Consider the following 68,267-nt stretch of genomic DNA (forward strand, 5'->3'; position numbering starts at 1 on the left):
AAATTGGATGAGAAAAACGTATTAAAAACGTTTGCTGTTTGAAATATCAACAATTAGCAGACAGAATTAAGAAGCAGGAGATTGGGTTTATGAGAATCGCATAGGTGGTTCAGAACTGAGAGACAATCTTGCAAAATTGGATTATTCGAACCATTTACAATACAAACTCTATCAAGCTCAATAGAGTATTCCTCTAGAAGAGATACAGTGTGAGTCTGATAGTCCAAGGCACGTGATGGAATGTTGAGAGAGGATTGCCATTTTTATTGGTAGCTGATAACGGTTTTGAATTATAGTTGGCGGAAATTTTAACAAAATCAGACTGGCAACAATCAGAACCTGTCGTGGTCTCTGTATCCACACCTGGTATGTTGAAATCACCACGTAAACAAAAGTGAGCTCATGATCTGAACTGCAAGTCGGCTTTGCATTTTGATCAGTGAAGAAGGCCATTGATTCACTGTCATTCGAAACAGCAAAAGCACTGACATTCGGTGAGAAAAAAATCTGTGACATCTGACTAAAAAATAGGAGGCACTTGATAGCATGTTGTCGAGAGTTTTGCCATATTTGTTCGTAGCTGACCAACAAAATAAGGCGTCGATACATGGTTGACGCAAAACTGAAAAAAGACCAGGTCAATGTAACCTCCCTGCTATCCAGAGGGCCTGTGAACGTAAATTCATTAATATTAGAGTTGTGGTTAAAAGCTCGGTTATTATACCAAAGTAAAGTTCTCATAATTTGCACATCTGTAGACTTAATTGTGAATATGCTCTTTTTGCAGTAATTAGTTAATCCTAGTGTGGCGGCTGAGCTTACTAACCCAATAACCAAATTTAATAGCGCTTCAAGGCCATTTCAAGCATTAAAGCTAGATTGGCATGACAATGGAATTTTAATGCTACATTCTACCGAAGCCATATGGATTTGTTCATACTGTTCAACATTTATTTTTAGCAACTATTATTAATACAATCGTCATACATGAAGTTAAACTGAAATTCAAAGTCGAGCTACCTCAACCACCAGCAAAAAAACTTCAACTTAAAAGTACTGCATCAGATTTTTTTGATTGGATTGAGAATCGACCTGTTATTGATACAGAATATTCCACAAAACTTGTACATGGTTAATAAACTTCCCATGGCATCAAATTTACACTGAAAAAATGACGTTATGGAAAAGTGTTCAGATTCTGTCGACATTATTATCAACAAACAATCAACAGTTCGATTTGTCATGAAAACTCACGTGAATATAAGCAGAGCTTGAAAAACTAACAAAAATCAGTTGAAACTTGCAATTTTGGTTAGATTAAACTGACATACAGTGCGTACTGAAACATGCTTTCTTGAGCAGTAATTTACTTGTTACTGTGTCGTGTTTCTGTAAATCATATTAGTGATTGTACAGTTTTAACTTTACTTTGACTTGTGAAAAGAGAATTAACTTTGATATTCTCAAAACTTTATTTCTGAGGAACGAAGTTCCTAAGTAAGAGAAACTTTGTGCAAAGCATAAAGTCAGTTTCTCTTACTGGCTTTAACGAAGCCCAGGTTAGTTCACAAATTGCGTTATTGAGCAATTGAGTGCGCTGAGAAGCACAAAGTGTGAATTTGATTAATTTCATTAAATTTGATTATCGGGAAAAACTCTCCGAAAATATTGAGAAATCGAAGACGGAAATTATTTGCCCTAAACAGTAGCTAGGACAGTTACCTAGAGCTGAACATAGGGGATTTTGCAAATTCGAAATATAAGTTGAGTTTTTAACCAAAACTCGTGCGAAAACCGATTGGTTCAACTTGAATTTTTTGTTATTCCGAGAGAAACAAGTTTGTTGTACAGCAAAGCTGAGCAATAAGTTATCAAGAGTAATTGAGCAACAAGTAATGCAACGGTTATCTACAGTATAGTGCATAATACAGTTCACAAAAGTTAACTGCAAAAACACAATACCCGGACAGATTTGAAACCGCTGAAACAAACTGGGAGGTGTAAAGTTTTCCTTGACTTTGATAAGAGAGCAGCCGTTACACCTAGGATATTGAAAAAAAGGATTCAAATTGATGGCACATGTCTTTTTACAGTTAGCATCATTATACAGCCAGTCAATGCGTTTAGTTAGCAGACATTGGACAAAAACTATTTAAGATGTCTTCAACTTGATGAACCAATTGTAATTAAGCAAAAAAATTAGTACAGTCGCTTTTTGTTTATGTTTAGTCATGATCAAACTGTTTGAATACTGTACAATGATTGTAGCAGGAACCTTAGCACACATTTCCAAGAGCAGTCAAGAAGGAAAGAGATTAGCTCTCAAAAGAGAATTTCCAAAACAAAGTGTTTCAGTTTTACGGAACAGATCCCGACGAATGACAGATATAGACGGAGTTTTTAATAATCCATAAATCCATTCGGTTGCAGTAGTTTAAATGTAATAAAGAGTTGCTAAAGGAGTTTTTGTTAGTTTTATTGAATCGGACGAATTCAAATACGCTATAATAAATTAAACGAAAATTAAATTTTTCGGGAGACAACATCATTTACTTCCAGAAAACGCACCATTGAGAAGAAGGATAACAATTGTGAGGTCCACCTATTGCAGGTGAAAACCTATGGGTAAAAAAGTATTTCTCCGCAGTATTTTTACATACAAGAATCTGATGCCAACTCTCCATCAAAAGCGTCGTGCTTGAAAAATTGACGAACTTTATCATCATTGAGATTTCATCTTGCCACAGTTGATTTTGATAAACTAAATTTGATAAAACATAACAAAGAAACCAATTGTACTCGATATTTTTATCTGTTTTAAAAGAATAGAATTTTAAAGACAATAAAATCCGGGTTTAGATGAAAATGCAGTGTTCCAACAAGTTTAGTTCTTTTCAGTATCTTATCAAATATGCTACCAAGGTCTGTGTACGAATCAACAAATTAAATAGCATGATCACATAGTAACATAGCTGGCTTCACCGATATATAAAATTATTGTGACAAAAAACAAGGTTTACTAACTTTTTGGGTAACGTGCAAATGTGCAAGAAAAAATTAGAGACAAGAATGAGTCCGTAAAAATAAATTTTGACAGTGTATGCTTGAGAACATTATTTGGAATTTGGTCGAGTGCTTTCTGGTAACCCAGATACCCGATAGAAAGTCAAATGCGCGTAATCTTTCTGAAAATAGTGTCGAAATAGTTTATCAGTTGGGTGATATGGCTTTCTGTATATGGATTTCAAGCCTAAAAATTTTGGATGAAGAAGGTGTCTCACATTCTGATGAATATATTCAAATAGTAACTTCTCAAACATAAGGATTACCTTTGGAAAGAAACTAACTGGAAGATCTCTCCCAATGCATTTCTTTTTGCCTACGTATGATGAGGATGATTAAAAGCGGTATTTTTGGAGAAAAAAGTGGCTGAAACTGAATAGTGAGTACAATAAATTTGAAAATGATACAGAATCGGTACTTCATAAGAGTAGTAAAATTGGTGAGCAGTTGTCAAGATAAACCGCTGTATGGCGTACACCTGGCTGTTTTGAAACTAGATTTGAGGCCATGACTTTTTAGTGCAATGGAGGCCGTGAAATCTTTAATGAATAGAACATGCAGAGGCTAAAAAAAGAGAAGACTCTTGATGCTTCTCTTTGAAATTGGATGCGAAAGACGTTTTTCAAGCGTTTGCTGTTTGAAATATCAACAAATGGCAGACAGAGTTGAGAAGTATGAGAGTGTTGATGAGAATCGTATAGGTGGTTTAGAAGTGAGTGACAAGCTTGCAAAGTAGGCGTATTCGTACTGTTAACAATAAAGACTCTATCAAGTTCAATAGAGTTTTCCTCTAGAAGAGATACAGTGTGATTATGATAGTCCGAGGCACGTAATAGGTTGTTGCAAGAGTATTGCCATAATTGTTGGTAAGCTGGAAAAAACGGTTTTAAATTATATATGCACAACGTTCGGCAAACCCAGACCAACGACAATTAGAACCTGTCATGGTCTCTCTTTCCACACCAGGCACATTGAATTGAACTATAATATGAAAAGTTAGCTCCTGGCCTGAACTGCAGGTAAGGTTTGCAACTTGATCAGTAAAGAAGGCAATTGATGCAGCTACACTGTCATTCAGAACAACGAAAGTTCTGCTTATCGGTGGGGAAAAGAGTGGATAAGCCCGTCGGACTTAATTATAGCCGCGGCTGTTGAAAATTCACTTCCTCAGGGTGATGACCATGAATAGATATCAGATCGTAAAATAATTGAAGTAAAAAAAGCAACATCACCACTGATGTTGTAAGATCAGTCCACTCCAGAGGAAACATTAAAACAGTTGAATAAAAACTCTTGATTAAAAACAGTAAATATGAAAAACTTAAACATCTCCGCTTGATTATAGAAGAAGATAAACCGTTAAATATTTTAATAGAAAATTACTTCTCACGAAAAAGGGAAAGGGTCTCAAACTCATTTAGACGTGATAAATAAGATGAGGGTCACTAATCTAGAAGTTTTTAGAAGAGATACAACGTGAGTCTGCTGGTACGAGGCACTTGAAAAACTGATGTCGGCAGTGTTGCTTTTATTGTGCGTAGCTGACAAAAGCGGCATCGAATTAAGGTCGGCGCAAACTTGAAGAAACTCAGATTAGCGACCTAGAAACTTTCAAGATCTCTCAATCCACACCAGGCATGTTGAAGTAACCTAGTGTATAAAAAGTTGGCTCAAGATCTGAACAGCAGTTAAGAAAGGCAACTTGATTAGCGAAAAGCGCAATTGATTCAGCTACACTATCATTTGCAACAGCTTCAAGAACTTCTAATCGGCTGGAAAAAACAAATAGTTTTTTTCGTTATGCATAACTATAGACATGGCAGTGAATAAACACATCCCTAAGGTCAAGAAAATGGATAGATGACGCCTGGTGTATTAACTGAAGAAAATCCAATTCCTTTCGGATCTCTTTTTTGTTGGTCCCTCAGTACGTTTTACACCCCCTATATGGAGATCACGCGTCATTACAAAATAAATCATTATGTAAGAAACTGAGATGCATTTCTTGTTTCATGGGTTGCAAATAAAATGCAGACACTAAGCGCGGGGGCACACATGGAGAAGTTCCATTTTTTTGGAAACCAGACTCAACGATGTTAAATCTAAGAGCGAAAACTTTATCTCGAGAGCTCAATCTCTCCAAAGAGAATCTGAATTGACAAAATGACCAGTATCTTTGAGATTGTACGCAAAACACATAAGTACTCTGCGATGAAGCTCGTTCTTCACACTGATATCAATGGGTGAGGTTAGCTTACCAACTCGTCGAACATCGAGAATTCTATTCATGGGGTCAGATATTTTGTTGAAATAATGCTACACTGTATTTTTATCAGCCTCGTTGGATTTTAAGTGGTTTTCAGAATTGATCCCAAAAATGTTTTGAACGCCAACACTAGACCAATCATGTTCAACTTTGTTTGCAGTTCCTAAACCATCTCGGATTTCATCGACAGTTGTAGGAGTATGATCAAATTTTCTTTGTTTTGCCAAAGCTGATTTCTACATTCGCTCAAAGTAGATATAATATAATTTTGCTTCAATTCTGCAACTGAAGCTGTTCATTCATCACCACGAACAATCGTGGGATCATAATTGGGTTTTACACATTCGATCTCACTAACATTGGCAATTGAATTGAGTTGGGAACATTTACGGCACTTACTCAGAATAGGGGCGATTAACTTTAAAAACTAGCCTATAAGTCCGGTTAATACTACTGTAACCAGAAAATGATATATAAAAAAAATTTCTGGCAGTTGTAATTGGTTATTGGGATCTTGGTTGATTTCCGTCGTCTTTGTATTGAATATAGATTGCAATGATCCAGAATTTATTCTCTTAAAACTCTTAGAACTCAAAGGATATCCAGCTCTTATCCAATTCATCGAAAACAGATAACTTAAATGCAACTTATTAAACGGAAAACTAATTCGCTATTTAATAAGTTTACCATAACAATTAAATTGGCTGTCAAACTTTTTGATTTTCGATCATTAATTATATTTTTAAAGGTTATATTTTGATAGATCTTGAAATCAGCAAAACTGCTTTTTAGTAGAGTTCTCTTCGACGATTTGTCTTATATCTGCTTGAAACTTCATAGAGCTAAAATTTCGGATAAACAATTCGGCTGGCTGGATAAGATCCTTAACACGAAAAACAGTGGAGTCTTCAAATTTTTTGTAAAAACTAACAAATTTTTTCTCCCGAGCTAATTTGCCTATTTATGCGGTTTAAGTTTCTGCTGTAAGAGATTGATGGAATACTCCACTGAAAAAAAGATGGGAGTGTAAGACTGACTTGAAAACGTCAAATGTATTTTGTAAAGGAATTTCGTTTTTACAAGAAACAAAGATCGAATTGCATTAGCCACTTTTCTTAAAACTGAGTTCAAGTGAATTTCAAAGGTTAGGTTTGAATCTGTTTTGGAACAAAAATAATGACAAGCATAAAATTGTTTGACAGCTTTACACTATAAAATGAACGCGGGGTCAAATTCAGTATAATTTGTAAAATATAATATCTCTGTTTCATTGGTATTTAAAGTGAGTTGATTCCCTGTTATGTATTATGTATTTTTCTGTTTGTTATATTATTTTTCTCGATTTTCAGTGAAATTCTTTCATTACTTTGAAATTTTCATATAATACTAGTGCCATCCGCAAATTGAACAATATCATTTTCATCCTCCAGTTTTACGTTTAATGTTCAATTTTGGAGACAAGATTTTAGAAAGTAGCATTTTTGATTGAGAGAGATTAAAACTCTGAGCTTTCTTGAGAAAGATCTCTTGTCAATTTGAATTGAAAGTTTTTGCATGATCCAACTACACGGCAGCTGTGTTGTTGTTTTCTTTGATATATTTTTTTATTTTTTCAATAAAGTGAAGCACAGCATCGGTAGACGACATCATAGATTGAAAACGGAATTGTATTCTCTTCAAGAGCGCATATTTTTCAAGATATTCTACCAAACGATTAATTAAAATTCTTTTCACAAAATTTCCCAAAAGTTGATGATTTGGAAACTGGACAATAATTAGCAAAAACAAAAACCTCTGATGTGTGCATACATTAGAAGTGTTCAAAAATTTTTCTCTTGAATACAATGTTAAGTATAATCTGGAGATGTGTTCCAATAGCATAGTTTGCGGAACTCAATGCCTAAGCAGAGACGTATCCCAGCACTGGTGCTTTGTTTTTGTCTAGATTGTCAATAACTTTAAACTTTCCCTCAAAGTAACAGGTCTAAAGCTAAACTCAGAAAATTTCTGCTCTTTTTTTCGACATTCAATTGAACAAACTGCGTTTAGTAGATGATGCCCATTTCGCTGAAAATTCTGTTAAAAGCGTTACAAATTGCCCTCTTGTTTTTTGTTTTCTGATCATTTTCATCAATTTCAATAATGTTTAGACTGTTATCTATTGAGGTTACAAAATTTTTTAAAAAAGAGCAATCTGAAAAAAGATTTTGCGCTTCTTTTAACTTTCAATTCACAAGTTTGCTGTAATTTTTTGGAATGAATCAAATGAATCAGCAGTTTGTGTCACTTTGTGTTTATTTAAGTGACGATGTTTCTCCGCATCTAACTCTTTAAAATCTTTTTTCAACCAAGGTTTATCAGAAGTAGTCCTTTTTTATTGGTAATTAATTTCCTGTCTATTAGTGCATTTTTCTCAACTGTTGTCAACAAATTTCTGTTAGACCCTGCAAACTATTCAATGCAGCTTCTCTGTTGATAATTTTTTCTCCAATCTCTAAGAACCAGATCTCTATTGAAACTTTTATCGTCACTTTTTTTGTATCTCATTTAAAAAATTTGTTTTTTTAAATCTTCTATATAAATGTTTGCTCTGAAAAAAATATATTATGATCAAAATCGAAAGAAGGTAAGATTTTCCATTTAGTGATTTGCTGATTAATCAAAAAATAGTGATCTATATGTTTTTTCATTAGTTTGAACATGCGTGTAGGGATATCAATGTTCAATACCTGTAATCCTAATCCCGCAGCAAAATGCTAAACCTTTTTCCGCTAGTTTGTTCAACTTATCAACGTTATCATTACCAAATGTAAGAATATTATCAGTAAATGAGAATACATTAAAAATCTCATCAAGCACTTATTTTGTCAAAAATAAAGTCACAAAGGCTTTTTTGTTGACAAAAAGAGATGTTAATCAGAGAATTTTCCGTTAAGGGATTGCCTAATTCCACCCACATATTTTGTAGAAACCTGGAGTCAGCAAACACAAACTTTCTTTTGCGTTTGAAATTTATTTCCATAGGAATTCATATTTCAACAGTCCCACTCTTAGCTGCTGTTGTTTGATGAGACCAATTTTGAGGCCTATATTTGTGCTTAGCGGTGTGTCTAAGATTTAAACTTTATTCTTTGATCATCCATTTTCAGTTACTATGACAATAGTTTCCTAGTCCAAATGATCGATCAAATTTTTTATATCTCGATACCTCTGTTTCATGCTGCGAGCATTGAAAAATAGAAATTTCTTGCCATTTTGGGCGTCAAACAGAGCATCCTACAAATTAGTCAAAATTTGAAGCCTCAAAGGGAACAGGATTTTTTTCTATGTCAACAAATAGCAGCAAAAACATTTTTTCAGGAACAGCCGCAATGAATAAGAGAAATCAACATTCTCGTGAAATAAACCGGCACCTTTCCTAAATTATCATTTTTCTTGTTTACTTGAGTTAAGTACCGTTGCTTAAGTTATGCTTGGTCTTTCAAATCTCCCAAAAAACAGAAAATAAAAAAACGATAAAAATTTCATGTATCAATGTTGTAAAATGCTACTCAACTCAAGCAAATTTTACGTTATGGTTTCCGTGGTTGAATCGTATGTTGCTATGCTGGGAGATTATGTGTTTTATTATAGTGACGTTTGTTTTAATTATACCGCCATTAGTTGCATGAAATTCCTCAGAACAAAAATCAACGATTGATATCTCCTTTTTGCAAAACCTCAATCCCTCGCCAAGGATAGAAACCATCCACGCTTATCATTTCAAGATGGTCCTTGAATTTAGATATTTACTCGTTGTTTGTTTTCCTTCCATAGCAATCATTTTTTATCTGTTCGTTTTTCATTAAAACAAGACGATATGTTTCGAAATTTAGCAAACTTTGTCGACTGTTTTTTCGATTTGAGTCCGTGCTACTGCCAAAAAACACATTTATCAACTGAATTACGACCGACGTGTACAATCAATGTTTCAGTTTTGGCTCCAGGGTAATAGCATTCAACAACATTAGAAAAATCATCTATTGTTGCAGATAAATATGACTGGATTGCAGTCTGCTACGAAATGTTGTGATGATTTACAATTCGAATAGGGCTATCAGAAATAACTAATTACATGGCAAGTCCGGGAACCCTATCTGGTTGGTAAGTCTTCAGTGGAGGATCAACACAAATGTTGCTTTTTGATGTCTCCTGTGTGTCAAGTAAATGTTCAGTCACTTTCGAAGTTTGAGTGTTTAAAAATTTGATATCTGTTTCCAAGTGATCAATAGTTTGTTTTTGGTGTCTTACAGTAAGTTTTTGGATTTCTTGTTAAACAAGACCTTTTTCATGTTTTGTTATAGTAGTAGTAGTAGTCGTAGTTCAGGCTTCTGCAATGCACGGGTTGAAGCACCCTTGTTGATCGTTATAAATGAGATATTTTCGAAATGGGGTTACAGTTTTTGCACAGGCAGCAAATTCTCCAAGTGCACATGTCAATTTCATTAAAACTTCTAAAAAAGAATTTCCAATAAATGTCGCTGATCCGATATTTTATTTTTTTGTTGTCTGTAAGGTCTGTCTGTTTGTTGACAATATTATAGAGATAGGCTGTTCTCGACCAGAAATTTTCGTCGCTTTCGTCGTTATTAAATTTTCTTTTTCTTGATTAATTCATAGGGCTCCAAAAGCTTTCCAATTAGTTCTTCGTTTCTTGCATTTCTCGAGAGCGATTATTTTAAAACATGGTGGCAACACGTGTTTGCTCTAATTTAGACTTTTTTGAAAAAAACTAAGGCAGTTTTCGTTTGAGGCCTAAAATTGAAAACAAAAATGTGAATTGAGGTAAGAGTGGAAAAATCCCGCTAGTGAAGAAGCAATCGGAATAACCAAAATGATATTTATGTCTTCATTGGTTTCGATTTCTTTGAAAAAAAAAAGATGATCAAGATGGATTCGAAACCAAAATTTTTTTTAATCGTCGCAAAATACGATATCCAATAGCTGCAAGAATTCAATGATGCAAAAGAATACCCAATAAAGTAACAGCTTTAGAGAAAAAAAGGCCGAATAAATTGAAGCAAAATATGGTTTTTCCCACACAGCTGACTTCTCGCTACTGTTTCTTTTTGTCACGCTGATGGTAAAGGATTCCAGGATCATTTCCGTTTGTGCACACCCAGCTTACGTGGCGCATTTTTTTTGCACCCCAGACGCTCTTTCCATAATTTGTTACAACGATTTACTGTGAAATGGCACGTGCTCTGTAATTAGTACTGGAGGGACGAAAATAGTACTGGAGGGGCACAAATAGAAAATATCCGGACTCCCAAGTATATAAGATGTCCGTCATTGACTATCTTGCACATCTAACGCATTCGGGTTTGCTTCCGTTTATCTGCAACTTAGTTGGTATTGTGCAGCCAAAAGTTGCTATAGATAGTTCCATAAATTTGAGTCGCTATTGAACGTTTCAGTGGCCAAATTTCAATTTTAAGTTATGCTGCGAAAACAGATCTTGGTTGTTCATTTGCATATTAGTTTTTGAAAGTTCTCTTGCGTTGCAACTTTATGGGACTAACTTTCAACCTCATACCCATAACGTTGTGCCTCGGAAGATCTCGATAAGACAGATTTCTATTATAAAATTTTGGTACTGATTTTACTACAATCTATATGAAAGCAAGCATAACTAAAATTTTCTATGAAGAGAGTGAGCCCCTACTATGTAGCATCAAAGCATCATCCTATGTAAATTTACGACAGAAATACATGATCACAGCATCGTCAAACAGAAACAAGGCACTATAACTCTTTTACAGCCGCGTCATATAAGTTAATTTGTTATGAAACTAGTCTCCCCTCCCGCACTATAGCACTGCAAGAACTATCAACGTCAGCCGGTTGGAACCACGGCACCCTATAAGGCAAATGATAGCGCTGCGCAGATGAGCAAATCTCTTTCTCGTTCGTATGTACGTTATTGCGTGCGAGCATGATTCGTTTTTTTCCGGCAATTTTGCTAGCTAGCTGTTTTATAGTGCGCGTTGCGGACGGTTCTGCGCTCCCCATGCAGGAAAACACGAGCGGAACGATGTAACTATTTTCGACGTCAAGTCTTTGTTGCTCTTACTTGAGGCACTTCAACTACTCATGATGTTCGTACGCTATTACGGAGTCTTTCGGGAATGACTTGGCAAGTGCGCTAAGCGATCAGTACGTCGAAGAAACAACGGCTGGCATGTGGCAGCTCTGCTGTGACTGCAACACCCGCAGAAGCAATTAGGCCTCGATCTGACTGTTGGAGGTTTTTGGTAAAACATGCCATCAGTTGAAAATCCCCAAAAGAACAAAATATCTGAGGAGGGGGGTAACGAATTGTTCGCAACATTCGGGTTCGACCATTATCTGCAAAGGCACAATACCAATTCTTATTGTTTTCTATTTTTTTAGTTGCTAGATGGCTTCTGAGAAGAAGAATTGTTACAGCATAATTCTTCCGACATATAATGAGAAAGAAAACCTGCCGTTAATCATTTGGCTGATTGTAGACGCTTTTTCACAAATGTGAGTAACAACTGGTATGGGTTGTAGGATTTTTGGAGATCATCCTTAGTATTAAAGACCCCATTCACAAAAAGAGCCCCCATTGTTGTACTTGGGGTTGGGTTGTACGATATGTGCTACTAAGATGGGAGTGAGACTAATGAGAAAGATCCACGATTTATATAATTCTGATCCTTTCTGTTTGTGCCCCCAGTTACAGAGAACGTGCCATTTACATTGTAAATCATGTAAATATATGGCACTCGAAGGGGGAATGGGGTATTGGTTGTGAAATAGAAAGATCCTATTATTCATTTGTTTCAGAAATGAAGAATTTGAAGTAATCATTGTTGATGATGGAAGTCCTGATGGAACACAAGATGCAGCAAAACAATTGCAGAAAATTTATGGTGAAGAGCGGATTTTGCTGAAGCCAAGAGCGAAAAAGTTAGGCTTAGGTAAGTTGGAAGAAATATTTTCAGAACTTAGTGAGCTGACCTAGAGAACCACTTTTTATTTGAACATTTTTCCAGTTTTCTTTTAGGTAGTGCATATATTCATGGAATTCAATTTGCTTCTGGAGACTTTATCATAATCATGGATGCTGATCTTTCTCATCACGTTAGTTGAGTAATTAGCCCCATATGTTAGCGGATCTTTAATTGTTGGAATTTATGTGCGCAAGTTTGTTTTTCAGCCAAAGTACATTCCGCAATTTATCAGGTGAGCGAATAGTTCGACAATTCTTAAATTTATTGAGAACTTGAATGGTGTTTTTTTTTAAAAAGAAAACAGACTTCAAGTAATTGCGACGTTGTAACTGGCACTCGATACAGAGGTCACGGAGGTGTTGCTGGTTGGGATTTCAGCCGCAAGCTGATCAGGTGTGTAAATCAATGAATGAGCTAACTCTCTCATCTTTCAAGATCAGGGTTGTTACAACGTCTCATCCTGTTTGCAGTGTGACTGCCAACTACATAACTCAAACGTTGTTGAATCCGGGAGTGTCAGATCTCACAGGAAGCTTCAGGTATTATATAATAACAGTAATTGAATTCAACTGAAACCAAATGCTTGCAAACAAAAAACTAGAAATTTTCAGGGTTCTCTTGATAAAAACAGTTTTTTTTATAGCCGCAAATGTAACGAGGATATTGAGATGGTCGCATTTTTTACATTTCAAAGAATTTCAATTCAGCGTTGTCTTTTTTACCACCCGAAGAGGCGTTATGGTTTTTAATTGCTCTCGAACGAAGTTTGAAGCAATTTTTGTTAACGTGTTGGTCTTTTTTATGCAACATTTTTGCTTGGCCGTTTTGATTTTTCGAGTTAATTTTGCGCCTTTTACTTTCCGTTTTGCGTGATTCTCTCTCATTCAAAAGTGTTAGCAGCTGAACTCAAGTGGTGGCAGTTCACTACTAAAAGCGAAAGAAAAGGCGCTGAAATCGTTTTAATTTTCAAATTAAATTTTATGATTGGTTTAAAATAACCCCCAATGACGTCATTTGGAGCCCCCTTAGTGAATTTAGATACCCTACGACTGAAGAAGGCTGCAATACCCCCCCCCACGACTGAAGAAGGCTGCAATAGATTTGAACTCTCACTATTCGTCCGAGAGCAATTCTTCCGACGGTATTCTGTCATGATTGTTTTTCACGACTCGATAAGTTATGGTTTTTAATTTTTAATTGCTCTAACATAGTTTGTAGCAATTTTAGTCCTGCTGGTCTTTTTATGTGATTTTTTTGTCTGCTTTTTCTGATCATTTTACTTTTCGTCCTCAAAAACGAGATAAACTAGGGATAAAAATTGTTGCAGTGAACACTGTGGTCTTCTGCGTAAATTCTCTACTTCTTTTTGCATCATTTTCGATCTCTTGAGGTTTATGTGTGTTTCTGGTGCCTAATAGTGACAATTCAAAGTTCGGTTTGCCCTTTGTTTTTTCGAAGTTATTATTTTCCTGCGTGTTTTGTTATTTTAATCTCTTATCCTTTCTTGTTATCCCTTTTTAATTGCTATTGAACGAGGTTTTCAGCGATTATTGTAAGCTTGTTTGTTATGCTTGATCGTTTTCTTCTAGAATATTCTTTCTTCGCTTCTTGAGTGACTTACTTTTTCACGTCTGAGTTTTAGATTTTTTTAGTGGTTTGAATTGCGCGCATTTAGAACTTACTTCTGTTGCTAAAAAAACCGATTGGGAGGGAGCAATTCACGCTATTTTTATTTTCAAATTCCTTAGTCAAATGAAGCTGCTTTCACAGGGCTAGTAGTAGTGAGAAATGGGGTGGTCTACCGCACAGAAAAAGGATCCCTCCACTTATTAGTCTCGAACCCAATCTTTTAGTGCTTTCATATGTTTCTCATAGTTTTTTAGCCTAAACCACCGTACTACAGGAGCATCATTTTGAAACGTTTTTGGCAATCATATACCGAACTTCATCAAGGTTAGTTCATACAAAGTTCGTTTTATGGCCCATTATTTACTGCTTTATCTTTGTGTTTGACATATCGCAAATTGACTAATTTGCTTTTGGTCCTTTTTGCTTCTGTCTTGTGTGCTCAATTTACCAAACCGCTTCTGGGTAAATTTGATTTTGAATCAAAAACTGTTGTTTTAGATAAAAGCTAAAACTCATTTATTGCTGCACGTTTTGGTATCTCTATCTTTGCCGCCTTTTATCTAGTGTAGACTCAAAGACTAAGAAATGCTACAATTTAAATGCGAAAATCTTAACCGTTCTCTTTCGCGCATACAATAGTACAGCTTTCAAACAAGATTTCTAATTAAGAACAATTTGTAGCAAGAAGACAGCTATGATTATTAAATACAAGGAACAATACAACAATGCTTTTAATAATCAAATTTAATGTTATTGTTTTGCGAATGATAATTTCAAAATTATTCTCTTGAGTCTCTAAAGTTTATCAGAGGCATATCATCCTCTGGGGCTAAATCAACAACCTCGTGGGGGTTATTTTCGCTTTCAGTCTCCCGCATTCTTTTCATTGGTTTGACTTCGGCAATCGGGATCAAACGCTTATTGATTTTCTCTCGCTTAGCCCTCATATAGTTTCTATGGTGAAGCATCAGGGCTGTAAATTCACGTAGATGAATGGCTGTGTATTGCAATGCCCACATATCACCTTTGAGGCTGAACTTCTTAAGCTAGAAGAACACACTCAGTATGATGTCCTGCGGGTCGAAGTATTTGACCGCAAATCTGTAGTACGTGTTGTCTGTATCTAAATAAGAACAAAACTGTCTAGACATTTATGTATCAGAACCCCTCTACCCATCCGCATACAGTTTTAATACGCACATTGATATTCTAGAATAAACCCTAATTAGTTGGAACATATATGAAATATTACCCTAAATAGAAACAAAATATCTAGACATTCATATCAGAACACCTCTACCAATCCGCACAGTTTTAATAAGCAGATTGCTATTCTACAATAAACCCTAATTAGTTGGAACATATATAAAATATTACCCTTTATGTCTCGTATCACTTCGCAGTTTTTGCTGTCCATCCTCATGCGTTCGCAGACATTGAAATTAATCACGATTCGGCCTTCTGTGTTGAATTTACCCTCGGAGATTAGTCTCAGTATATCAGACTCGAGAGTACAAGAGTCCATTATTTCTGAGAAGTGGTGTTCAGGTATCACTACTGACTGGTTCAGATATCGTTCGTCGTTTGCGAACTTAAACAGCGTTATCTCAATATTGCTCCCGTTCTCCGATTCATCTCTCGCAACTCGAAGAAGGCGGGTTGATGTTTTATACTCAAAGAAGTATCCACCAGAGACACTTTCCATCATCGACTGGGACTGAAGTTCGGTTTGATTTTTTTGAAATTCGGTTTGATTAAAATTTGAGTTTGTTGAGATGAATCGGTACCTGCGTGAGCCCTTTTTATACTACTAATCTTTTATTGATAACGGTAATGGTCGCGTAAATCAGAAATATCTTGGCGTTTTTATAGCTTTTTGTCTAGGTCCGTGCATATGGAAAACATGTGTTACCACCTAATTTGGTGCGACTTAAGCCTGCATAAGTCGAATTTATCTTTTCGGCGTGAACAAGTTTTCACTAGATACATTCAATACCAACAACCATCTTCTTCATGAACAAACATAGTATCAATTTATCAGCAGTTGATACCAATATCAAATATATGAGCCAAATAACGGAGACTTCTTTCATTCGGTCCTAATTCCTAAACTTGTGCCTCTGCTGAGCAGTCAAGAAAAATTTACTCCGTTCTCTAACTTTCTGTCGAATTTGAAATAATTCTGAAATACAATCAGAATCGAATTTATGATATTTTCCAAAATCGGTAGCACTAATAATCCAAAGTTGTGAGGTGAGAATCGTTCACGTTATTGTTAGAACTAATATCAAGAAAATGGGGTATGGGTTGGTCAATACAGTGAACTGATGAAATGGGATATGCGGGTATGAGGGAAAGAAAGAGGGTTTTAGGAACTTTATGCTGGGTGCTCTTGAAGAGCGAAGCTCTTTTTTTTACCGAAAGAGCTGAGCTCTTATTTTTGAGTTTAAAGTTTCCGATCGCTGAATATGAACTTCACTGGGTTGTTCATTTTTTTCAGAAAAAATTTCGCATTGGTTTGTCAGCCCACACGCATCAACAATTTTTGGTGCTTTTTTTCAGTGAAATTTTAACTCCTTTTCGATTCATACCTTGAATTGAAAATTTGCTTTTGGTTAATCTATCGGACTGGCTGACAAAATGAACTTTATGCTAAGCTAGTTAAATACGAAGAGTTGTGCTCTTCCTGCTTTTTTTCTCAAAAAAGATTTGAGTTTAATTACCGATATCCGTCAAGTTACTGAAATTTTTATGCATATTGACCAAAAGTCTGAAACTTTGAGTCCCGTTTGATTTTAATTGCGAATCAAAAACAGATCGGCATGCTATTTTGAGATGTGCTCTCAAAATTAATAGTTCGTGGTCTTGATAGTACTGCTAAAAGCATTCAAAAATTACAACAGAAAAAGCAAAAATTAGGAATCCGTAATTTTTGTGATGTGAGGGAGCTGCAAGTAACAAAGGAAACAGAGTTGAGGTTTTGAGCTTCAGAGTGATGTTCAAAATGTTCGACTTTGTTTTTTTTCTTATATGCAGCTTTCTTATACCTCGCTAAGATTACTGAAATCAGTATGCTTTTTGATGTGAGAAAGCTGCAAGTTACAAAGAGAACAGAGTTGATGTTTTGAGCGTCAGAGTGATGTTCAAAATTTTTGACTCTGTTCTTTTTGTTTCTTGTAGTTTTCTTATACATCACTAAGGATACTGAGTTCTCCTTCTGGCTTCCGTCAGTCTTGGCTACCTCTCGTCGAAGGGACCAAGCAGAAGTCGGGTGGGGGATACTTGGGAAATAGATATCGAAAAACTTATGTTCGAAGTCTTTTTTCCGACTATCCTCCATTACAGGAATTAAACAAAAAAAGATGCTTGGACTCCCGGTTTTGAATAAACTGGACCCTTGCATCTTTTCTGGCTTGTTCAATTGAACAATGCCAGAGACTTCCTTGTAGCCACTTCCTACAAGGAATAAATAATAAAAATTGATTTAATTAGTTTGTTTAGGCGTTATGGTGAAATGCAATTTGTGTAATCATGACTTTGCGAAACGACAAGATTTTCTATTGCATAGGCATCAAAAACATTCCGAGCTGCCTGATCAGAGTTTTCGATGTGGCCATTGCCAAACTGTTTTTACGCTTGCCAAAAACTTAGTCCGTCACCTAAAGAATGTGCACAAGTTTGATCGTTCAGTAAGATGCAACACATGTCAGACCTTTTTCGGTCAACAGGACGCATGGCAGAAACACTGCACGGATGAGCATTCAGTGACTGCTCCTGCTGCCAGAACAAATCCTGCTCATCTTTGTCAAAACGATAATTTTTTATTAGAGCGTGAAAGAAAAGCTATTCGGGAGCACTTCCAGTCCTTTCGGCTGAAATTATCAGGAGACTCCAGTTTTGACCCTTTTGAGTTTCTTGTTAATAAGGAAAGTGATATCATTGACTTCATCAACAGCAAACTGGAAGATCTGATATTGATCAAATTTGGAATGTGTATTGAAGTGAAATTTGTGAAGCCGTTGACCGATGATAGCACTGTTTGCTTTTTTCACAGTCCAATGGAAAGCCTCTCGACGACTTTAACAGCCGACGAATATTTTTCACACGTCGATAAACTGTTGACTAAAATCAACGTTTTCTGCACAGCTGGAAGTGGATGGGTTATTGAAAAATTGCATTTAGTTGAGCTGAAGGTTACAAAGTTTGCGCCTCTCCGAGCCGGATCATATATAGCTACACCGCCGGAACTCGAAAATCAACGAAAATCGGTTCTGAACATCAAGAATCTAAAGGATAATTTTTGTTTTCTCTACTCTGTGTTGGCTGCGCTTTTCCCTATAAAGCAAAATCAAGAAAGACCTCAAAGTTACCGTCAAAATTTTAGCGCACTTCACTACAATCCGAAAAAAATGCCAGTTGCTCTAACTGACATACCGGCTTTTGAGAAAAATAATCACCTTAAAATCAACGTCTTCGCTTATGAACAGACAAAATTTTATCCTGTTTATTTGAGCAAGTACAGAGGCAAAACCAAAAGAATAAATTTGTTACTTTTATCAGAAGAAAACAATTGGCATTATTGCCTGATAAAAAAATTTGGATCGTGTTATGAAAGTTTTGCTGCGTTTGCCTGCCACCGCCAACTCAAAGAACAATATACGAAAATTTTGCGAGCGTTGTCTACAGAGCATTGCGCGAGAAAAGTTTAAGCTGCATAAATCTCTCTGCGAGCATCATCAACCTCAAGTTATTCAGATGCCTGAAGAAGGGTCAACGGTGAAATTCAAAAATTGGCAAAAAACTTTCAAATGCCCTTTCGTGGTTTATGCGGATCTAGAGGCTCTCGACGTTCGAACTGAGGCTTTTGAATCAGTTGAGGAACTTGTCAGAAATGGCTTAAATGAAAGCTCTGCTTCGAGTTTTGTCGTTGAAAAACAGTACCCTTGTAGTTTCAGTGCTGTATTAGTTAACAGGAATTCCAACGTGCAACTAAAGAAGTTTTATAGAGGAGAAGACTGCATTTCAGTTCTGATGAGTACTTTGCGAAGTTGGGTTAAATGGGCGGACTCCGAGCGACAACGTTATCGCTTTCTAAAAATGTCAAATTCTGCGAAACAAGACTTTGTTGAGAACTGGACAGCGCCGTGTTGCATTTGTGAAAAAAAATTTCTAATCACTGAGGAGAAAGTAGTCCATCACTGTCATTTAACTGGAACTGTGCTTGGAGTGGCGCACTCAGCTTGCAATTTAGCTGTTACAGTTAGATCGTTTTTACCGGTTCTCTTTCATAATTTGTCGCGATACGATGCTCATCACATAGTGAAGTACCTTGTGTTGGAGGAAAACGAAATTCTCTCTGCAATATCAAGAACTGAGGAGACGTTTATTTCTTTTTCGGTTCAAGTTCCTGTTAAGACCTACATCAATAAATGTGGTGTTGAGAAAATTGTTCGAAACGAAATACGTTTTCTCGATAGTTTCAATTTTATGGCTTCAGGTCTTGATTCTTTGGCTCAGACGTTAGAAGATGGTGATCTTAAGTTGCTTTGTAGCCATTTTGCTCAATACTCAGATGCTGATTTCAAAAGAATTAGAAGCAAAGGAATTTTTCCCTACTCCTATCTGGACTGTTTTGAAAAGTTTAAGCATGGTCTTCCCGTTTACGGTGAAGAGTGGAAAAACACAATAACAGGAAAGATAGATATCACAGAAGAAATGCATCAGAAAGCTGTTGAAATGTATCAGTTGTTCAAATGTGACAACTTTGGAGATTATCACGATGCTTATTTGGAAACTGATGTCTTTTTGCCGGCCGATGTATTTGAACTGTTCCGTTCAGTGTGCATTAATGTTTACCGTCTAGATCCAGCATACTTCTACAGTGCACCGAATCTCAGCTGGGACGCAATGTTGATAACAACGGACGTTGAACTTGGATTGCTTTCGGATGTTGATATGCTCCTCTTTTGCGAAAAAGCAATCAGAGGTGGTCTCAACGGAGTAGGAGCCCTTCGCCACTTTCGAGCAAACAACAAGGATCTGAATGGTTACAACAAGGATCAAAAGTCAGTTTATGGGGCGATTTTAGACGTAACCTCGCTTTATGGTGGGATAATGATGAAAAAACTGCCAAAAGACGGATACCAGTGGGCTGAGTTTGCTGATATTGATTCTCTCATTGAGACTTATAAAAACAAAGATAGTGTCGGTTACTTTGTTGAAGTTGATCTCAATTATCCCGCCTCGATTCACAACGATCATTCTGATTTTCCACTGGCTCCTGAGAAACTTTTTATTAGCGACGACTGGTTGTCACCCTATAGTAAGCAGTTAGCTCAAAACCGGGCATCTGTTCCGAAGCTTGTGGAAACTTTATTTGATAAGAAGAATTATATCTGTCATATTGAAAATTTGTTGTTTTATCTGGAGCAGGGACTGAAAGTGGTTGCTCTTCATCGCGTGCTCCAGTTTAATCAGTCAGACTGGTTGCGTCCTTATATTGAAAAGAACACTTCTATGCGAAAAATGGCATCAACTACCTTCGAAAAAAATTTCTACAAACTTATGTCCAACGCCTGTTTCGGGAAAACCATGGAGAATAAACGAAACAGAAAAAACATTCAGTTTGTTTCGGATCAGGTTAAAGCTTCGAAACTGACATCAAAACCGAATTTCAAATCGTTCCAAATTATCAGTGACAACTTATGTTCCCTTTACTTCTCCGTGCCAACTGTTAAATGGGATAATTTAGCTGTTACAGTTAGATCGTTTTTACCGGTTCTCTTTCATAATTTGTCGCGATACGATGCTCATCACATAGTGAAGTACCTTGTGTTGGAGGAAAACGAAATTCTCTCTGCAATATCAAGAACTGAGGAGACGTTTATTTCTTTTTCGGTTCAAGTTCCTGTTAAGACCTACATCAATAAATGTGGTGTTGAGAAAATTGTTCGAAACGAAATACGTTTTCTCGATAGTTTCAATTTTATGGCTTCAGGTCTTGATTCTTTGGCTCAGACGTTAGAAGATGGTGATCTTAAGTTGCTTCGTAGCCATTTTGCTCAATACTCAGATGCTGATTTCAAAAGAATTAGAAGCAAAGGAATTTTTCCCTACTCCTATCTGGACTGTTTTGAAAAGTTTAAGCATGGTCTTCCCGTTTACGGTGAAGAGTGGAAAAACACATTAACAGGAAAGATAGATATCACAGAAGAAATGCATCAGAAAGCTGTTGAAATGTATCAGTTGTTCAAATGTGACAACTTTGGAGATTATCACGATGCTTATTTGGAAACTGATGTCTTTTTGCCGGCCGATGTATTTGAACTGTTCCGTTCAGTGTGCATTAATGTTTACCGTCTAGATCCAGCATACTTCTACAGTGCACCGAATCTCAGCTGGGACGCAATGTTGATAACAACGGACGTTGAACTTGGATTGCTTTCGGATGTTGATATGCTCCTCTTTTGCGAAAAAGCAATCAGAGGTGGTCTCAACGGAGTAGGAGCCCTTCGCCACTTTCGAGCAAACAACAAGGATCTGAATGGTTACAACAAGGATCAAAAGTCAGTTTATGGGGCGATTTTAGACGTAACCTCGCTTTATGGTGGGATAATGATGAAAAAACTGCCAAAAGACGGATACCAGTGGGCTGAGTTTGCTGATATTGATTCTCTCATTGAGACTTATAAAAACAAAGATAGTGTCGGTTACTTTGTTGAAGTTGATCTCAATTATCCCGCCTCGATTCACAACGATCATTCTGATTTTCCACTGGCTCCTGAGAAACTTTTTATTAGCGACGACTGGTTGTCACCCTATAGTAAGCAGTTAGCTCAATACCGGGCATCTGTTCCGAAGCTTGTGGAAACTTTATTTGATAAGAAGAATTATATCTGTCATATTGAAAATTTGTTGTTTTATCTGGAACAGGGACTGAAAGTGGTTGCTCTTCATCGCGTGCTCCAGTTTAATCAGTCAGACTGGTTGCGTCCTTATATTGAAAAGAACACTTCTATGCGAAAAATGGCATCAACTACCTTCGAAAAAAATTTCTACAAACTTATGTCCAACGCCTGTTTCGGGAAAACCATGGAGAATAAACGAAACAGAAAAAACATTCAGTTTGTTTCGGATCAGGTTAAAGCTTCGAAACTGACATCAAAACCGAATTTCAAATCGTTCCAAATTATCAGTGACAACTTATGTTCCCTTTACTTCTCCGTGCCAACTGTTAAATGGGATAATTTAGCTGTTACAGTTAGATCGTTTTTACCGGTTCTCTTTCATAATTTGTCGCGATACGATGCTCATCACATAGTGAAGTACCTTGTGTTGGAGGAAAACGAAATTCTCTCTGCAATATCAAGAACTGAGGAGACGTTTATTTCTTTTTCGGTTCAAGTTCCTGTTAAGACCTACATCAATAAATGTGGTGTTGAGAAAATTGTTCGAAACGAAATACGTTTTCTCGATAGTTTCAATTTTATGGCTTCAGGTCTTGATTCTTTGGCTCAGACGTTAGAAGATGGTGATCTTAAGTTGCTTCGTAGCCATTTTGCTCAATACTCAGATGCTGATTTCAAAAGAATTAGAAGCAAAGGAATTTTTCCCTACTCCTATCTGGACTGTTTTGAAAAGTTTAAGCATGGTCTTCCCGTTTACGGTGAAGAGTGGAAAAACACAATAACAGGAAAGATAGATATCACAGAAGAAATGCATCAGAAAGCTGTTGAAATGTATCAGTTGTTCAAATGTGACAACTTTGGAGATTATCACGATGCTTATTTGGAAACTGATGTCTTTTTGCCGGCCGATGTATTTGAACTGTTCCGTTCAGTGTGCATTAATGTTTACCGTCTAGATCCAGCATACTTCTACAGTGCACCGAATCTCAGCTGGGACGCAATGTTGATAACAACGGACGTTGAACTTGGATTGCTTTCGGATGTTGATATGCTCCTCTTTTGCGAAAAAGCAATCAGAGGTGGTCTCAACGGAGTAGGAGCCCTTCGCCACTTTCGAGCAAACAACAAGGATCTGAATGGTTACAACAAGGATCAAAAGTCAGTTTATGGGGCGATTTTAGACGTAACCTCGCTTTATGGTGGGATAATGATGAAAAAACTGCCAAAAGACGGATACCAGTGGGCTGAGTTTGCTGATATTGATTCTCTCATTGAGACTTATAAAAACAAAGATAGTGTCGGTTACTTTGTTGAAGTTGATCTCAATTATCCCGCCTCGATTCACAACGATCATTCTGATTTTCCACTGGCTCCTGAGAAACTTTTTATTAGCGACGACTGGTTGTCACCCTATAGTAAGCAGTTAGCTCAAAACCGGGCATCTGTTCCGAAGCTTGTGGAAACTTTATTTGATAAGAAGAATTATATCTGTCATATTGAAAATTTGTTGTTTTATCTGGAACAGGGACTGAAAGTGGTTGCTCTTCATCGCGTGCTCCAGTTTAATCAGTCAGACTGGTTGCGTCCTTATATTGAAAAGAACACTTCTATGCGAAAAATGGCATCAACTACCTTCGAAAAAAATTTCTACAAACTTATGTCCAACGCCTGTTTCGGGAAAACCATGGAGAATAAACGAAACAGAAAAAACATTCAGTTTGTTTCGGATCAGGTTAAAGCTTCGAAACTGACATCAAAACCGAATTTCAAATCGTTCCAAATTATCAGTGACAACTTATGTTCCCTTTACTTCTCCGTGCCAACTGTTAAATGGGATAAACCAACGCCTGTGGGAGTGGCTATCCTTGATCTTTCTAAACTCGCACTATACAATTTTCATTACAACGAGATGAGACCAAGATACGGTTCGCGAATTTGCGTCACGTATAAGGACACGGACTCACTTTTGTATCGCATAGAGACTGATGATCTGTATAAGGACATGGAGGAGTTCAAACATTTGCTAGATTTGAGCGACTATCCAACATCTCATCCACTTTTCGACCCGACAAACAAAAAAGTTCCTTTGACAATGACAGATGAATTAAATGGATCAGTTTTGGAGGAAAGTGTAATCTTGCGATCGAAAATGTATAGTATCAAATTTGTCAGCGGTGTTAAACAGAGTGCAAAGGGCGTTCAGACGGTACTTAAGAAAACGCTTCATCACGACAAATACCTCCAGTGTCTTCAAACAGGTGTTAGCAGCAGGGCGCCAATGACCAGAATACATTCCGCTAATCACCAGATACAAGTTACCACTACAAATAAAACAGCTCTGAGCTGTTTCGACGACAAGCGGTTTATTCTTGATAATGGCATTGACACCTTACCGTACGGTCATCATAGTCTCGGCCAGGAGCCACCAAAACCTTGCACAACCAGTACTGACTTTTCAAGCGATACCGACGACGACGATCGAGCTTCACTGTCAGCTGACGAAGAGAAGAACTTAATTGAGTTCAAAGAGCTCACTCCACATGACGCAGATTCTGTCTCCACGGCATCAACTTCATCTTTCGGTTGTTAAATGTTTTTTTTAATAATGCAATTAGAACAAATTTTATAGTGACTATGTTTTAGCTCCACCTGATCCCGGGTTCTTTCCGCGAGAGTTCGATCAAAATGAACCTACTTTGAGTTGGAGTGATCTGAGTGACAATGAGCAAGAGGATGATAGCGAGAAAGAGTGTGGGACTGGGAACCCTTTCATTTATGATGAGGCGATAGAAGACGAGTTGATTGGCGAGAGCGATGATGAAAATTGTTCAATTGAAGTATTGCCTGCAAAGCGATCGAGGCTGATTGTTCCTTACTCTGACTCAGACTAGAGAAATTAGAAATGTCAAATACAAATTTTTATTACATAATTTTGAACGTATGTTTTGACTGCAGTCGGCTATTAAAAAATCGTATTAAATTTACTTCATTAATCAAATCAATATTTTTAACTGCGCTCTCAACAAGGTGTCGAAATTGCTTCATCGAACTTATGCAGTCTTTTGAGTCATTGTTGTAGGCATGTCCAATTTTTTCAAAAATTTTCAATGCGGTGTAAAGACAGTACATGCCTCACAAATTGGAAGATTGGGATTGTGGATGAGGTGATGAGGCAATTTCATGAATAGTATATTTGTCACAATTTGAATAAATAATATGCAACCTTTCGTAGAAATCGACATAGAAACTTAGTGGAATTGGCAAGCTATTCCAAATTACTATATTAGTTAGTGACTTCTTTGCTGGCTTAACATGACTCTCTCTACCACGCCGCCTCTTATTTGAGTTTGTAGTAGTTCCAGAAAAGGTTGAATGAATAGCAACAATCAGTATCCAATGTGTTCCCCTCATATAAGAAGGGGAAGTGTTTATTATTTGGAAACGAGCGCTGCGTTCTATTTTTGGAAAATTGTTGGCCGACCATACGCCTCCAAAAGTAAACTTTAGGAGACAAAACGTTCTAGCTACTTTCTTAATAGACACGTTATCCATTGAAAATAGTTTGGTTTTTGGAGATGTTTCTTTTTGCGTCAATAAAGACCTGACTGAACCTTTCTCCAATCAAAAAAAGTTCAACTGCCTCTGGGAGAGCTTCAGAGAAAAATAATTTGAGGGTTATTGGTGCTCCTGTCAATTCGGGGAATAATGTGAGGTTTTTAGACGCCTCCTGTGATGATGTCAGATCAAAGGTTACAATGAATTTGTTTGCAAAATCCTTCAGAGAAATTTTGTTTCCACCGTTTTTAAATCCCAGAGCCGTTAAACTGTTGTGATATATGCGGACATTGTTCTCTGTGTCGACGGGAGTGCCTGCTATTGGTAAGCCGTTACCGCGTATTATTTCGATTCGTTTCATGTCGTACTTGTGATACAAGAACGGGTTTGTGTCCTTCGAACCTCTAAACTTGTCGTTCGCGACCATGCACAACGTTAAGCGTCTGATTGGCTCAGTTCCAAATATGGACTCTTTAACAAAAGAGTTTTGTCCAGATTGCATGATGAAGCTTTTGCACAAGGATTCTATATAAGGATACCTTGCAGGAGCTTTTAGCAGTGCCCTTTCAATTGAAAGCCGAACGGACTCGGTCACAGTAATTTTGCGAACGAACAGCGAGGCTTTTTCAATAACTGCTGTAAACATTTTGTCTGAGTCGTCACCTAAGCTAATCAGACTGAACTCATTACTGGCGCGGTAGAGTTTTATTCGAATGTCAACTTCCGGGAGCATTAGTTTTTCGCAACTGAAAAAATCCACATAGAGAGAGCCATAGAAATTGAACGTGTAGTCGCCGGTCAATGTGTCCTTTAAGCGGTATTGCAGCCATTCTGATTTATTGGCATCTGATGAGGGTTCTGGATTGTAAGTGTATCCCTGACAAGCTGCCCAAGTCTCCTTACTATCACTGTTTGTTGTCAACTCGGTCTCCAAAAAAGCGCGATGATGGTACGTGTTGTTGCTGTCCGAAATCAGAATTCCATTAGCGTATACTTCAACTTGTGAAAACAGACTGTGTAGCGCGTTATTTGCAAAAACAACCTTGCTTGCGTCGCTTGCCTTGATACGATCTTTTCCATCGGGCGTGTAAATAGCCACTTGAAGTCCTAATTGTAAAAAATTGAGGTCGATGCAATTGCGTTGATCTCCACAAATCAGAAAATCCAAGGTTGGACCTCGAGAACCAACTTGTGGGTAGATTTCCTGGTCGAATCCGCTTTCATAATTAACAAGAACATTGGGTTTTTCGAAAAAATCTAGCGCTGTATGTGTTACAGGGTTGGCAATATCTGCTGCTAAGGTCGTAAACTCGGTGATTTAGTACTTTATGTTTGACAAAATATCAGTTCGACTGCGTTTGGCTTTTGAATTTTTAAAAGTGCTGCCGTTGATCGTTTTTGCAGTCCGCTTGCGAGAGGTTGTCTTTCTTATCTCTCGTGTATTTGCTGATAAGTATTCCCTGGGGGGGCTCCCGCCCGCCACCGGGCGTACGGACGGCGCGGCGACGCGGGCCCGGGCGCCCGATGCGTGCGTGGAGCGCGGTCCTTTCGGCGCCGCACGCGAGCGGGACGGCTTCACGGAGTCCGAGATTGTTTTTGAAACTGAATTTTTGATCGAATTTTTCGCAACAGCTTTTAGCTTCTTTTTTCCGGCTATCATCTGACCAATTTCTGGAATTGCTGCACTGACAAGATTCCGTCCAACCTTCTTGGCAATCGGCAATGCGTATTTTTTCAAAAGAGGTAATGTGCAACGGCCAATACGCACAGCTAGAGCACCAAGACCAGCGGCACCTGAACCAAATTGTCTGGCAGGGCCTACATGGGTAACAAAATTGTCTTGATTTCTTGAAATTTGAGCGTCGTAATGTGCGTCCATGAGCGACTGGTTTTTGTGTTCGTAATGGGATAAATGATTTTTATTGGGGCAAAAGTTGGAATTTCAGAGTCAGCCAGCTGCGACCTATTGATAGAAAAGGCATAAGTTGGCCTGTTTCATCGCGAATAGTTATGGTTATTGATTGAAATGATGACTTGACTACATCTTTCCACTGCAGGTTTGAGAAGGATTGGTGACAAATAGTTGCTACCTCGTCTAGTTTCCTATTTGATGTACTGTTGATCGCAATTGATCTAAGAAGTGATGTGAAAGTGTTGCCCAGTATTTCATCCTGTATGAGGTCACAATAGACAAACATTGTATGGCGCCCACCTGAAATGTCAACTGGAAATTTTGGGTTGACGCCAACTTTAAGAATGTCTGTATCAAGAATATTTTGAAGGTCACTGGAAATGAGTTCTATACTGGATGGTGTTTCAAAGGGTTTTGTTCCGTTCCATGTCTGTTGGCCTTCATCTTCACTTGAGCTGGCGGCTGTCAGAAAACCGTCCTCCTCGTTTTCTGTAGACTGGAAATCATCTTTTTGGTGTCCTCGTGGCAATATTTTTAGCTTTTGACTGTGACTTGATATACACCAATTGTAAGGCCAATCAGTTGCGTGTCTTGATCGAAAACTCTTAACAAAAATTTTGCTCATCAAATGATCAATCGATGGGTAGTAGCCGGTGTCAATTGTGCATCTCGAGTTGGAAAATTTTGCAGGACTGTCCGTCGCACCTGTAGGTCGACGCCGACGACGGCCTATGTCAACGTAGAGCTCGTCAGCACTTGTTGGCTCTATTACCTTATCGCCATCATCGTCATGATCATCGTTATCATCTTCAGAGGACTCTGATTCCCCATTATTAGTTTCTAGTAATCCTTGTGTAACGTTTTGAAATTTAGCGGGCCATGAAATTTCGAGCAATGCCACTTGCCAGCGGCCAAATTTTTTGTTGAGATCAATTGTTTTTGGCAACAAGTTGGTAAAAGATGCCATTGTGTTGCCGGGGTAAGTGTTTGTGGACGAGTTTGAAATTAAATTTATTGTGAAACTTCTAAGGCTGTCTAATGATGTCATATTAAATTTCGGAATATTTTGTTAGTTCAGCTTCGTAAAATCTGCCGTCTATCGCTTCACTTGTTTCATGGGAAACTACACGGTATGTTGGAGGGTTGAGTGTGAGGACCTTATCTATTCGAAATATCTCGTGGCTGAATTGTATCTGATAACCACGATGAAAGGTTTTAATATTTCTCTTTATCCGAACCGTTTCACCAACTGAAAATTTTGATTTTTGGATCTTCTCGTTCAATGTGAGGGATACCAAGAAGCTTGTATGTTGCTTGGTCACTTTTTTCGGAGCGAGACCAGTCACTCTGTTTACACGCGAGTTGATTACATTGACAACGTTTTGTAGGTTATCTATGTAGCTGCTCGTATGGTTTTCATTCAAGTACTTGTAAATCAGAGACTTGATTGATCGGATGTTTCGTTCTGCAAAAGCGCTTTTCTTTTCGTTTCTTGTTTGGTAGAGAATTATTTTTTTCTGTTCGCAAAACTGTTTGAAAGAGCCTAAAAATTCCTTCCCATCGTCAGTCCACACTTTCTCTGGTCTGATTTTTGTTGTCATTGTTGCAAAAGCTCTCCTAGTTGTGGTGGCGTATTTGTTTTTCATTGGTTGAACACGCAGGAAACGACTTAATGTGTCCACAGCGACTAGTAAATATCTGGTGTTTCGGTTGTCGGCAGATAGTGATTGCATATCTGCGAGATCAAGGGACCAAATTTCATTCAAGCGGTATGATTGCACCTTCAGTCGGGGAAAACGGTGCCTAGTTTGTTTGAACTTGGTGTATGTTGAGTTTGTTTTCAGATAGGTCTCTACAGTTTTCCGCTTTAGTCCGGTTTCTTTTATCAATCTATTGACACTGCCGTAGGCTGAGGGGTAGTTTGAGTTGGTATAGAATTTTTGTGCAGTTTGTAGGCCACGGCTATGGGTGATTGCTGATGAGATTACCCTTTCATTTCTGCATTTTGTGCAAGTAAAAGTTCTGCTGTTGTAGTCATTTACATTTTGTAAGCCAGAGCACTGGTAATGCACCCAACCGCATATTGTGCAGTAGAAAAGCGGTCATTTTTTTGTACTTTTCCCCAAAAGTTTCTTGCAGCTTCCACATTTGAGTTTCCTGGCTGGTCCCGGGTTTCTCTCCACTCCGGCAAGTATTAGGAGCAATTCAATAAGAAGGTGTAGTGTTGAGATGTTCAGTATCTGGGAGAAAACATGGAAAGCCATGTGGTGTTCGAATCTCTCGTAAGTTTAGGGCTGACTGCCTTGGCGTTTGTATTTGCAATTAAGTGTTGAGCAATTTTTCAATGCTCTAATCAATTCAAGGTCTGCAGGTGAAATTTTTTTTGTGGGATGCTGAATGTTCATCAAAAGTTGAAATAAATTGCTGTCTGATGGAGGTCCTCCGGATTTGTTTTGTAATTTTCCTGTTTGCTTGTCAATTGCTATTGTTTCTGATTTCTGCAACAATTTGATTATTGCTTTTGATTTTTCAATTTTCCCACTTGTCAGTCCAGTTGATAATAGTTGTTCTACTATTTCGTTTGCTTCGTCCGAACTCAAATTATTTTGCTGATGTTCCCTAGCTACCATTTCATCTGTTTCTTGGTTTGACCCACCAGGCTTAGGTACTTGATTGAGGGTGGCTGCAACACTCAATTGAGCTGCAACGTCTGTTTCGTTGTTTTTGTTGCTGTGAGAAAGTAAGTATTCTTTAGTGGTGGAGGTTGAGGTCTGGCTATCTTGTACTGTTTTGTTTCCGTTCAACAGCTCGTTATAGGTTTGTAATGAAATAAGTAAAAACTTTTTTGCTTCTACTTTAGTTTGCTTGCTCATCTTTAAAATGATTTTGAACGGGCTCATAAATTATTTTAATTAGCTGCAATCCCTGATTGGTTGCGAGAAGTTTTTGTTTCTGACTGAACTTCACTTTCTTATTACAAACAAATGTTAAAATGTTTTTAAATTTTTTTAATTTGCTCTCATTTAAAGTAGTTTGAGCTAATGAGACATTCCCATGAACAATGTTATAAATACAGTCCAGTATAAACTCATTATGAAGATGGAGAATTGCGAAACGCTTCAGTACAGGTTTGAAGCCCATAAGCAGTTTGAAAGTAGTCAGATGATGTGAATGATTCATCGAGTTGAATTTTATTATCTAAGGTTTGTGAACTGTAAAATATTGTAAAATTGTCCGTCAAGTTTGAACATAACCGTAGCTGCTCACAGCATCGAGGATCCAGGTCAATCAGCAAATGTCCAAATGGTTCCTTGTTTGCAGTTTTATACGCTGACAATAAAAGATTACGGCTGCCCAATTGGCGGCCAAGAACGTCAATTTGTATAATATCTCTGGGGTTTTTCAGCAAAAGCATATGCGTAACATTAAGATCGATTGTTTTTGAGTTTTTACTTTTTTGATACAAATTATGCTTCAATAAAATTGCGTGTCTGTTTTGATGGCGACCAGAAATAACTAGGTTTAAAAATTCCTCTTGTTCGCTGGCTTCATTGTACACATCGTCGAAAACCACTAGTTGACGATTTTTCTCATGAGTAGAGTTGATTTTGCTCCAATCAAGTCCATGAATGAAACTTTTTTTTTTGTGTCAAGAATATTGGCAAGCTCTGTATAAACTTTTTGCCAATGCTGATATACATATGTCACTTTGTCAAAGCTGGGAGAAAATAAACGTTCTTGTTTGATGAGGATATCTGCAACCAGGCGTGTTTTTCCTGATCCACTGGGTCGGACGACCACCATCATCAAATGAGGTTCCGTTACAATAACTTTATTCATTTGGGTGTGGGAATAAAACAGCCAATACTAAATGCTAAAAGCGACCAAATTTCTGGTCTTTCGGTTGAGAACTTATTGATGAACAGAAAGCAAAGGCTCGTTGCAATCGCTCCAATCAAAAGAAAGATGTAAATACTGTAAAATACCAAAGATCTTTCAATGTTTCCACACAGTTTCCACGGTGGGCGCTCCTCATTGTTATTATCAAAAATAATCTTACTGGCAAAATCCAACTGACAATCCGGTGAGTCGGCCATGACTATAGTGTACTCCTAGGCGGTGGCTCAGGTGTTGGCGTCTTATTCGATTGCTGTGATATAGCGACAAAGTATTCCAACAGTTTAGCTGCCTCAATTAGCAGTTCAATTTCATCTCGAGTAAGATCAATTTCGGTTTGAACGGGAACACATCTCTGACCCACCTTTTTCCAACACAGTTTCCGCAAAATAATTTCTTCATTCTGATTTTTGTTTAAAAATTGCAAAGCTGCGAGCTTTGAAATATGCAGTGTAAAGTTATCTAAGTTATTGTCATCTATAGTCATCTAAAATGGCAACGCATCAAAATAGGACCGAAAAACTAGTTTGAATATTGTCCAAAAAAGAACACCGGTAACGTGCCCGAAAAGAAAATGGCTAGGAATGTTTGAAACAATGTATACATAGCCGGGCCCTGTTGCGTATTGTTCTTTCATGAACCCAAAGGCATCATGAAATGCAGCATGCGTTCTCAAAATTTTAAAATGCTTGAGATATTTATGAAGTCTGCTATCACCAGGTCCTATCAATCCACCATGTGGGGCCAGTTTGTTGATGACCTGGAGATCAGAATTTGGTTCAATGAACATACAAACTGCCAAAAAGGCATTCTTTGTTGTTTCGTTCCTAGGAAAATGCTTGGAAACAATTTCAAAGTTGTTCAAAACTTTATTAATATCAGGAATGTTTATCATTCAAATGCCCCAACGAACTGATTTACAGAGTGTATATAAAGAAAATGGTGTTTATAGTTACAGTTTTTTATCAGTTTTTCTTTGTTTGTTTAGATGATTCATCGGAATTTTCCACCTCTTCTTTGCGCGCCTTGTTCTCCCAGTCCTCCTCTAAAGGAGCGTCTCAACGTTCCCAGCAAGTACACTGCGCATTATTCATTCCACATTGAACTTCCAAGTAGACTGAGTGATCCGATCTGTAAATTGATCCCCAGCCAGTCGCCAATATATCAATGTAGTCTTCTAAAGTGTTCTTGAACGGAGAATCGGTACTCTCAAGGCTTTCAATTTTCGTCAGAATTCTTCTCTGATAATCCGTCATGCCTGCTGGCTCTAATCGCCGATTTGGGCAAGATCGTTCAATTTCCCACACTGTCTCCATTGCGCTACATCTTTTGGGTGAAATGTCCCTTACGGTATCAGCGTTTCTTGTGAATTGCTCGAAGATGTCTCCCCGTCTTGTAATGTCTGATATGTTGAGACGCAAGAATTGCTGATTGAACGTCTGAAACGCGCTTGATGGTGCAAAAATTCTTGCCTTGATCTCAAAGAGGATTTTGCTTTCATGGCGAATATAGGATTTGATAATCTTCTCCATATGTTTTGGATTATCGTTTGTATAGACCAGAATGTGTTGGTGCTCAAATGAGATGTCGTCGCACCATCTGAAATGCTGTTGAGTCTTTTCTGGCTCATGGTTAACAACAGCAAATTGCCATTCTGTGAACTGATCAATCCAGTGTGCAAGGCCTTTTGGCTGAACTTGGTTTGTCTGACTGGCCTCTCGTTGGTCGGTCTTGCGTCTCTTGCTGTTTGAATCGAATGGAAACTGAGAGGGAATGAGGACTTGAGCACTGTAGACTATGAATCGAAAGTTATCTGAATTTTCTGGACAGCTATTCATGGTAACTGCTGAAATTGAGTGATTGTAAGTTTTGGAGCTTAGTATTTATAGGGTGGCTTATTTATTCGAACTCAGATAAAATTCCAAAATTGTGATAGCATTGTTTGTTCAATCATGATAAAAAGTAATTTTGGTTACAAGAAGGCAACTTAGCCCAGTTGGTCATAATGACGTACCATCTGGGCCAAGATGCCTTAGAATTTGCGGTATTTTGAATTGTTTTAAAGAATTGTGTTACAAAATCCAATAACCGTAAATAGTGATACAATGTTAGCAGTATTTGGGTTTTGTAGCTCAAGGGAGTAGGCAGCTTTCTAGGTGTTAGATAGAGTGATTTTGGCGTAGGTTCGAGACTGGGTAGGAGGGATCCTATATCTGTGCGGTAGACCACCCCATTTTTCACTACTGCTAGTTTTCCCTCCTGTTTAAATTGACCGATTGATGGGCTTCAAAAAATTTCAAGTTTGATTCAATTGTTTCAATTGGGAAAGTTTTTGCTGTTTTGGAGATTTTTTGCGTTTATTAGTTTTCGCGTTTTGTTTTTCTTTGGCCTAATTGCGAAAAACAACTACACTACATACGAATTAACTCCAACGGTAGTGAAAATTAGCTCTGAAGTCGGAAATTCGCTTAAGTATTGATTGAAACTTCAATCGGGTTCTGTTCTTTTCTTTTTTCTTCTCCACCTTCAATATTGCTCTGAAGGGTGTATTGCAAAGGTGGATTCTAGTGTTCTGGGGCCTTTCCAGTGTCGACGGCTATGATTTTTTGTACAGGTGAGCGAGCAGAACAATTGGAAGACCAGGGAGTAAAATATGGCTCGAAAAAAACCGTCCTAGTCTTTTCGAGCTTTTTTGAGTTCTGTGAAATTATTTTTTTTGTCAGAGGCTCTATTGCTTGTGGTTGATCTAATTGAATAGTAATTTTGACCAGATGTGTTCATTTGAATCAATTAAGGTTGTCCTTTTAGAAAATTTGAATTAAATTTGATCTGTTTTTATCCAACCGCTTTTTAATGTTCAATTGCCGCGAAGCAATAGCTGGGGCTATTATGGGCCTTCTCTAGATTTTTTACTCTTCAAAGAATTTGAATTTTTTGGGCCGCTGTCTTTTTTAAGTTCTGTTTACATATTTTCATGATTTTTGGAGTCAAATTAAAGTGACGATATTGGTCACGCGTTTTGATCTTGGTCACAAAAAACAGTGTTTTTTTTGTTCACGTGCGGCATTTTGACTCTTTTTTTTGCTTTTGCATTCATCGGATTTTTTACAAATGGTTTTCCTAATCCTTTTATAGTACATTTTAGGTCTAGTTGTTTTCTGTTTGGTCAAGGAAAATGCTTTGAATTGTGTCAGGACTTGTCGTTTTGTTTTTTTTTTACTTCTTCGTCGATTTTTGTTACGACCATATGACGTCCAAATCACTTCAAATCTGCCTTTTGTTCATTCGTTCATGAAAGTTTGACTGAATTGCATGCGTGACCTCATTTTTTCACTCTTCGTACTCATTCGCTTGATTAATTTTTTGGTCACTAACCTCACTCAAAATAACTTCTGACTCTCAAATTGACTTTACTTTAATTCGAAGAGACAAGATCAAGTGAGTGTGTGTCACTCTAGTTGGAGGTTATTTGAGAGTGAATAATAGAAGGAAAGTAATATAGATTCCTAATCAAAATATAACATCTCAGCGATTAATAAAGAAGACGAATCTTTTAAGACTGCAGATCTACAAAGCCATGGTGGCTGTTTTCTGGTAATCATCGAGCTATGTTATTTATGCTGTTTATCTTCGCCCTTAAGAAGTATTCAGCGTGTAACTCGTTTAGTTATCAATAGCCGCCTCAGCTTCTCAGCCGGCTATTATAGCGCTCCTATTTTTTTACAATTCAAAGAATTTGAATTGTATTGGGGCGCTGTCTTTTTTTAAGACCTGTTCACACGTTCTCATGATTTTTGAAGTCAAATTGGAGTAGTGATTTTGGTCACGCAAAACAGGAAGTAGATAAAAAAAGCGAGTGGTTTTGCGGCGTGAATTCTTTACACTCTATTTTTAAAGAGTGAGAAAACGGTGTTTGAAGAAAAGTTCGGTTTCTCGCTAGTAGTTTTCTGTTCACATTTGGCATTTTGAGTTTGATTTTCTGTTTTTAAAGTTTTTTTGATCTGATTTTCTTCGAATTGCTTTTCCCAATTCACTTACTCTCCGTTTTTTTTGTTTATTCAATGAAAATTCTTTGAATTGTACGTCAAGACTTTTCCTGCTTTGTTTTTTACAATTCACGGAATTTGAATTGTATTGGGGCGCTGTCTATTTTTTAGATCTGTTCACACATTTTCATGATTTTTGAAGTCAAATTGGAGTAGTGATTTTGGTCACGCCGAAACAGGAAGTGGAGTGATAAAGCAAGTGGTTTTGCGGCGTAAAATTTTGTCGCTCTGATTTTTAAGTAGAGTGAGAAAACGGTGTTTGAACAAAAAGTTCTTTCTCGCTAGAGGTTTTTTGTTCACATTAGGCAATTTCACTTTGGTATTTACTAATTTTTCAATTTTTTGCATCGGTTTTTCTAAATGGTGTTCGCAATCCGTTCATTGATCATTCTAGGCCTAGTTTTCGTTAGAATCAAACTTACATTTCTCGCTAGTGGTTTTTTGTTCTCCTTAGCGGCATTTTGACATTGATTTTCTATTTTTGTTTTTTGATCTGATTTTGTTAGAAATGGTTTTCCCAATTCACTCATAGTCCTAGGTCTTTTTTTGTTTAGTCAATGAAATTTATTTGAATTGTACGTCAGGACTCGTCCTGCTATGCTTTTTTACTTCGTCGAATAAAAATTTTTCGCTTTACCTTAGATCACAGCTTGTTCAACATTTTGCGTGAAATCTTTTAGACTTGTCTAGGTTAGTTTCACTCCTCTCTTTCTGCTAAAAGTACTTTTAGACAGCAGTTGCGCAGCAGGGCAATTCAAAATAAACAGAGTCAGTATAAAAAAACGAAATCAGAAATAGAAAAGAGATAAACCAATAAAGCCCAGTTTTATATGCCCGTTTCTCGAACTTGGGAAATTGGTTCTTATAAGTCGTAGTTACCATCTCTAATGCTTATTGGTATTGATACTAGCTCCTGTATTGACTTACTATGAAACAGGAGTATGTTCAACTACAAAATGACATCAAAGTAGTTCGCACGTTAAAATTGTTTTTCTTACAAAAATCATTTTTTAATTATTTTCTTCTCTTCTTTCAATCCCAATCGTGGTTATGGGAATCAACGGCGGCTATTTCCGGCAATCTGCCAGGTATTTTTCAAAAATTTCTGGTTTTTTGCTCTGAAACAATAACTAATAATCTCTCCTTTTGTCTTCAAGCTTGTGTATTATTTTTAGTCGGGTAGCTTCTGGTTTAATATATTAATTTTCGTCTGTGTGGCCAGTCCTGCTGTGTTATAAAATCTGATCAGACATTTTTCGTCCTTTTGTTGTCAATGAGATGTCAAAAGGAGCAGTCATCTATTTAAGTCACACTCAATTAGTAAAGACAGCGAGAAAGCTCTTGGTTTTCAAGCGTGCTTTTTTCACTCTGATTTTACTGTTGAGTGAGAAAACGATGTTAGAACAATTTTTTTTGGTTTCTGAGGGAGAATTAGTGTTCACGTGCGGACATTTGACTTGTCTTCTATGGTTTTTGTTGTTTTTTTGGGTCGTTTTTTTTGTTTTTGCCAAGGTCTAATCCTGTGCAATGCAATGCCAGTTTTTACTTTTTCAACGCGAGTTGTTTCAGGTGTAATTCAAATTTTTTGGTACATTTTTTGAAGGTCGGAGTCTGTATCGATTTCTCTTGCGATATTCTGTTCACACTTCTGAGGCTCAAAGCGGCGATCAGCAACTGAATTTGTTTGCTCACTTTTCTACATCACCAAGCGTCATCTTTTAGGTCATTGCTATTGTAAGTTATCTGATCATACGTGAGTTGCCTCGCTTAAAAATTTTTAAAAATGACGGTCAAAAATGATTTAAAAGTTAGTTTAATGAATTTAATTTTGTCATTAAACATTAATTGATTGTCATCTGAAGTGCAGCTGATTGAAAATTCAAAATTGAAATGTTCAAGGCAAAATTTTTCAGTCAAACAATAAAAATTATAGGGAAAAATTTCAAGGTGTTCACTTAGTATATTTTCGTTGCCTGTTTTAACTCATATGAAGGTAAAGAAAAAGTCAATCTCGGCTATTTTACCTCGTATGTTTTTAATTCAATCCTTCTATATATTAAACGCGTGAGCTCTAAAATGGGACAAAATTTTTGCATGTGTAATGGGGCTCTCGAAGCGCCTGTTTAAGAGCATCATTGAACAGCATGTACTAGCAGGGTGATGTGGGAGCTTTGGATTGAAAAAACGGATAAAGTGGGGGATCGAACCGTTGACCCTATGCGTGGGAAGCACTTATCTTAGCCATTTGGCTACGGGATAGTAACTTTGTCCTTTTTTTAATACTTTTCATTTGCCCTTGCATGGTTCTGGGGTAAAAGGATTGATGACTGTTCACTGTCCTTGAGTACGATAAGTTGATTTTTCATTTTGCTTGAGTTCTGCACTCTAACATTCGTTGAACTCAAAACTTGCATCTGTTCTTTGCTTGAATTTGCATTTGTTTCAGTAAACTTGCTCAATGTTAACTTTACGTTTCAACAAAAGTGACCTTGATTATTAACTATAAACCTCAAAATGAGCAACCTAAATGCTGAGTTTTGTTTGTTTGTTTTGTTTGCTTCTACACAGAATCGGCGCTTTCAACGTCTCAAACAAATTCTACATCCTTGCCTTTTACAAAACCCAGCATTTCAATAATATCGATGCCTTCAATCCAGACACCAAATCAATTTATTGTCATGAATTTGAAAAATTTTGATGGGATGGTTTAGTCGAATTTGTTTGTTTCACTTGCATTGTCTGTTCCTCGTAAGTTTCTTAATTGCACTTGTTGAAATGGACACAGAGTTTTGTTTCATTGAAACCGCGTCTCGCTGAACTTGAATTGCAGACGATATAGTGGCTTCAGTGAGTAGGATCCCGAGATGGGAGCGTTTTAAGCGGTGTGCTGGTACAAATTGGCAGGGTAAAATAAGGCCTGGAGGTTAAAATTCTAAGTCTGAATGCTCGGGAATAAAATAAAGTGTTACTCAATTCAAAAGTAGTTGAAAGGAAGCTGTGGATTTCCCAACTCTACGAGTGTCCACAAAAATTTGAAGTTTGTGCGGACAAATTTATGAGATAAAAAATTATCCTGATAATAATAAGAACAAGGCGGCTCGGTAATGTGCGATGGCACATAAGGTTCCGACCCCGCCCATCCACAAATTTGGCATAATTGTCTACCAAATGAGGAACAGATAGAAGAACCCAAAAATTATTTTTTGCGATTCCCAGAAAAGCCCAAGTCTTTTTCAACAAATTCTGTATCAACGATAAGATAGCCTCCAAAGCAAATAACTCAGTGGAGTAAAAGTTGATGCATTAGATTGCTGTAATATGTCAATATTAAGAAAGCGAGTCAAGACGAAAAGCAAAATCAAACAACAACAACAACAAACATTAATTACATCAAAAAATTTATGTCCCTCTTAAAAACTAAATTTAATAACAAAATCAACATACCGTCAGATAAACCCCAAACTAAACAAAAATAACTTATAAATCCCCAGAAAACATATGCGACCAGTCCATAAAAAGGTTTGGTAACAATTATACAAGAAAGAACAAAAACAGTAAAGTAAAAAAATTAACTTATTTTTTTGAAACAGTTAACTTCAAAGTAATAAATACCATTAGGAATCAATTAATATTACCACAAATTTACGATTTCCACTACTTCTATAGAAGGGCATTAGGACCTGTCCTTATTCATTTTTTAAAGCGGCTATAAAGAACAACAAAGAACAAACAAAATTTCAATTGAAACTTGCCAGACAACGCTGTCAAAACCGTCAAGCCAATTTTTGGCACTCAAAATACATTTGATTGCGCCTTCTTCAAACAGCTATAATTTAGTACGTGGCTATTCATTAGTAAGACTAGGTAACAAGCAGACGGTAGCGAAGTGCTAAAGTATGTAATTTTTTTTTCGAAACAAAATTACATTTAATGTCATGAAAGGCATTAATAACAAAAAGAGCTATTTAAATAGGGTCGTTTATTCAAAAAAAAGCCCTCGAGACCTGTAATTATCCAGAATATTTCTTGCATCTACAAAAAGAACGTCAAATATGACAAAAATCACATTAGTTTACTTTTTTTTTGTGAAAAACCGGTGTCGAAGCCAGTAAGGTCATAACAAATTCTTTAAAAGATTTTGGGACACCAATCCCTCTTATTCCTTTGACACCCATAAGGTTATATTTGACCTGTAGTTAACTAACGAGATTAGGTAACAAAAAGAAACATAAAAAGAACAAAATTGCGAAGTTGAAAAAATTTTTTTTTAATTTTGGAAAACGATTGTTTTGATCGTCATGAAAGCCATCAGCTATCTACTAATATCAGAATATCGGTTCTTCTACTCTTCTATGAAAAGCCAATGAAAGCTATCACTTTACAGGAAATTTCATACGACCGAAATGACAAAGTATAAATGACAGTTAGAGACAAAATTAAAAAATTCAATTGATTTCTTCAAGAAAGAGGCGTCGAGGCCGTTAAAACGATGATGTATATCTTTCAGAATTTTAATATGTTCAATTGTGCCTTATTCTGAATGCTAATGAGGTGACATGAGAACCGTCAAAAATGTGATAATGTGACAAAATTAGAAAACGTGAAAAACTGGCAAATATCAAAACAAAAAAAATCTGAAATCTTGTGGTATCAAAGCCAGAAAATAATAATTTCAGGCTTAAAACTGCAACTGAGAATAAATGTTAAATAAGTAGAAAGAAGAAGCGTTCGTTTTTTTGCTGACATTAAGCTGGAAGTTGTACAAGTTAAGAAAAAAAGTAGAGAAAGTTAATTAAGCCATTATTTATTGAAAGGTCAATTATTTTTAAAAAAGAAACGACCCTAAATTTTCAATTAAAAAACTTAATGCATTAGCTTGGAGCTGCTTAACAAGCAAATCGGTTGGACCTATCACTCCTGAGCTTTGATTTGATATGTTCTGTTTTTTATTATTAAAAAAAAAGTCTTTTTTTTTTAAAAAAAAGACCGACTGATTAAAACCCGATTTTTTTCGGATTGTAACAGTCCTAGAATGGCCAAAAACAAGCCCTAATAATACTTATTGTCCCTTAGGATTAACTGATTTTTCGAATGTTGTAGATATAGATAATTTGTTAGTTGAAAACTCAAAATAAATTCTGCATTTTTGATAATCAACGAGTAAAGTTGGCAAAAAACGGCAAGGTTTTAACTACAGTGCACTCTCAGCGGACTCTGAAGTAGAAATAGCCCCCCTCTGAGTCTACAAAGATTTTTTGAGTGTTGTTTGGGGATGTACTGTCGGCAAATTTAATCAAAGTGGACTAAATTAGCTTATTTCGTGCTGTTTTTGATGAAAAAGTCTAAATTTTGAAATGTTTATCCAGATTTTTGACCAAAAAAATTAAATCAAAACAATCAACAATGCTTGTTCGTCTTAAAAAATAAAATCAACGACACTATTCTTAAAAATTATAACAAATTTTAGCAAAATTGACAAAAATTCCGGAAAATGTGAATAAAAACAACGTGAATTCACTCTTCTTTTCTCAGAACTTTAAACCTCGATAACTCTGTAGAAATCGAAAATTAAAAAAATCTTTTTAATTCCATATTCTACGCTGGATGAGCTTTCTAATGATACCAGTCTCAACTCTTTACGATGAATATATCGAGCGGCGAAAATTCACGGAAAAAAAAACCCAGTTGAGTATAAGTTCCTCCCCCCTCAAAAGGGTCGGAACAATAATTACAGATCTGTGACTTGTTTTACATTTAACTAACAAATTACTATATCACCGGTAGGCTCGGTTAATTACGGTTCTGAATTAAGACCCAAAAATTCTCATACTGCAAGAGCTGTTTTCACGATAAGCGAACCTTCATTGCAAGTGTCAAAGGCGTGCAGTTTATCAACATTCAGTGGCCTATTAATCCTCTGAATAGGGTTAGTTGTTGGATTTAGCTTCCAATAATCTGTCTGGTACTATTGGTCGTTTAAATCAACTTTATTGGTTTGGGATTGGAAAAGGCGTTCTCATTTATTTTTGCCAAGGAATGAGCATGGCTGAGTTAAGGTACGTGTTTCTGTGTGTTTTTGTGTGTATGCATATATGTTTGTACGTATATGTTATGCATGCATGCATAAATGACCTTCGTTTTTTTTGCATTATGACGTATTTCTCTAGACGATATATATCAGACGCGCTGTTTCCAGACCTGGTTGCGAAAGCCTAGTTTTTGCTCTTTTTGAAACTGGCTGGTACCTCGGTTTTACGTTACGTTGCAGAGGCCTCAGACTTTGTCTCAGACCTAATGCTTGAAATTCGTTTCCTATTAGTTTTAGCATTTCCTGAAACGCTTAATCATGATGAACGCAACTTTTGCAATATCGTCTCTGCAAAGCCATTTAAAAAAAAGTTTTGAAACGGGCGAAAATTAGGTTGAGCTAGCGATTTTGCATGTCGAACAAAGTGTTGGGAAGTCTGAGAAGGCGGTGGCTGAGATTCGCGATTTAAGGAAGAAAGTATCCGAATCATTTGGAAATGTAAAGAAACTGGTGATGCAGTTTAATTTGGCCTCTTTTTTCATTGGACTAAACGTTGATCCTTTGAATACGCGATTGAATGAGTTTCTGCTCTCGGACGATTTTGGGCCGACAAAACAGAAGGCGAGAAAGGAGAGGCGTGAGAGAATGGAAGCAGCTGAGAAACTGCGAAGGAAGCTGGAAAAAGAGCAGAATCAACTTGTACGAAAACCTTTGTTTGACGCAGATAAAATATCCTGCAGCAAAGCAAAGGGAAAGAATGTAGAGACCATGGCTCGTGAAATCAGTGGCCGTAATTCGTCAAAGGCTTCCTGACTTACCGAGAGCGTGTACACGATTTACCGAAAGCGTGTACCAATTCAGCACCTTTGCTCTTTATCTTAATTAATACGCTCTCATCTCACTGAGATTTTAACATTACAGTTCTCATTCAAAAACGTTGCTTGCCCAAGTCCTATCAGAAGGCATTTGTCTGCAAGACTTGTAAGATGTTAAATTTGCGCTCAACTTGAATTGTCTTTGCACAGCAAAGTCTCTAGTTCAATATAATTCCTATAAGTGTAAAAAAGACATACTTCCCTCTCAAAAAGGGAAATATGTCATCTCTCAAAAGACATCATCTGTTTGCTCTTATTAATTGCTCTTGAACGAAGTTCATAGCAATTATTGTAAACGTGTGTCTTTTTTATGCAAAATTTTTGCTTGACATATTTGATTTTTCGAGTGACTTTTACGCCCTTGACTTTTTGCGTTTCGTTTGATCTAAAACTCTCTCTCAATCACAATTTCAAGCAGCTGAACTCAATTGGCGGCAATTTAATACTAAAAGTCAACTGAAAAGTGCGTCGAAACTGGTGCCATCTTTTACTTTAAATCTTAATAGTGGTATATGTTAACCTCTGTGGTTATTTGAAGCCCACTATTGAACTTCTTAGTCCCATTTAGGCTCCCCCTCCCCCCCCCCCCCCCCCCCGACTGAAGCAGGCTGCAATTCATTAGAGCTCCCACTAGTCGTTCGAGAGCAATTCTTCCGACGTTAAGTCGGTTATGTTTTAATAATAGTTATTTCGTTTTCTTTCATTTATCTGCATTTTTATAAATTATATTTGTTCTTTTGATTATAATATTTTTGATTTTTTTTTTCGAATCAGTGGTCAATAAAAATATATTTAGGCTTTATCGCAAAGAGGTGCTTGTTGACTTGATATCGAGATGCAAGTCGAAGGGATACGTGTTCCAAATGGAAATGATGTGTCTGGCCAATGCGTCTGGTTACAAGATCGAAGAAGTGCCAATTGTGTTCGTGGATCGTGTGTACGGTGAATCAAAATTAGGTGCCATAGAAGTGGTCCGATTTGCAAAAGGATTACTGAGGCTATTTGCGACAACTTAAAATTGTCTACTGTTATTATGTTTTCTTGAATATGTAGTTTTATTCCCTGATTGAGATATGTGCCATATCTGAGACATGTTGCTTTCAAATCCATTTTTTATCCATGATTTCGAATTGTTACATGATTAAAAAATAGAACAAATAACTCATTCAGCATTTAATTTAAGGTTAAAAATGGGGTTGGTTAATTATAGCTGCGAAGCTGTAAGCTGAGCGAAGCTATATTGCGGTGCTCTTGGTTTTTTTTACGACTCGAAGAGGAGTATTGGTTTTCTTAAGGTTTTTTTTTTACCGGAAGTACTATTCGTTCAGACGATGTTTTGACCTAAAAGCGAAAGCGAGTAAAATTGCAGTGTGAACTAATTTTTTTCTGGGCGAGAGAAGTTTTTTGATCATGCGCTGAGTTTAGTGAATGACTTTTTGACATTGAAAAGTGGTTTTTGACTGAATGGCACATATAGATAACCATTTTAAGCCGTTTTTTCGTCTAAGTGGCCTAGTTTTTTTGCTTGTAATTTGGTTTTTTGTATAAATAATTTTTAATCGATGCTATGTTGAAATGTAAACCCCGGAAATTGATAGCACAGTATTTTGCATAGCCTGAAATTGCGTTTCAAATGCGAAATTGGCACATATTTCTTGATTTTTTAGTTAATTTTTTGCTTTTTTTTCTATAAATTTCTTCATTTTTGGATCTTTCGCTGTTTTTTTGTCAAAAATCAGTTAATATGGCAACTTCCCTTTGATAATTCATATACTCAATGCCTCTTTCTACCTCGATGTAATTTATTTCATAAAATTGTACATTTGCTAATCCGATTTTCGTAGTTTTTTGCCAATTTTTTTTTCAGTTTTTTGTTTGTATTTTGCTTTTAATTACTAGAAATAGTATTTGGGGAACATGAGGGACTTTAATTTCGTTTCAATAAAAATGCAATCATTTTTTGGTGTTAAGTTATTGAAAAAACAGATAAATTTTTTTCATAAATACAGTCTTAAATATTTTTTGACCACTTTTTTGCAAAATGTTTCAATGTTTCGCATGTCTGAATTCTGCTTTTTCTTGTTTTTTTCTCTTGAGCAAGTTGGATTTTTGTCTCGAATGACTCGTTGTCTTTTCTATGTCTCGAATGCTGATCAATGAAATGTACTCGTTTTTCTTGATTTTTTTTAATTTGATTTTTAACTTTCAAAAATCAAGAATTGGTCTTTTTGTTACGGTGTTCCTAACATTGTGTCCATATTCTTCACATTCTCGTTTGTATCCTTCTAGTTTTGTCCTGGCACCTACTTTTATTTTCGTTATATTGATTTTTTTCAGTTGTTAAAAAATTGAATGAATTCAGCTTTTTCTTAGATCTTGGTTTCTTCGGTTTGCAATTGATTTAATTTAAAATAAAGCAGTACGGGGAGTTTGCTAGAAGGTCTTTTCCAACATTTCTACTTATTCCTATTCATTGCAATTTTCTTCCGGTTTTGGTATTGTTTTTAGACGATTTTTTGCCTTTGAATATTATTCTGTTGCTTTTGTTTTTCTATGATTAATTTAATTTTTGAATTAGTTTGAAATCATGTTGTCTAGCAAATATACAACAAGGAAGAATCATGTATTAATTTTGTCTTATTTGCCGTGATTAGAAATCTAATTGTAGTGGTTCTCTGATTCTTAAGTTTGAGCACTCTTTTTTGAATAATTTTGACTTTCCTGTCTTTTTTGAAAAGTTTTTATCTGCCGTTTGCTTTCGCGATCTTTTTGAGATTAGTATCAATAATTATCTGAGGGCAATTGATGGCCCTGCCAGCTTTGTCAGGCTATCAGCTTTTCGACCATCCTAAAAATTTCAGACTTTTTTAACGTTACCAAACGTTTTCAATGATAAAATTTTGCTGCATTTTCTTTCTTTTGGTGACAGTGGTTTAAATTTCACCGATTTTTAGATCAGACCCGGGGAGGTAATGAGTTAATGGTTTAATACAAAAGGTAATGGCTTCAGCTTTTTGTGAAGTTTTGGTGATTCGAGTCGCTTCCGGAATTCTTCCCGCTAAGTTTTTTGTTTCGTCGTCTGACGCTCTTTTTTCGTTTTACATTTGTTCACACAGCAAAGCTGAAAAAGTCAAATTTTCTGAATGACTTCTTCCTCTCACTAACGGCATTTGCGCGCGTGACGTCATTTCTCACTCGCTTTAGCAAAAAGTTTCTAGGTTATTTGCGTGATTAGATTTTGATCATACGTGACTTACCTCACTCAATAAAATGACTTTTGCACTTTAAAACTTAAGTTTAATTTGAATTTGTTTAAGGTCAAAGGAACTCATATGTGGAGTAAAGGTCCCTAATAAGAGGCTTCTGTGGAATGAATTTTAACAAGCTTTATTAATTTATCGCTGATTGTTTTTTACCTAGTTTTTTGAGCGGCGGCCATTTTTTCAATTTAGATCTGTATCTTTTTCTATCTCTATTATATGGCACGCAGGTCTATTCTTTCGCAGCTATTCCGGCAATCTGCCGGCTATGTTTAAAAAGTTTTTTGTTTTAGATTAGTCTTATCCTTTAACTGAGATTTGCATTTCTGAGACTGACAACTGAGATTGGCACTATACTTAAACATTTTGGGGGTTGTTGATTAATTTTTCGGTTCTAAACAGAAGAAACATGTCATTTCCATTCAAAATTTATTATAAATGTTGGTTTTGGGGTTGAGTGGCTTTAAAATTGTCAATTCACTTCTGTATGTTTCTGTTTTTGAACGAGCTTAGCAAATTGCTTCTATAGGTATTTATTTTGTCTTGCTATTAATATCCCTCGTAGTTTTATTTTCAGTTTTAAAATTAAAGAGTGGTAAAATTAGGTTTTAAATCAAGACTTCAGAAAAGGTGAAAGTTGTCCGATGTCTAATGAGAACTTCAGTCTACAAGCTGCGCTATCGGTGTAAAAAGACGCTCCAGACAATCCGAAAGTTTAAACTTAGAATCAAGTTTGCTTGGAGGTACAGATTTAAAAGACATTTTTATAGCTCCATACTTATTTCAATTTTATCTGGGTTAGCTCCTTCAATTTGGAAAGTTATGAAGCACTCAATTAGTGTTTTTGACGTCAGAGCAAATGAAAGCAGGCGAAACCAAGCGCCTTGTATCAAACTTCTCGCAGACATCGAAAAACGAAAATATTTGATATCTAAAAACGACTGCTCTTTGCCAAAATATTTTGTGAAGGAAGCCTTCTCGTTTAGTGAATCGTTTTTGAAAAGGTCTAAGCTTGTTGAGTCAAAAGTTCCAGACCTTAACAACAATTCACATCAACCTGCTGCCAATGAAGAAAAAAATCGAGCGTGTGTGTTGGAAGAACCTGATGTAGTTCTTCGAGAGTCAAGAATGCAAGAATTTCTGAATTTATTGGATGGTCAATTTCTCAGAGATTTTCTGAACTTCGACCCTTGTTACATAATGACGGATTCCTACTTGCTCGCTGTAACGTTTCGCTTCATGGAAAAATGTGTGCAGGCTGATAGTTTGTTCACACCGCAAATTTTCTTTCAATGTTTGTTCATAGCTTGCGCTTTGGAGGAGGACGATATTGATCTGAAACACGAAGTGTTTGGATGGTTTCAACGGGAATCAAACTTCAAACAGTCAAGGAAAGGCTTCGTCAGCGACGTTCGCAGCGTTATGAAAAAACTGGATTACAAGTTGGTCATAAGTGATCTGGAGTGTTTGGAGGTTATGGCACTATCGCCTAGCCATAACGTTTGGAAGCGAAAACGTACCCCGGGTCACGCTATGGTCATCCGAGATTACAAAAAAGACTTCAAGCTTCGTTATAAGTCAACGAAAGATCAGGGGCTGAAATTTTATTGCTACCATTGCGCGTACTACAAGCAAGAAGCGGCTAAAGCTGAAATCGAGGTTACCCCAGCTAAGTGTAGATCAGTTATGTTCAGACGCAGTGCGACGTTTCAACGCACTTTTACTGGGACATCGAAACTGGGTTCCTCATTTGGCGAAAGCGGGATCTCGACTTGCACTACACTAACCGAATATGAGTCGCAAACTACAAAAAATGTTGAACAAGATTGCGCCGATGAATTTGAAGGGACTGTTCTTGAAGGTCTTTAGTTCGTGAATTGTCGATTAAATATTTTAAAATATGTGAATAAAATCGTATAAAAGTTTTAAAAGTCTATCAAATTTATAGTTGTCTCACAAAATCTTTTCAAAATCGGGTTTGAGTCAGATTTTGATGAAAACCAATCAATTCAAGAAATGACAGGCAGCAGCCATAAGACTGAACATCGGTCACTCATGTGTTGTATATGAATCTTGAAACTGCTGGAGATCTCCGATAAAAATTTTGTAAGTAAGTAACTAAGGTGTGCGCTCGATCAAGCAACTCTCAATAATCATAGTTAAAATTTTCTCTACTTACTCTGGTTATTTCTTCTTTATTTGAAAAAGACGTACGAGGTTATCAACTGATGGAAACGAGCCTGGTAGATAGGCAAAATTAGCAGAATCGAAGAAATACAACTTGCTTGCAATTAGTGACATTTAACATTGCGTATTAATTTACTAACCGATTTACTAATTTTACTAACTAATTTTATTAACCGATAGTGTCATCAAAGCTATTGAGCAAAGTCCTCCGAAAGAGGTACGCTCAGCCCTAACTGTCTCGATTTTTAAAAAAAAACTATGGTGGTTTTTACGCAACTAGTTTTTGGTATTTTTCTTTGTTCAATACTTCCCAATTTGAAGATAATATTGCGCGACTGTTGCTCGCTGAAGAAAGTTTGTTCTTGACTTGAACGTTTGACTTCTTTGTTTACGAACATTGAAAATTTCTTTCGTGCTGGAAATCTAAGCCCTGGGAGCTCTGGAAGGATATCATACTTGTTGGTCTAGGATGTCCTAAATATAATTGAAAATTATTGGAAAGATGTTGCTAGCACATAATTCTCCATATATTTTTTAAAAAAGTAATAATTATAATAATGAGACGTTTTTAATCAAATTTAGATTAAGCAAAACTTGGTATGACACCCTTTTTGGGGAGGCTATTAGTAATATGGGCAGAACTATTATTATCAAATATGGCGTCACTTTTTTTGAAGATCTACAATTGTTAAACATTTGGCACAACAGACATTATTATGGGTCAATTTTACTCACAGTGCTGCTATAATTACAAAAGCATAAGATTTTTCCTCCAAGAGAAGTTAATATACAAAGTTAGTATCCTCTGCTGTAATCAACTAGCAAATTGGGAGTTATTCCTGCCTCTATCAGCTCTAAGTTTTCTGCGAATGCTGCTGTAGTAACTATATGCGTGTTTTGGTCGATAGCTCCGGCTGAATTGTGAGGCGTGATCACAGCGCGTGGATGGGTCCACAAAGGGCTACTTTGTGGTAGGGGTTCATTTTCAAACACGTCCAGAATAGCCAAACTTATCCAACCTAAAACGGGTACAACTATGCTTAAATTAGACTTCCTGTGAGAGCTGTCTCTCAAATGACGGCGAGTTTAAAATTTAAAAGAGACAGTGAATCACATCTCTGAGTGTAAAGTGCGTATTTTCTTCCTTAAAGGTAACTGTGGCATCGTTTATTCACATCGTTTTAGTCTCACAATATTGATCATTAGCGTAACTTTCTGATAAGTCATCGCCCACGTGATGCAGCTAAATAATGTTTATATATCTGGTTCCACAACAGATTATTCTGACTATATTTACAATTGAGAACAATTGATTTATGTAGAAGTTTAACCAGTTGTAAACATCGTTTAAATGTTGTTCTTGGCCCTTATCATTTTTCAATATGTTAGGACCAAAAAACAATTAAGGAACTGATAGTAACATAACTATTGGGATCATAAAATCGGAAAAGACGCGTTGGACATATTGGAAATTAATCCAACCTTTATCCAATGCTTCAATAAGTGATGCCTCGTCAATGATGGAACCTCTGCCGACGTTTATCAGAACTGGGCTCTTGGGCGAAGCTATTTTGAGCCGAGGAGAGGAGAGAAGTCCTGATGTTCTGTCCGAATGGGGGAGAGAATTGACAATGTAGTCCGATTGGAGTAGAAGTGGAGATGGGTCTTCCGCATAAACTCTGTCAAAGTGCTGAAAATAGTTACCTCACTCCATTTCAGAAAAATTCTTTTATAAATAATTCAAACTTATTCGTTATAATTCTTAACGATCTGACGTGCTTTTATAGCTCTCATTTTGAATTCATTACAATACGAATCATAGAAGAGTCCTGTGGTGAAGTTAGAATATTTACATACAGCGGGGGCATCTGTTAGGATCATGGGCCTCTAATATGATTACGGGTACTATTATCGAAACTTATAAGAACTGGTATACTTTGTTCCCGGTACTAACCTAGATAAAGTTGTGTACGTGTATTCACATATAACCGGTTCATCAACGTTGGCATTGGCAACTAAATTTGCGTGTTAGAATTAACAATCAGATGAGTACAATATTCATTGGTTAGTTTTGAAGTCTTATTCAAAAACTGTGAGGTAGTATTGAAAAGTATAGTATTGGAATGCTTTTGAAGAAAATTATCGATGAATATGAATAACCGATTCAGCATGACCGAGGCGGATATTAGAAAACTTGAAACCAAGTGCCTAAAAACGTAGCTTGATATTGTTCTTAACCATTGTATAAACCAGTAAATCCGGGCTAAAAGGAGCTGAAAAAGAATTAAGTTGGAGCATTTTAGTTGGAGCATGCCAGATGCACCTCTCGACGTATGTGCCATATTTTCTCATAATGATTTTATACGTATTGGTACGAGCTCTGTACTTAGGAGGCGCAAATTATGGGTTGTTATACAGCACGTTACCATTTAAATCAAGGTCATTCTATGTGAAAACTAAGATGGGGGTCGCAAATAATAGAATCGAATTGCTGATGTCATAAAGACACAAAAAATTGGTCAAACTCAAAGATTTTTGGATCTATTCTCCTCCTCACTAGCTTAGTGGCCATATAAAGTTTACATACAATAGGCACGAATGCTATGTTTTACATAATAATGTGCTTTATAACAACAAAAATAGTAATTCATTGCATAAAAAACACTGCGGGGACGAAACAGAATAAATCCCGAGTTTTCATATCTGTGACTTCAACAAAAATTGTAACCAAATTTATACACGCCCAGTCATGCAAAGTTATGCGAATTGTAACTTTTATTGTAAAGCCAAACTAATTTCTATCAATAACTACAGTTGAGTGAAAACACGATAAAAGCAAAAAAAAACATTGAAACGAAGCTCAACTATTATTAAACATTTCGATATTTATCTCGCCTAATTAGAAGTCCTTAAAGAGTTTTGCTGCAAAATGTAAATTAATAGCCATAAAGATCCTAAAAAATTGAATTCCAGACAACTCAACTGTTTAATTACAGAAATTCTTAAGTTTCACACAAAGAGTCATTAATTTTATTAAGATAACCAACACAGAAAGCACGTTAAAACGAAAAATTTGACAGATTATTAGCAATAACAATAAAATCTGACTCACAATATTCAAAAAAAACTAATTTTCTAAAGTAATTCAGTATCATTTGGAAAAAATCAGGTTTAAAAACAGGTTTTTTCAAATTTTAACACGAAAAAGCGCAAAAATTTTCAGTCTTAAACCAGAAAACTGATCAAGGATGACAGTACGCGAGCAAGACATCATTGAGAGCGCAAATTTTCCGCGTTTTCCCTAAAAAAGATAATCAAAACAAAGGATCTCTCTATCTCTCTCTCCGTTTTCTGTAGACCAACAGCTATACCACTATTCTATAGGCAAATCATATCTCCGATTGAAATTGGATAGAATAAAAATTTTAAAATACAACAGCGCTGAGGAAAACTTAGAACCCCTCAATTTGGATCAGTAATTTTTCACGCCTCACTGCCCAAATATTGATTTCAGGAGAATTATTGATTTCTGGTTCGAGAAACGTGTTTTCTCGAGCCATAATTTTTGGCCGTTTTGCACCTACAGAAGTGAGCAATAATAGCTTCGAGGTTTTAAAGTCCAAAAAATGTTCTCTCCTGAAATCAATCACTCCTGGGCAGTGAGGCGTGAATAATTACTGATCCAAATTGAGGGGTTCTAAGTTTTCCTCAGCGCTGTTGTATTTGAAAATTTTTATTCTATCCAAATTTCAATCGGAGATATGATTTGCCTATAGAATAGTGGTATGGCTGTTGGTCTACAGAAAACGGAGAGATAGAGAGAGAGATCCTTTGTTTTGATTATCTTTTTTAGGGAAAACCCGGAAAATTTGCGCTCTCAATGATGTCTTGCCCGCGTACTGTCATCCTTGATCAGTCTTCTGGTTTAATACTGAAAATATTTGCGCTTTTTCGTGTTAAAGTTTGAAAAAACCTGTTTTTAACATGATTTTTTCCAAATGATACTGAATTACGTTAGAAAATTAGTTTTTTATTGAATATTGTGAGTCAGATTTTATTGTTTTTGCTAATAATCTGTCAAAATTTTTTGTTTTAACGTGCTTCCTGTGTTGGTTATCTTAATAAAATTAATAACTATTTTTGTAAAACTTAAGAATTTCTGTAATTAAACATTGGTGGAGTTGTCTAGAATTCAATTTTTTAGGAGCTTTATGGCTATTAGTTTACCTTTTTTGCTGCAAAACTCTTTAAGGACTTCTAATTAGGCGAGATAAATACCAAAATGTTTAATAATAGTTGAATTTCGCTTCAATGTTTTTTTGCTTTTATCGTGTTTTCACTCAACTGTAGTTATTGATAGAAATTAGTTTGCCTTAACAATAAAAGTTACAAATCGCATGACTTTGCATGAATGGGCGTGTATAAATTTGGTTACAATTTTTGTTGAAGTCACAGATATGAAAACTCAGGATTTATTCTGTTTCGTCCCCGCAGTGTTTTTTATTCACTGAATTACTATTTTTGTTGTTATAAAGCACATTACTATGTAAAACATATTTTTCGTGTCTATTGTATGTAAACGTTATATGGCCACAAAAGCTAGAGAGGAGGAGAATAAATCCAAAAAATCTTTGAGTTTGACCAATTTTTTGTGTCTTTATGACATTAGCAATTCGGTTCTATTATTTGCGACCCCCATCTTAGTTTTCACATAGAATGTCCTTGATTTAAATGGTAACGTGCTGTATAACAACCCATAATTTGCGCCTTCTAAGTACAGAGCTCGTACCAATACGTATAAAACCATTATGAGATAATATGGCACATACGTCGGTAGGTGCATCTGACATTCTCCAACTAAAATGGGGGCACAAAAAATCATTTATATCAGGTGTCATAAAAAACATTGCAGGTAAGGCGGGACAGAATAAATGTAAGTATTAATAGACTGAAAGCAACCGACCGCAAAATTTTTGGTGATTATTCTTATGATTGGTGGATGATTGTAACTATTCAACGATTGCAATTGAAGTGAGGAATAGTTTCTCGTTTGTAGCCATTAAATTGAGAATAACTTAGGCTCCTTTCAAAAATTATTTATATTTTTGTATGCATCTTTGTACCAATCTGGTAGATTTGACACAAAATGATAATTATGATTTTTATACAGAGACCAAAAGTTTATTGCTACTAGATATTAAATTGTCGTCTAACATGAGTTTTTCCATTAACCAGGGAAGTTTGAAAAAAAACAACATGGCTGGACAAGTCCTGAAATTCAATCCAAAAAATTGAATAAAAAACTGTTCACTATTGTACCTGACCGATAGATCAATTGAACAATCCCAATCGAAAAGCTGCAATTCAATATCCTAATTAACTCACGTACAAGCATTGAAAGAGGTGCATTATCCACTAAAGGTGGATAAACTCGAGAAATATGACAAATGCTTTAAAAAAACTGAAAAGAAAGTTTCCAAAATTCGCAAAATGTTCAAAACCACTTTTTGTCTCTGGACTTCTGTCATGTAATCCAATTGCAAGGCTTAAAAAAATGTCATAGTAAAGACCAATAAAATAAGAACATGATGAAAAATTTCAAAAAAAATAAAAACAATCGCAAATTTTGAACTAAATGTCGCTAAAATTTGGGATATTAATATCTTCAGAACCTTTTCATTGTCTCAAGGGACTATCCAGCATCCCAATTTCAAACGGTAAATAGTTTTACTGGCTCTTAAGGATCGATAAATTAGGAAGAATAATAATTTTCAGAAATTTTGAAATCTAATTTTAACAAAAATTGCTAAAACTCTTGTTATTAAAATATTGTCAAGCAATCCATTACCTCTAGCTACTGTGCCGTAACTTAATATCAAACACTAGAAAAGGTTCCTGGGCCCGTGATATCGGAAAAACCCGCTGTGTAAAAATTTTCAAAAAAGCTTGCAAAAAAAGCAAGTTTCATTTCTATAAAACTGCTAAACTTTGTGATATTAAAATCTTTCATTGCCATTAAAATTTGTGCAGTAACCTATCATCAAACTCTAGCTGGAGAAGCCTAAAAATGACAATTTTTCAAAAAACTTGAAAAATTTGCATATTTAATTAAAAAAGATTGCTAAAATGCGTAATGTTAAAATCCCGGAAACCATTCTATTGCCCCTAGAAACTATGCAGTAAACTATTATCAAAACCCGGAGGAAGTTTCTTGAAACTTAAGTCTGAAAAAAAACCAAAAAAGTCTAAAATTTATAAAAAATATTAAAATAGAAAAAATATATTAATATAGAAAAAAAATATTAAAAATTAGTATAATTTTACGTATTTATATTTTTAGTAGCAAAACATATAGTTATTAAAAGCTTCATATAAATTATTTATCTCTTGTTGAAGTCCTTTATCAAAATTTTTACTAACCTCAATTTTGGACTGGTTCAACAAAAAATCTGAAAAATGAAAAAAAAACGCGAAAAATTGCACTAATTTGGTTTCGAAAACTCCTAAAAATGACCTTTTAATCTTGGTTTACGGCCTTCCCAGTAGCTTCACCACTCTACGCAATTGGAGGACTACTAAACGCGGCTGAAGGCCTATATTGAAACTTGATGCCTGCTGAGATTTACCTGACAGATTACCAATACAATCAATCCAATTCTTGGATTGTTATAGGGGACGGCAACAGAGAGCAATATGATTGGTTATATTTTCCCTTATTTTGCGACATGCTCATGCCACCGAGTAACGATTTTTGTAGAATCCCCGATCTTTAACAACTTTGTGCAGTTTTCCTTCAAATGTCTGACCTTATCGATTACTAAGCATTCGAATGGCCGTTTTAATACATTTTTTGAGGAACAAGGGTCAATGAACTCGTCCAACATCTTTCGAAGAAAATAGGGATCAATGAAGTCATCCAAGAAACACAGTCAATTGAGTATTTTTCAACTTCAGCAGCCATCAAAGTACAACTTAAACCTGCTGTTTTGAAACAGAGGTTCACCCCGTCCCAGTAAATTTTAAAAAAAACGGTAATAAAAATTGGTTGTTTTCAGGAGCAAAACAGAAACTCTATAGCCAGTTTAATTAATTTATTCACTGGAGCCATTGACTAATGCAAACGAAACAAAATGACGGTATTAAGGGTGAGAGAGTCTGAACTACGTTTGAGGAATTCCAGGCAAGACTGTTTTCCGTTAATTTTTCTTCAGTTATCGTGAAATTGAAAGAGCTCAATTTTTTTTCTTAGATGTCTTTCAGAAAGGACACCCAGAACGAAATATGTTGTGGTCACCCTATTGCTTAAGGAGAGATAAACTGAGAAATCTTGTCTGTGTGGTTTTCTATCCTTTTTTGGTATATTCACTTTTTCTTACAGCAAAATTAAAACTTATCACATCTTTTTTTCACTGATTCAATTATTCAAAATTTCTTTTATATTTTTTCAAACGTATTTTAAAATATAGCTAAAAAATTTTGGTCAGATTTGCGAGAAAATATCAGTTTTTTTCTTCTGAACCCGAACGCACATTTTCTTTCTGTTCTATACACTTATGGAGCTTTTTGTTGTAAAATTGGTTATCAGCTTCCACGCCCTGAAAGTTATTTTCCAATTCTTTTTAAGTTTTGAGTAATTTTTTATCATTCCATACATTAATTCACATGCAAAGCTTATAGCTTGGCATTTATCAAAACTTTCAGCTTCTATTTAATCATTACCGAATAAAATGATTTCGAAAAAAAAACACTGTGCTAGATTCATCTTCTTTTTTTTAAAAAAAAAGAATATAAACATCAACGATATACTTGAATTAAACTTTCTGAAGCGAAACATGGATTTTCAAGTAAAAATACGAGTTTTACAATTCAAACAAGGGCCACTGAAAAGTTCATCTTTAACTGAAAGTTCATGTTGTGAATTTTTGTTTTTTTTTCAACAAGTGTTGGGTTAATTTTATATATCAAGTTTGCAGGATTGATAAATAATTTATTATAAATCTAATGAACATTTTGGCATATAATTTTAATGGGGCAAAAAAGAGTACGAGGAATGAAAAGGTCAGAAATGTTTTTTAAAAAATGAATAACTTGACCTCATTTTTTCGAGAAATGGAAATGTTGAAAATCCTCTTCAAAAATCGATTGAGTTTTGTTTCTCAAGAGCCTTTCAACGGTGTTTACTTTGTACCTCTTTGCAAAAGTTATCGATCTGCTAAAGATTGACGTTTCAAAAAAACCAGACTGGCATAAAGATCCCAACTTCCACATAAAATTGGGAGGTTGAAACAATATGCAACGTGTGAGTTTTAAAACAGACGAAAACTCCATTCAAACAGAATCAACCCGAGCGACCTTTTATGTTATTCGTTGTTTGGCACAAAGTCTCTTATTTTTTGAGAAAATTTCTGTACCTTGATTTTTCTGACTGACCCGGCATATCCAATACAACGCATGCCAAGCAGTTTACACACCTCTGCTATTCCACTTCCAATATCGCCAACTCCCAGAAATCCAACTGTTATCTGCTCCATCATTCTAAAATTAGCATTCAATTACCCAGTGATTGATTTAAGATCCCATTATCTAAAATTGCTAAAATTTGTGCTTATTGAAATAGTAGAAAATTAGCCAACTCTCTCATAAACATGATAAACTTGACATTGCCTATTTTAACCTTACTTTCTGAGCGGCTGGAGGGGGAGGTTGGGGGGGGGGGGAGGGTGTAAAGCGTAGAGGGGGGACGTGAAAACTTTTGTTACTTACGGGATACTCAGAGGCTGAAGGTCGAAAGAATGAGCCAAATAGTAGGTTGACGCTCTAATTTTATCTTTTTTAAATTTTTTTACGATTTCCTACTATGTTGTTTTGGTACTAGTTGACTATCCATGTCAATGCAAGATCTGTACATAATTTAACATGTTGTAGGTAGAAATTTTTTAATGCGATACAAAAATTTATCCTGAAATCTGAATGGATTTCTCACAGAATAACTTGATTCGGAAGTGATGCCATACTGCAAATCGATGTCTAAAGGCTTGCAACTAAAAGAGCAACACTTTGACAATGACATTGCAAGAACTGTCCATTCAAGCACTCAAATAAGAAGTCTTCGAAATTACTTAGACTAAAACTTATAACATCACTTTCAAAATTTTTACTTGAAAACTTTTTTTAGGGAAATCAATTTCATCAAATCATTAAAACTTTTCCAATACTTTTGGAAATTGAGTTCAGAGCGTTTCGGTCATGGAATCCAGTTCAAGTTTGTGAATCTTAAGGAAAACACCTCTAGATTAAATTAGATTTGAAATTAAAAGTTCACTAATTCGAGGAGTTGGTTTGTACTGATGATTTGTGGTATATTTGAGAACTGAAAATAACAACTAACAGCACACGAGGAAAAAATATTTTGAGCTGAAAAAATTTGTCATCTGTATATTGCGCTTTTTTTATCTTCCTCAATGGCCTATCCCATATAGTACCCTACTTGAAACTACTAGAACAAGTTATTCGTGTAACTTTGCCAGCATAACTGACTTGAGTTAAACTCATACAAAATCAATCAGTTCATTCTCTTCGTTTCGTTTAATTAGATCATTATTTTCGTCTTATAAAACTTATTGTAGCCAAATCCAATGTTTTGATGACTTGTTGAATCAAGCATAAAATAAGCTTGATCCAATTAACCTGCACTGACACTGCAGAACATATATTTTATTGCGCAGTTTTGTTATTGGTCTTTATTGAGCAATAAAGCTAAACAGGGATTGATGGAGATAATATTAAACGTTGAACTGTTTCAATAGCTAACTTGAATTTTTTAAGTTCAATATGATGTTTAACTTGATGTGTGAAATCATCCTTAATTGAATTTAACTGCTACATATACATGAAGAGCAAATTTTCCCGAAAGAAAAAGGACTGTTATTCGGATTGGGCAATTGTTGTGATCTTTTCCTCAATTGGCTCTTCTCAATAGCACCTTTACCGAGACCACTGGAACAAGTATTTCGGGGAAAAAGATAGGTCGGCAAGTTTTCGAAAGAGCCAGAAATTTTTACTTAAACAAAATTTGTACTATAAATTATTTGAATCAATTGCTACAACTCATTCAACTGAACGTTTAGTTATCAATCAATTGAATTAAAACTTTCCCCTTAAAACAATGTTAAAAACGAGTGTGTGATTTTCATATTATTATGAAATTTTGTCAAAACCAGCAAAAAATTGCTGTTTAATCAAGTGAACTTTTTGCGAATACACCTCTTGAAGTATTTTTTTGCCGTTCTGCTGTTGACAACCATTGGGGGAAATGTTGGTAGCACAGCTGGAAAAACAGTGTTTTGACAATTTATTCACATATCCTGATAACTTGCTTTGTTCGGGGGAGCTTTGACATCTACAACTATTGATGTTATCAACCATATATATGCAGGCGGAGCAAACTTTTGAAACGAAAATTGATTGCTATTCGGATGAAGACAGTAGTTTTTATCTTTTTCAATGGTCTATTCTCAGGTTTAATTTACTTAAAAATGTTGTTTTACACTGATACGAGATATTCGGGACAGAAAATGTCTGCAAGTATTTTGATTTAGCTAAAAAAATTAATCCTAAGTTTTAAATGGACCTGATACACATCAATCAGTTTATAATTTTGTTATATCTTTTTTTAAGATGTCTGTCATTGGATTGACTTCTTTAGCTTGTTCACTTTTTGAAGTAGTTTTTTTCTGCGTACATATGTCTAGATTGGCGATGAAAATTTCCGTGACTCTTGATTTTTTTTTTCAAGAAAACCGTCTTCTTCATAGGAGGGCTATCTCGCAAAAAATCCTACGGAGGGATAGTTATTTTTTACGACCCTTGTTAGAGTCTTATAAGATAGCAGTCTTAAACAAAATCTTGCAAGATAACCGTCATGGGCTGATATTGCTAGATTACAGTCGAATTTGTACTTCGGTTTTGTTATTATTATTACTCTAGATTGGTGTCTGTTGGCTTGTATGAGATATGGGTTTATTTGATTCGTCTACAAATAAGCTTCATTTCTTCTCACGCTCTTTGTGTAGTCCTTCCAGAACTGTTTTCTTCTAATGATCTTAAATTCAATTCATCTCATGTCTCAAAAGTTCTTGCTCGATTATATCTCACAGGTGGAACCATCAGGTTGTTTTTCATTTTATTGTGAAGTTTAGGGGACCTGTAAACAACAGTCAGTGCAGTGAAAGATGGTGCAATTTCTATCATCCATTAATCTATTTTCACTGTAATTTAGCTGTAGCTCTGTCCAACAATAATGATCAATCGCAAGCTCAAAGAGTTATTAAAAAATAGAAATGAAAACTTCTTTTCTGTAGGACTAAATCTCACGTTTTATGCCTAAGTCGCTAAAACTCCCTATTGCTTGGGAGAACTATAATTAGAAGTGCATTTGTGAAAATGTTTTTACCATTGATGGCGGTTCAGCTAGCTGTCCACTTCCAGAAGTAGCTTTGCAGTGACAAACTTCACCCGAGTAGCGGTTTTGTCAATTAAAATTACCACATGGTTGTTATAGCCACCGAGAAGTTAACAAACTCCGAGGTGAAGCCGAGGCGTTATTTTAATTTTGAGAGCGACAACAACCCTGTGGTAATTTTTTAAATCAACACCTGTTGCGATCATGCTTGTTTTTTAGACTATAAATTTATCAAACTATTTCCATCATTAGACTACAAGTTTATCACCACTTTTTTATCGCCACTGTTTACTTAATAACAGTGGCGATAAAAGAGTGCGATTAACTCGTAGTCTAATGCGGAAGTGTTTTTCCAGTGTCGATCGGGCATTAAAGTTTATTACACTGGCAGTTTATTTAACCTTTATTATCGCAACAGGTGATGATTAAAAATGTAAGAATAGCAGTGAACAGCGGTGAAATTTTTTTTCACCTCAACGCGCCCGCATCTTTAAGCGATTAATGTTGTGAATTCGTTGAATTTTAGTAAAGTTTGCTTTGAAAATAGCGATGACTTTCTCTCACTGCATTCTTCTCTCAGCGGTTAAACAAATTTCAGTTGAACAAATGTTGTTACACAATTGCAGTGAAAAACAACATTCACAGCTAATCACTGCAAATGTTACAAAAATTCCAAGCCTTTAACGGATTCACTGCTACAAAGGCTTAATTTAAAACTGACGAACAAATTTTTGTGACCCATTTTTCAAGTGCCAGCAGACTTTCTTCTGTTGGGGTAGCAAAAACGAAAAACGACTACCTTTTTGGGAACTCCCACCGAGCGGTGACTCAATATTCTGAATGTTAGATATATTCTGAATATTCTAACGCAATATTCTGAATATTGCGTCAAAATATTCGGTGACGCAATATCCTGAATATTCTGAAAATTCTGATCAACCAATAGCGAGCGTCATCAAGAAAAAAGTGAGCGTGACGTTCATGAAATTTTGATACTTAAATTTTTTGTACTTATATGTTCTCATTGGAAGTAACATGTAAACCACCAGATGTGGTTATTTGTCTTTAAGGGTTTTCCTGTAAAACGGTCATAGTCTTCTCTATATTCAGCAGAGTGCATTCCAGACTTCAGAGTCTTTTCATCGGGATCCAAGTGATTGGGTAAAATGGGAACTACCGGTTAGTTCCACTGTTGCAGTTTTTTATTGCGCTGACAGTGTACTCCATTGTTTCAACAACTTCTGGCAATTCTAAAGCAGTAAAGATGTAGTCACTATGAAACATGTTTCGATCGTAAATACCGTAAATATAGAAATTTCAAATAGCGTTTGCTCATTTGACTTGATAGCTGTTGATGTAACCGTGGACTCCTGAGTAGCATTGTTTGATCGGGGTAATCTGATAAATTGGAGTTTATTATCAACAATGTATTTTTTGCTAACAACGAAACTGTTGAAAGAAACCAAACAAACTGATTAATATTAGGTTTCTGGTTTAGCAATTTGAAGGATACATTTAACACAAAGTTTTTATCCAAAATCGTCAACTTATCGATACCTACCGGAAATCTAAAAACACCAGTTCCTGCCAAACACTTTTAGAACCCAACAGATTAGTGAAAAGATTTAAAAACTTGTTCCTATCTGCCGAATTGATAGCCAATTCTCACAAATGTCTACCAATATCAAACCAAATCAAATGCCAGGAAACCGTCTTATATCCACTTATATTGTCGTATGCAAATATGTACCAATACCTAACAACATCAGAACGACCGGATGTCAAAAACTTACCCTGAGCTACCAAAAGATATACTTATGGCTAAAAATACCTACAGCAACTGGAAATCAGAGATGACTTCAACATACCAGATAGTATACCTATACCTACCAATCCAAACAACAAACCCACAGGAAACAATTTAATGGACCAAGGCAACACAGCAATAATTGCCAGCAAAAGTCAGACAGACAATGGAAAATTATCGACTGTAACGCAAGTTGTCAACAATATGAAGAGAAAGGGCAATTTAACCTCAATAAAAAAATGCTCAAGACAACTCACCGAAAAATAGGCTAGTTGAAATAGAGCAAGCCACTGTAAGAGGGAAGGTATGTTGATGTTTCTTTGAGATGTACAATGAATTAGATTAGAGTACATAGAATAAAGGGCACTCTCCAAGCCGATAGACTTAGAACCTTTCGCTGTTCTTTGCGGAAAGAAGGTGCTAAAATGGTTAGTTGACCAAGTACCACAATTTGAAGCTAACAAAAAATGTCCAAGCAAAGTTGGGAATTATAAAAAGGATAATTTACGACTGTACTATTTAGAAAAGAAACAAGACTTTTTTCATAAAGAAGCCGATGTCTTGGAACAAGAGTTGAAAACAGAACATTAGAGAGAACCCCACTGAAAAAAATTAGAAGAGCTAGCAAACAAGCTAGATACGCATTAAGCAGATTGAATCTGAATGAGGAAGCCGGATAATAGCACCCTTAATTGAACATTTTTAATCAATAATAAGAGTCGCTACCAAAACATGCCCAAACTGAAGCAAAAAACAGATTGTCGAAATCAGGCATCACTAGTGTCATCAGCAAAGAATAGACAAACTCAAAGTGAGCCAAAAACTGGCTGCCAACAGCAGTTGAAAAGGACTCAATGTTGTCAAACCAGGCTCTTTGTTACAACTTGAAGACTAGCAAAGGGAACTTGAAAAATAAAAGCTTAAGAAGAAGCACATCAACCGCCGAGTGAATGTCAAAACCAATTACAAAACGAAAGATATAATGTGAATCTTGGACTGCATCAAAATCAAATTAAATCGCGCCTGCAATAGCGACAACAAATGGAATTTCGTTTCCAACAAACAGACGAGTACACATCGAACAATTTCACACATTGGTAAAGAAGTGATGCCTGGGTGCAATGTCGAGATTCATTGCGCGACGTGACTGACAAAGTACCTTATCAGCGACAACAGCACATTTTTCGTTGAAGCTGCCCATGAACTCAACGCATTCATGCACGAATATGACAAAGGAAAGACCGAAAGTGATAGCTCAGGTAAAGATTGTATTAGAAATTCAACACCTCTGGAGCTCAACATGTTCGTATAAACAAGGAAGAACCTATTCAAAGATGCAAAAAAAATCATAATCACAGTCTTGGACAACTGAGACGTTACGGATAAGTTACTTGGTACAACAGTGTTCCTTTGTGGAGCAAACCGTGATAGAATTAAATTACCCGTGATAGCATTAAGTTACACAAAAAGCTAGACAACACTCACCTTGATTCATTTCCCGTTATGGCAAGAAATTACAGGTGCGCCATTCAAGCCATACTGCAAACGGTATCATTGTCTAAGAAATCCTTCAAAAGTGCTCAAGCTTAGGCCAATTCGATTCGGAAGAGATGGACTCGCAAATTTTATCCTCATTGGAGTCAAAGTTCGAAGAGATACTTTAACTGATAACCAAACTGAAAAAGGTAGCAAATATTTGGATGGTAGTTGATTTAGTACACAAACGATGTGAGTAAAAAGGAGACGAACAGTTCGAGTTTGCAACGGCGGTGATGGTGTCGTATGATCGGTGAGAGTCAAGATTGCCGACCGTGGTGAAACTGGTGCCAGTGTTCTATGATGGTGTTTCTGAGACCGAAAACAAGACCGGCGATGCTGGCGTCACCACTGAACAGAATTATGAGCCATAAGAACAGCAGACCTAAAATATGGACTTTGAAAAGCTAGAATTTATGAAAATTCTAAATAAGTCAAACTTGAAAAAAAAATCACAAGTAGGGAACACCCCCTTGTGTTTTCCTGCTGCAAATCAAATCTCTAATCTTAATTGTTTAAACCATAGCTGCAATTATAAAGCTCGTGCTAGGTGGTCTTCTCCAGAGCTTTTAAGGAAGTTTTTTGCTTGTCTCGACCCTGAAATTTTAAGTGTATTGTAGTGAAGGGTCAATTTTGACCTATGTTATTATTATTACTTGTATTAAAATGATGTTTCATCAAAGCAACAGAACTTGAAAGACAATTTGGTTGTCACCAAAAGACTTCAGAAAAGTTTTTTGAGATAAATCTATTTTTGAAGCACTATTTTTGCTCGATTGAGCATGGCTTGTCATAGGTTGAGGCTTAAATTAGGGTTATGTTAAAATTTTAGCAAAGAGATCTTGGCTCATTTTTCCCTGCCATTGTTGCCTGAGCTGCAATTGTTTGAACTCTTGGAATCTGTGAAGGTGTGAAAACATGTGTCCCAGACAAAAGGCAATCATCGGTTTCGCAAAACTGGTCCTTGTAATTACGGGTTTGTTTTCGCCCCGTTCACTCACGAACTCCTGAAGTGAGTACATGAAATAGCTTGCATCACCTTTAACGGCGAACCCGGAGGGAAGTGTCTGACGATTTATAGACAAGTACGTTTCTCGTTTTCGGACAATTTTAGCCTCGTGAATGAATACACTTCAACCTGTTAATTATCAGATTTTACTTCGTTAATTATCAGACAATTCCAGACTAATTGCAGCCATGATAACCCAGGCCTAGACCTCGACTTATGAAAAGACTTTAAAAGTCTAGTAGGGGGGGCAATATTGACTATACTTACACGGTCGAGGTTCCTAGTAAAAGTCGAGCTAATATCTTTTCATGGGTCGAGCTAAAGTCTTTTCATAACGAAGAAAGTCCAGCTAAGGTCTTTTCATGGGTCCAGCATTAGTCTTTTAATAACCAGCAAAGTCGAGTTAAGGTCTTTTCATGCGTCCACCATTAGTCTTTTCATAAGTCTGTTTTTTTTCAATATTCAAATTTTTTATTTGTTTCCTGCTTCTGTACATACAGAAGCAGAACCGGAGCAAGACTAAATAGTTTTGCACCAGAGCAGTCCAACTTAAGAATCAGTTGGAAATCTGCCAAAAGCCCATTATTTAAAAAAAAAATAGCTAATAATTTTGGTAAGGAAAACAAACTGAATAGCGCCGAAATTTTTTCATGGCTAATGGGACTAGGACCAATATTCTTAAGCTAGCTGGTTTCATTGAATCAAGTAATGTGGTAATATACTGGAAATGTGGTAATATACTAAAAGTTAAAGAGTTTTTTCAGATCGAGTATATTACCACATTACTTGATTCAATGAAACCAGCTAGCTTAAGAATATTGGTCCTAGTCCCATTAGCCATGAAAAAATTTCGGCGCTATTCAGTTTGTTTTCCTTACCAAAATTATTAGCTATTTTTTTTTAAAATAATGCAGGTTTTTGAGGTATTTATGGTTCTTTTGAATCGTAAAAGGTGCATGATCACATATGCTGACTACGTTATATGCAATATTGCATGCAAAACGTTAATGGCAGAAAAACAGACTTATGAAAAGACTAATGATGGACCCATGAAAAGACTAATGATGGACCCATGAAAAGACTTTAACTCGACTTTGTTTGCAAACATTGTGTCGAGCTTAATTCCAGCACAAACTTTGGGTCAAGCCAAAGTCTTTTGTAAAATTTAGGGTCCAGCTAAAGTCTTTTGCAAAAAAATCTGAGTCGAGCTAAAGTCCAGAATGCCTTAAAGTCCAGCTAAAGTCTTTTCCTAGCTCAAATGAGTCCAGTATGGTCTTTTCATAGCACATTTTTGTCGAGCATTGTCTTTTCATGAGTCGAGGTCTAGACCTGGGAAGACTTTACCTGGTTCACAATCTTTCTTTATCCAGACTTTAAAACCACCTTGTATTTACGAATGTCCGATCATTAACGCACACTTCAACCTCGGTACAGTTGAAAACGGACACGGAAAAGTTGTAATGAATAGTAAAAACAATTGTAGCAACAGAAAACAATGTACCGTGTCAAACTGTCCACAGTTCAAAAATGGCTAAATGGTAAAATAGTGGAAAAAGTCATTTTCGACCAATAGATCATCAGCTTTGAACTGCGGAAACTTTTGAGCAACGCTGAAAAATACAAAAGCTGGAGTTAAAATTTAAAAATTTTCATTTAGTTGTTCAAATATCAGAAAAAAGGCAATTTGTTTTAATGCAACTTTAGTCGATGGGAGATTAGATCCCTCGTTGGCATAAATGTAGGCTGTTATCCTTTTACTGCACAAAATCCAATTTGAAGTACTGCTAAAAACGCTTGCGCGCGAGAGTCGAAAGCAATTAATTTTAGCGTACAGGTAATTTTTGTTTAAATTGAGGTTGCAGGTACTTGACCAGCTGGTCGCAGAAGCATGCTGCAAGAGCAAATGAGGTTTCTAATACTCCCGGGTTGATCATCATACAAAAATTCTCGTAATCATACAAGGTCATATTTGATCCCCGGTTATCATAAAAAGTCATATATGATTTGTATGATATCCTGGTAGCATACAAGGGTCATACAACTTATTTAAAGATGCTTAAACAGTCACAATTGTCAACCCCAACTCGCCTTAATTAAGTTGAAATCAGTTCAAATTATCCCGAGAATGGTAATCATTTTTCCTGGTAATCGTACAAAGTCATTAATGATATTACGAATTCCTTGTAGCCATACAAGGATCATAAATAGAAATTAATTTTTTCAAGAGAAGTAAACCAAAATAAAAGTCAGTCACGCTACAGCATTTTTATGTCGCTTCACTCTGAAAATGAGAAATGAACATGATTGTGTGATTACACCATAATCATGCAAATTTCACAACAAGAAGTGTCAACATGAAAAATTGCCCTTATTTTCAAAAAATCACATGAGTAGGCCACTAATCCAACTGAAACACAAGTTTAATGAAAAAAATTACGTAGACAATAGGTAGCAGCTTGAGCGGACCGCAAAAAATTTCCGGAGAGATTTGCACTTAATGGCCACTCTTTAATTAAAAGAGAAAAAAAAGTGGAATCTCGGTTTTCAGAAACACTTACACCAATGAAGAGCCACAAGTTGTACTTTTACCAGCTGACGGCAATAGCTTTAGCTCAGGGTCAGGGTTCCTTTTAAAATTAACATGTGGTTAAAATTTTGTTTGCCCCAACCAAATGCAGTTTCGAAGTAAAAAAAAGTTAGGTTTAATGTTGCAATCTTTTCCGTCAATACGTTTGGTCTCTGGATATGAATTTTACAAGGAGATTTTGAATTTAAAATATTGTCATCTAAAATTTTCCTTTAAAGATTGCGATAGATTGAGAAACTTCTTAAAAGTAAAAAGGAAACCAATTGTTTTTCCAGAAAAAGACAAATTTGTATCTGGAAAGAGTTTTTCTGGCTCCAACATAACAATGAAAGGAGAAACAAAGTTTTTTTGTTCATATAGCAGTTGCTTTGATTTTAATTTGTCGTTTATGTTGTGCATTATTTGAACAAACTAAGATCTCCTGCCCGGAAAATTTCTTGGTTTCTCTCCTTTTTTTCTTGGTTTCCTCCTTAAAAGAAATAGGTCTCCTTTTTCTTCAAAAATATAGCCTGTTTTTTTTTCGTTAATTTCTCTCCAAAATGACTTTTTTCTGTTATTTTGTACTTCGCTGGACTGTACCAACTGTACCAGTTATATAATCTATACCAAAATATTTGAAACTTTCGTCCGAATGTGAAAATTCCAAAAAATTGGAATTTTTTAAATAGGAAATCGATCTTTAGCGAAGTTTTGACATAGAAAATGCAAAATTTCGATCGAAAATGCGTGTGTTACAATATTTATTACTATTCGTTTGAGTAAATATTGCTTTCAGTTGAATTTTGTCATAATTTCTTCAGGTTGGTGTGCATTTGTATTGAGGGACACTTTTGAGTTAAGCAAAAACCTGGCTTTATTCACGAGCTTAGTTCATAACGTGTTTAGTAGTTTAATATATGTTTCTCACAAGGAAGCTTATCGTTTCATTGGCGTATATTCTCCAAATGATGTCCCTGTAATTATTCATCGGTCATAAATGGTTTCCCACTATTCATAAAAGTGTCATAACTTCATAACTTTTTATGATATCCTAGTTGTCGTACAAGGATCACATCATATATGATGTCCCGGTAATCTTACAGAATCATTGATGATTTCCTAGCAATCATACAAGGATAGTACTAAGAAATAGCGTACGATTTTTATGACTTCATATTTGATCCTTGTATAACTACTAAGAAGTAGCAACCTGGGCTGATAAAATTTGGTTAAATCCAGGAAATGGGCAGAAAAAAAACTAAACTAAAGCTCAGAATTTTTCTATGAGTTTTACATGAAATGTCTATAGATATCATGATCAAAACTCTGGGCATTGTAAATTTTATAATAAATGGGTACGATTAATTAGTGAATTTTCACGTAACTCTGGATCAGCTTGAAACACGACCTAGTTCACTCTTTCTCTTTTATCCCCAACTTTCAACGGTTGAAATAGTCTGGACTAAATGATGACATAAAGTAGACCTCCGATGTATCTCCTCACTCCGAGCCCACTCTTTTACGTTGAAAAACCGTGTTAGATCCTATTTATAATTTTTGGCGGCTGAATAAAAGCTGACGGGATGGGTAAAGAAACGAAAAAAATTCATTTTTTGCCCGCATGGTTAATATTTTTAGCACGAAGCGTAAAATTATTCAATGGGAAAATCATGGTTCACGACCGATTATTGTTATTAATATCAGTTCAGTTTGAATCGTCAATGGAACCCCACTCGCTACCATCTGGGATAAATCTTTGAGTTATTTTTCCTGTATTCGCTCCCAAGTATTTCATGCTACTGATTTAAAAAACATGCGATGAGAAATAAAATTTTTTTCTCCCCTCTCATTGGGTGATACAATAATAAAGCATAGATGAAATTTAGAGCTGTGATGTACCTTGAAATGAGGGTTTTCCATCAACAAATTAACTCCAGCTGTGGTCGCATGAATCCATTGTAAATTGCTCCCTCTCAATGCTGACCCAAATTTTTCAGTCTCAAAAGTATCAGCAATTAAAATATCGCACGACCCAACTGTCATTTGCTTGCTCTCCGCGGAAGATTGATCTAGATTTAAAAAGTGGAGATCAAATTTTGGGTCAATTCGATTTCGTAATGTTTTTTGCGCGTTCGGGTACTTTGTGAATGTACCGCACGTACAAACGATAGATCGCAGGTTTTTAATCGTTTTCATCTTAAAATTTTGACGGAACAAAACACGCTATGTGGTAGAAAACTTTAACTT

The 68,267-nt window shown here is 36.1% G+C and overlaps 2 protein-coding genes across 3 annotated transcripts; one reads left to right on the forward strand and one right to left on the reverse strand.

Annotated features, from left to right (window-relative positions):
- Positions 1–11,733: 11,733 nt before the first annotated feature.
- On the forward strand, positions 11,734–43,296 carry LOC142337461 (dolichol-phosphate mannosyltransferase subunit 1-like). Its single transcript, XM_075386695.1, has 7 exons — positions 11,734–11,875; positions 12,179–12,312; positions 12,399–12,475; positions 12,552–12,577; positions 12,643–12,738; positions 12,816–12,884; positions 42,991–43,296. Exons 1-7 carry the CDS (start codon positions 11,769–11,771, stop codon positions 43,208–43,210), a joined length of 729 nt encoding a protein of 242 aa, XP_075242810.1. The 5' UTR covers positions 11,734–11,768; the 3' UTR covers positions 43,211–43,296.
- A 4,861-nt stretch (positions 43,297–48,157) lies between these two features.
- On the reverse strand, positions 48,158–59,256 carry LOC142338258 (glyoxylate/hydroxypyruvate reductase A-like). 2 transcript variants are annotated; one of them, XM_075387930.1, is made up of 5 exons: positions 59,094–59,256; positions 58,623–58,844; positions 56,053–56,176; positions 49,124–49,331; positions 48,158–48,660 (listed from the first exon to the last, which is right to left on the reverse strand). In XM_075387930.1, exons 3-5 carry the CDS (start codon positions 56,173–56,175, stop codon positions 48,437–48,439), a joined length of 555 nt encoding a protein of 184 aa, XP_075244045.1. In that variant the 5' UTR covers position 56,176; positions 58,623–58,844; positions 59,094–59,256; the 3' UTR covers positions 48,158–48,436. The 2 variants fall into 2 exon arrangements, with proteins under 2 accessions (XP_075244045.1, XP_075244044.1); XM_075387929.1 differs by lacking the exon at positions 58,623–58,844.
- Positions 59,257–68,267: the final 9,011 nt, after the last annotated feature.

This window comes from Convolutriloba macropyga, chromosome 4, assembly GCF_964194025.1.
Source record: "Convolutriloba macropyga chromosome 4, txConMacr16.3, whole genome shotgun sequence".
Classification (NCBI taxonomy): Eukaryota; Metazoa; Xenacoelomorpha; order Acoela; family Convolutidae; genus Convolutriloba; species Convolutriloba macropyga.

Coding starts and splice junctions, on each gene's coding strand:
- LOC142337461 (XM_075386695.1), top strand. CDS start 11,769: ATGGCTTCTGAGAAGAAGAATTGTTACAGCATAATTCTTCCGACATAT. Junction 12,476..12,551: donor ATGCTGATCTTTCTCATCAC/GTTAGTTGAGTA, acceptor TTTGTTTTTCAG/CCAAAGTACATTCCGCAATT. Junction 12,578..12,642: donor TACATTCCGCAATTTATCAG/GTGAGCGAATAG, acceptor TTTTTTAAAAAG/AAAACAGACTTCAAGTAATT.
- LOC142338258 (XM_075387929.1), bottom strand. CDS start 56,175: ATGATGGAGCAGATAACAGTTGGATTTCTGGGAGTTGGCGATATTGGA. Junction 49,332..56,052: donor GGTCAGTCAGAAAAATCAAG/GTACAGAAATTT, acceptor AACTATTTTCAG/CACTTTGACAGAGTTTATGC. Junction 48,661..49,123: donor TATTGAAGCATTGGATAAAG/GTTGGATTAATT, acceptor TACCCGTTTTAG/GTTGGATAAGTTTGGCTATT.